This window comes from Scomber japonicus, chromosome 9 (genome assembly GCF_027409825.1).
Source record: "Scomber japonicus isolate fScoJap1 chromosome 9, fScoJap1.pri, whole genome shotgun sequence".
In the NCBI taxonomy this organism is placed as follows: Eukaryota; Metazoa; Chordata; class Actinopteri; order Scombriformes; family Scombridae; genus Scomber; species Scomber japonicus.
In genome coordinates, this window is record NC_070586.1 from 7,762,204 (window position 1) to 7,824,323 (window position 62,120).

Below are 62,120 nucleotides of genomic sequence, written 5' to 3' on the forward strand. Positions count from 1 at the left end.
AACCCAGATTATTTTAACCCCTTTATAATTGTATACATGCACAGCCATGGTAGGTACAGTAGGCCGAAGTTGAACCAGGAAGTTAAGTCAATAAAATGTGACTGACATTAACAATTCATGTTTTGGGTTATACTTATAAATGTGGTATAAAAAACAACAATATACAATTTCTAGACACATTTTAAAAGTAAATCCATGATAATTCCAGTTGTTAAATAACCAGTTTTATGTCCTTTTTCCTTTAGGCTCTGAAGCCCTCTAATCACGCCACTATCCAGAGCATAGTGCGGGCGGTGGGTGTCGTCCCGGGAATCCCCGAGCCATGCTGCGTCCCAGAGAAGATGTCTTCCCTTAGCATCCTCTTCTTTGACGAGGACAAGAACGTGGTGTTGAAAGTCTACCCCAACATGACTGTAGACTCCTGTGCCTGTAGATAGTCCCCCCCCCCCTCCCCCTTCTATGCCCAATCATACACACCCGATATCGTACAGAAATGAAAAAAAAAAAAAAATTCATCAACACATGCAGCCAAGAAGATGCTCTCTCTCCTCCTGTTTCCTGTTTCTTCGGTCAAACACCCGTTCATGTACAAAACACCAATTGAACACAACCCCCCCTCCCCACCCCATCCCACCCCCCCTTTGCACTGGAGGAGAGTACCGCCTGTTGTACCAGGTGAAGAGGAGACTGGTCTGTTCATGGGAAGGAATGGATGATAACTGGAGCGGAAAGTCAAAAATCTCCACGTTCCAACTTTTCCAACCACCAGCTCCAAACGCTTATCTTCATGTCTTTTATCATCGCTGCTCAATTTATCCATTTAGGCGGTATAGCAGGGTGAACGCAATCATAAAAACTCACTTTCAAGATATACAGAAAAATACCAATTGAGGCATAAGAGAGACAAAACCCGAAGGAGAAAAAAAAAAAAAAAAACTCTTTTCAGGAAAAAAAAAATCTCTTTCTTTTGCTCTCAGTTTGAACTGATGCCTCTGAGGGGGGTCATTCTCATCTTTCTCTCCTTCATAGCTTTAAAAGTTGTCTTTGATCATTACCACAAAGTCACCTCTGCTCGCACTTGCATGGTTTTTGTTACTATGTGTATGTATTTATGTCTGTACTATCACTGTGTTATTCACTATATGAAAAAGTTATTGTATAATTATTGGCTTGGCTGCTATAGAGATATATATTAGATTCCAAAGCCAGAATTTGTGACTTTAGACAGTAGATAGCCTTACATATTTGTGTTTAGATCACTGCTCCTTTTTGTTGTACAGAACCCACATTTTAAGAGTATATTATATGCTAAAGAGTAAGCTACTTTTCATTTGTGGTCTTCATTAACAGTTGGGATGGGGGTTGGTTTTTTGAGGAGACCCATTATATTACCAGTGTTTCACCAAGAAGAAAAATGTTCAAGATGTACGAGTGTAAACCTCAGATTTCATTTTGAAAGATAAAGGGATAAGGCATATCAAAAGGAGAAACTACTACATTGAACAAGGGCTGTGTATAAAACCACAGGACTCTAAAAGCCATTTGATGCTTGTGTGGAATTTTGAAACCCTTGTTGGACCTGATTAGCTTCAGAAAGAAATCAAATAACTTCTGGGACTTGGCAGGCATTGAGGATTAATACTTGCGGTGGAGTCTGATATCAGGCTGAACTTATTTGTTTTTGGCATTAAGTTCAGAACATGGTGCCATTACATAATGTTCAAAGTTATGTATCTTATTTACAGCATAGAGTGACTTTTTTTTTTTTTTTGAGGAAAAACTATTAGAAACTGCCAAAAATGCTTCTAGAAATATGTTTTTGTCAACTCAGATATAAAGTAAGTAATAAGTATCAACTCAATATTTCACTACTGGTCTGGAATCAGTTTTGCTTTACATATCTTTGAGGCTCATCATTTTTTAGTTTTTACCAAGTTTCATTAAAGGATACCTGGATTTTGAGATAGGTTGGAAATCCGGATGTTCTCCTGGATCTTATGTCGTTATGCATCTAAAAGATAAAACCGCCAAAAAAAAAAAAAACTGTGACAAGTAGTTTAAAGTAAATGGGATCCTCCTGCAATTTAAAAAAAAAACAATTTCAATTTTCAAGTGGCTGAAATGAGCTTCCTCCGTAGGGTGGCTGGGCTCTCCCTTAGAGATAGGGTGAGAAGCTCAGTTATCCGGAGGGAGCTCGGAGTAGACCCGCTGCTCCTCCGCGTCGAGAGGAGCCAGATGAGGTGGCTCGGGCATCTAATCAGGATGCCTCCCGGACGCCTCCCTGGTGAGGTGTTCAGGGCACGTCCCACCGGTAGGAGACCCCGAGGAAGACCCAGGACACGCTGGAGAGACTATGTCTCTCGGCTGGCCTGGGAACGCCTCGGGATCCCCCGGGAAGAGCTGGACGAAGTGGCTGGGGAGAGGGAAGTCTGGGCTTCCCTGTTTAGGCTGCTGCCCCCGCAACCTGACCCCGGATAAGCGGAAGAGGACGGTTAGACGGACAATTTCAATTTACAGATAAATTCCCATTTTCTAAAGTAAAAACCAAAAATGATGAGCAACACTTATAATATATTGAATAATCAGGGAGAGCTGATCTGTTTTCCTGGGTAACCTTTTTAATATTACTGTATCGAGCGGATTTTACATAAATCATTAGGGGGGTGGGGGGGTGTTATTTTGATCACATGTACTTTGCGTCAGGTCAACATGGAACAAAAAGCACACCTGGAGGAGAAGCTAACATGTTTCCTCGGGTTGTGCTTTCTTGCCAGAGCTCATAAAACCAAATATTTATTCAGAGCAAATAGACCGAAATATAGCAAACAAACTTTTGTTTTTGTTTTTTTCCTATAGACTTGTAAATTGTTTTTGTATATAGCTCACTATATGTTGATGACAGTCTAATGTCTCATTGGGATAGAAGTGCCTTTTTTCAATGGGTGTATTTCTGCTTTTCAAACAGTTTGAATCGATTCATCACCTGTTCAGAAAAAGGCTCGGTCGTTCAAAAAAAACTGAGCTCAGTTTGCAATGAAGCCAAAAGTCAAAAGCAAGCAGCTGAGAATGGTTTTTATATGGTACAAATATTATGCGATGCGTGAACATAGTACATATTCTTTTTGATAAGTATGATCACCAGTGGGAATTTATTCTAAAAATGTATTTCAAATAATTCACTATTTTGATATTTCAGAGACATATATTTTGTGTCAATAGCTAAGGGCAGATTGTTTAACTTTATATATTTTGTATTGACACTTCTTTTTTCCAGTATGTGCTTCCTCATCTTGTGCCAGTACAGATTTTAGCAGTGCATGCTGTAGAACGGAGAGTGGCCTGACACGAGGACTGCTGGCAAGTCGGGTTTTTTTTGCGGACTTTGCTTTTGCTGCATTTTGAGACTCGACCCAGGTCTTTCACCCGTTAAACTTCACTAACACCTTTCAGAGTGCAAGTATCAAAGACAAAATATACAGTACAGTATATCAGCAGTTTATAAGAGCTTACTCTACCACACTGTTCAACCCTATCTTGTAAATGTTACGCTGTAGGTATGGAAAGAAATGCTTGTACAATAAGCTTCATAAAATATATTTGTATATGGAAATGACTTTAAACATGCATCTATTTATTTTCTCTATGTTGCATATCTTTTAGAGGTGTGGTCTGGGGAAAAAGGGGGGGGGGCCGAAGCTTGGACATGTTGATGGTCTTTATATCTGTGATGGACATTTGTCACTACTGATGTTAAAAGTGTGGTGAACTGTTTTTTAAAGGTCTCTCCCCCCCCTCCCCTTCTAAGCACTGACCTCCTTACGAAGCATTCAAAGAAATGAATAAAAGTATGCAAGACTCAGGTCTATCAATGGTTTTTGGGTTTATATAAAACGTAGAGGTTTTTGAGGGGGACAGTGGCACAAAGCAACACACAAGCAAAGCAAAATACTCCAAATTTATTTCCTTCATCTCTCCTCCAGTGGATCCTTTTTGCATAAAATACAAGATCAACATTTCTGGAATTCAATAGCAAAACTTAGAAGCACACATCTATGTACAGTATCATTCACTTACTGCCCAAAAAAAGTCAGTATTTACACTTTTATATACAGTTGTTTTGCAGGATTGTACTAGACAGAGGCAGTTATAGGTGGTACATTGTAAGAACATGAAATCTGTAAAATTATAGGATCTACTGCAATGTATGAATATTTACTCCTCTTTTAAAATAATGCAGTTAACTGTTCATGAGTGAGTGTCAGATTTTAACCACAGTGCCAACATATAGTCCTCTAGACATTTAACATCTTTACTAGAACAAATATTACTGTAGATACATTTTGAAGCTTTGAGCAGTTTGATTACATTTCTGCTTTTAAGAAAATGTTGATTTAAATGAAGCAAACAGGCCATTCTGGGAACAGACATTTTGACTTGTCATTGCAGTAAAGCTAGCAGTGGCGTGCACAGACTTTTTGAAGGGCTAGGGGCGAAAAGAAAAAAAGGGCACATACAGCATTTTGCCAATCAGGAGGGCACTTTAGCACACATTTTGGCTCCCAAGAGGGCACCTTAGCACACATTTTGGCTCCCAAGAGGGCACCTTAGCACACATTTTGGCTCCCAAGAGGGCACCTTAGCACGGCAGCCCCCCCCCCCCCCCCCCCCCCCCCCCCCCCCCCGTGCACACCACTGAAAGCAAGTGTAACTAAAGACTTTACTGATAGACGTTTTAATTTGGTGTCCCAATAAGCCAGTATGTGCAATAACAGGGCCATGACTTCCCTCATTCCAGGCCTCTGAATCACCGCCTACATCCCTGATTCCTTCAGTGGTTTGTGCTCATTGGTGGCTGTTTCCCTGGTCGGAAAAACAGTCAGCCAGTTATAGTTTTGTAGGATGTCAGGATGAATTAATTAAGCTAATGGCACTGGAACAACTAAATGAAATGCTGCTATTATTAATGTTATTACATACTGCTGTGTTTGATAAGTCAAAATATCCACAGTGAGAAAGGTCTGAGTACATTTCTCAGTAGAAATAGTAATAATAATCTATTGGTGTATAAAACAAAATTTAAATAGACCAATCTAAGAAGTTTCATTGAATAAAAAAAGAAGAAATGTATCTCTAACTGAAATTTTAACAAACATAGCTCGATCATGAACTCAGTTGTCATTATGTTAAGGCCACAGCTTTTCCAGGAATTCTAGGTGCTTTCTCACAAAGACATTATTATATATTATACACACACACACAGTCACTGGTCAATGTATACATAGTTATGTGATATTTACAAAATTCCTGTTTTTTAAAGGTGCAGTGTGTAGAATTTAGTTGCATTTAGACAGAATGGCTTTGACAGAAATGGAATATAATGTAGGTAAGTAAGTGCATTTAAATTAGTGTTAAAATCACGGGCCTTTCACATTTTTCAAAAGTTGCTTGTAATCTGCAATATCACCACTAGATGGCACTAAATTCTACACACTGCACCTTTAAGTTTATATTTAGGAACAAGTAGCTTGGATTGTATAAATTGGGTATTTTTAATACTTGTGCTTTACACTGTACAGTATATACATACACACATGGTGCACAGTCGATGTACTGTGAACTTCAGTTGTTTAGAAATGGGAAAATACATCTTTAATTTTTTTTAAACACTAAGCACCTAAAAAGTATATAGTCATAGTTAACCCTGAAGGTTTTTTTTTCTCAGTTTGGCCCCTTGGCTGTTTCTCCTCACATCATCAACGCCTCAGACTGAGCCGTAGTCCCCTCCTTCTTAAGAAGCTGAGAACCGCAGAGTTGACTCAGCTTCAAAAAGGTAAATATTTCTTCAGGTCCGGCACCGTGCCGCGGGATGCTCACACTCTATAACTTAAGTGGAGAAGGTGTTTGTGTTTTTGTGTGCCTACTTTGGGGCAGTGGGGGAAACTGTGAGGATAACACTGTTGGAACAAGGAAATGCTTTATCCTCAAGCTTGGTTTGGATAGTAGAGCATGGTTGTTAGATACTGTATGATCTAAACCGTTAAGTAGAATTCACAGATTGCCTCAGCTGTAGAGAAAACAGACTGTGCGAGTTTCTGCAGCCGCTTCACCGATTTCTCCACTGGTCACATCTGGAGCCATCAAGGCGACTCAGAGGAGAATAATATTTTATAGATATCTGATGAAGATCATTATATATATAGATGTATATAAGTAATGTAGAAATATGATAAGGTAACTGTAGACTATGACTTGCTTTAAGTACTTCTGCCCCAAAACAACATGAGATGCAGCCAAACAAGGTCAGCTGATTTATCCTGAACATATGGTCAGTTGATGTTTTTATGAGTAATTTAGCTGCGGGCTAATTTAGGAAAGCAGAACTGTACAGAAAGATAACAAAACATCAAATTGTTGAAGTTGATTCACTCTGCTGCTGCTTTTGGTACAGTATTAAGTCATTAATGGATCATTATCTCTATAGTTAAATGATGTAAATTCACAAAATCTGTTGTTTTTCCATTTTATACAATATTATTTTGGGAACCATTTTATACAAATGTTATATACAGTATGTGCATTGATGCATGAATAACTGGCTATGACCCAAGTTTCCTACCGAAAGCGTACTTTTTGGAAGTGAAAAAAAAGTAAGTTTCATATGAATTAATGGTTGTTATCATTTTGGAACCAGTTTGAAAGCAGAGTAAAGCACACAGATGTTTTGTTTCGTAATGCAGCAACAAGGACCTCATCCCTCACTGGCTTCCCACCCAGAAACACTGTCAGCTGCGTTTAGTGTATTTTAGTGTCTGTCCTCTGCACCACTTGGATGCAAAACTTATCAGCAGCAGACTATGGACAGTCTCCGTAGCTCTGACCTCATTTGGTGCATTTTTTTTCAACATGGATTTTGGTTTTAATGCTAATATATCACAACTATTAGCTCTGCATTAGCTAGTGTGTTTTCATTTGTAATGGTTACATAACAAGCTGAGCTCACTTCCAAGTCAAACTCAAAAGAGGATATCTGTTCATTTGTATTGAGATGGCCAATCATACATTACTGAAGTAACTAGCTTCTCATGGCAGTTATCGTTCCCCAGGACCTGAGGACCTCCGACACACCTGCCAGAGGTGGATGTGAGGTCACTTGCCCAGTTAGGATTTTGTTGTTCAGGTGTGCAATGGAGGGAAAATGGGGAAAAAGATGAGAGAAGAAGGTTTCAGAAGTCCATGTCCCAACCAGAAATCTCATCAGGGGGAATGTCTTCATCTGGAGGGTAATTGTCAAAGTAGCTGTGATCTGTCGGTCCTGTGAGCTAATGTTGAAGAGAAGACAATAAAGGAGGATCAGGTGAGAGAGTAATGTTTTAAGATGCCTCCTGAATTACTTTCTCAGTTGGAACATTGTTGGAGCTAGGCATGGGATGATAACCGTGTTTAAGGTATACAGCGATATGAAAAGTCACGATAACCGAAACCGCCAAATTTTCTGTCATACTGTTCCTAAGGTATGAGCTGAAAGTGGAAAGGTCAGAAATCTCTCAGGTGGTGCAGCTGCAGTGTAGAGTATCACGACCACATCACACTGTCATTACAGTGTATATTCAGATTAAATTAACATGTCTGTCTTTATTTTTCTTCCTTTTAGGAACATTTTAGAGCTGTAATCGCAATACCGCCATACCGTGAAACCATGATATTTCTGCTTATGGTTATCATACCACCAGAATCTCATACCATGCCTAGTTGGAGCAATTTAAAATGTGCTTTTCAATCATTAGATTTTTACTAGAATAGGTAAATATCTTTACTTACGTCTCTTTTCAGTGGAGAAAGTAAAGTCCTCGCCTTCAGTCCCTCCCAGTTAAAGCCATTAAACCACCTTCAGACACATTATAGAGAACACGTAAAAAAAACATGCCTGTGTATTTTTCAAAAAAGATAAACTCAAAGCTTGACATTGGTACTTTCCTAATCCAAAGTAGCCTCTCGGAAGTTACAATGTGACTTATTTTTTAACAAGGAATCTTTGTCAGTGTTTTAGTTGAACTTTAACCCTTATTCCTTTGGGGTATGTTTGGCTGAAAGGATCCCCAGTATGAAGGGGAAGAGACCTTATCACTTCAGTGACCCAAGGCCAGCAAAACATTTAAAAATAACTAGAAAAAACAGGATTTCCAAACCCTCTGACCCCATGTTACCAGTTTTCCCTTTAGATATGAAAACTTGATTCTTACTTTTCGAGAATCAAAGCGAAGAAAATAATATTACTTGAAGAAAGACTGTGGTAAATCCAATAATGTAATAAGCTAATTGAATATGTTTCACATCCAACTGCTCTTGTACTGTGTGTTCAGTAATTATCTAATTGCTGAGGTCATAAACCATTGGCCCACATTCATAATGTCAATCAGGGCTAATTTGCACGGCTAATCTCCCCCATTGAGATCATCAACAAAATGAATCTGCTCCTCCTTACCTGTGTTTCTTGATATCAGTTATTCCATTTTTGAGGTTGCCCAGTCGCTCTGAGGGATTTCTCCTGCAAAGTTCAACCAATGTGGAAAAATTACTGCTGGGCACAAATAAAAAGCTGGCACATTTAGTTTTGGGCTGATGATCTGTATAATCTTGCCTGCATGATACAAATGAGGTACGTTCATTTTTCCGTTTGCCATTTTGTTGTTTTGGTAGTAAGTAATTCTAGCATCCTCCTTTTTTCCTGTTATCTACTGACATGCAATGAAATTCTGATTGGAAATGCTTTGATTATCACTGGTTTCTAGACTTAAAGGCACTGAAACTAGATCTGATTCACAAGCCTTCCCCTTTTCTTCAGTCTGAGAAATCTGGTGGCTAGTAATTTAGCTAAAGAGGTGGAGTAGAGGATTTAAGAGCTACATGCCAGTTGAGTTGCATGTGTGATATTTATCAATCAATCAAACTTTATTTATACAGGCTAGTGTAGCTCGAAGTGTTTTACAATTAGTTGATTGACAGGTTGATAATGAGACAGAACAAGTGGCAAGATAAAGAAAAGGAGTAAAAACAAAGTGCATGCAAGAGAAAATAAGAATGATAAAAAATCTTTAGAACATTTAAATAACATAATAAATAAATGAATAAGTACAATAAAAGAGAAAAGAGAAGAGGGTTTATTAAAAGTTAGAGTAAAAACTAGGATAAAATTGATTAAAAAGACAAAATAAAAGTAAAATAAAAGATTAAGTTTAATAAAAGCTGGACAAAAACTAGGTTAAAAAAGAGATTAAAAAGATGAAAGAAAAGTAATACCCCTTTTCTTCAAGGTTCAATCTGAGAAATCTGGTGGCTAGTAATTTAGCATGCTGGTTGATCTGCATGTGTGATATTTATCAATCAGTCAATCAAACTTTATTTATACAGGCTAGTGTAGCTCGAAGTGTTTTACAATTGGTTGATTGACAGGTTGATAATGAGACAGAACAAGTGGCAAGATAAAGAAAAGGAGTAAAAGCAAGATGGAAAAACAAATTAAAAGATAAAAAATGGAGACCAATGCACGCAAGAGAAAATAAGCATGATAAAAAATCTTTAGAAAATAATTATAATTTAAATAATATAAGTAAATAAATAAATGAATAAGTACACTAAGAGAGAAAAGAGAAAGGGGTTATTAAAAGTTAGAGTAGAAACTAGGTTAAAATAAAAAATAAAAGATTAAGTTTAATAAAAGCTGGACTAAAACTAGGTTTAAAAAAGAGATTAAAAATAGGAAAGAAAAGTAAAATAAGAGATGAAGTTTAATATAAAGTTATACCTAAGAATGATAAATAATCTTTAGAAAATGTAAATAACATAAGTAAATAAATAAATGAATAAGTACAATAAGAGGGAAAGGGTTATTAAAGCTAGGATAAAATCGATTAAAAAGACAAAATAAAAGTAAAATAAGAAAAGTAATACGTTTAATAAAAAGTTATACTGTACCTGCATAGCTTTCGTATGAGGTCATCAGGTCTCTTGGCGATCTTCTTGGGAAAGTCCATCTTCTCAATTCCTTTCAAGATGAAGGTGTACGTCATCATCTGATCACTTCCTGAGAACGGAGGGCTGTAAGAGGGAGGAAAAAAAAGGGCAGTGATTTTAATTCTGTCTGTTGATGCAAACCTTTTCAGCAAGTTAAGTCGGAGAACAATATTCCATGAAAGTCCCTCAGCAGGAAGGCTAAAGCAATAATGACTACGACAGCGGTGATTCACTCCAGACTGGAAGCGCAAGTGACTCACAAACCTGCCGGTAAGCAGCTCAAACACCAGGATGCCCAATGACCAGAAGTCCACACTCAAGTTATGGCCTTTGTTGAGGATAATCTCTGGAGCCACGTACTCCGGTGTCCCGCAGAACGTCCAGGTTTTTTGGCCGCATCTGATCTTCTTAGCAAACCCAAAGTCAACCTGGTAGAATATATTAGAAGATGATGTCCACAACTTTTATGAAATATCCACTCATGATGCATCATTTTTAAGTTGATTTTGTAAAGTGAAGACCAAAGTGAATTCAAACATTTTCTTCTAAACACATTAAATAGGTCATACATGTATTTCTAAAAAAGGTGTAAAAAGCTTTTCAACCATTTAGATTTGAATTGTGGAGCTAGGCTTCACAAACTGTGTTTCAACATTTCTGTGTTCAGGATTTAGTGGGCGGGTCTGAAAATAACATTAGCATAAACCCGCCCCTGCTGCTGTAGAGGTATAAATACATTCAGCACACACTACTACTACAGTCTACAGTTAGCCAGTTAGCTGAGTTAGCCGCCGAGTTAGCCGCCGAGCTAGCTGCAGCTGGATAGTATTGGCTGAGTTAGCCGCCGAGCTAGCTGCAGCTGAATAGTATTGGCTGAGTTAGCCGCCGAGCTAGCTGCAGCTGGATAGTATTGCTGAGTTAGCCGCCGAGCTAGCTGCAGCTGGATAGTATTGCTGAGTTAGCCGCCGAGCTAGCTGCAGCTGGATAGTATCGGCCGAGTTAGCAGCTGAGCTAGCAGCAGAAAGCTAGCAGCAGAAAGCTCTCAGACATAGCGTCCATGTTTCGAGTAAAGGTGGTGACTTTGATTGACAGATGACACTTGGTAGCGTTTGGGAGCAGAGAAAGATTTTTACACAACTTTGAAGCCTAATTTCTTATAATAAGCGATTTTTTTAATCATTCAAATTTAGCAGGGTGGTTAACAACACACTTTTCTGTGGTATGTCAAACTCAGAAAACATATTTATTCTTACTTTACACAGACTTTTTAAAGAGAAGAAGGTTATACAGGTAAAATATACATTAAAGAAAAACATCCTTCATGTTTTTGGCAGTACACTCACCAGTTTGATGTATCCATCAGAATCCAGCATGAGATTCTCCGGCTTCAGGTCTCTGTAGAGGACACCTTTACGATGGAGGTAATCAAAAGCTTCTGTGACACAACCCACGCAGAATTTGGCAGTGTGCTCATCAAAACTTCCCCTAAAGGTAAGAAAGCCTAATTTAAACTTTTTGGTGTCAAGTAAGGAGAAGCACAGGAGAATTGGTCGGATGTCACAAATGCACCTGAAATGCACCAAATGTGTCAGTATCAGTTGCATCAGTCCTACCTGTCTCTGAGCAGACTCCATATTTCTCCACCCAAGCAGGCCTCCAGCAGCATGTACACATATTTGTCATCCTTGAACGTGCGATACAGTCTGGAGAAAGAGATGCAGACGAGTTAAACTTTTTGTGGTAAAAGCCCTGCCCTGAAAAAACAGCAACAGTCTCCATCAACAGTCAAGCTGATGATTAATTAAACTTTCAATTAAGCCATTGCACAATCTGCCTGAAGCTTTTTTTCCTTTTAGCTTTTTGACATACAATGAGTGCAATATTTGATTGTTTTTATTATTTTTTTAATGGGGTTAACCTATAAATAGAACAGTAGCAATGCTGTACTTTTCATTTAGGATCAGCACCTGTTATTAATATATATTTTTCATTAGTTAAAACCAAACTTGGTATAATCTGATTCAACATAAGACTAATTTCCTTTATTTAGTGTGCAGGATTTTTTTCTCCAATTACTTTCTTGTTAATTTAATTATCACTTAGTGGATGGCAGTTAATAATCATTTGCCTAAATACACCACATTAGCTTTCATTTGAGCATCCCTCAGGCTTAATTTCCTGGAAAACCTTCCTACCATTAAACAGTAAACTAATGCACTAGAAATAACACAAAGCAGAGTGGTATTATCTAATCATGCAAACACATCATAAACACCCAAGGGTTTATAATTATAGTATACTGTGGTTGACTATAATAACTTAAATAACACTGTTATTAACTCATGAAAAATTAATAGACCCTTGTGGTGATATTTACAGATTATCATGCTCATGCCCTACCACACTGTCACTTCATAGTCTTAAAATCTTAAATCTTACATCAGTCTTTTAAAGCAGATCAGAAACATAAAAAGATAATAGATAAAACATGTGGAGAAAAAAAGGTTAAATAAATACATAAGAGTGCGTGAGTGAGAGGAGGTCAGCAGGAGGAGCGTTTCAAAAGGTGAAGAATGGCTTTAATATCTCAGCCTGTTCTGCTGCGTACGGCGAAATTGGATCATCGTAATCTCACGAAAGGCAAAGAAAAGCCGCCGCTGCCATATTTCATAATAAATAACTACATTTTCGTAGCAGACATCTCAATATCCCCTGCCATTCTAACCCACTGAGAAGATGTAATCTGCTTGTGGCCTCGACTGTGATCTCATCAAAAACTAATAAGCGCCACACTGTTTTCTCAGACTAATGGAGCAGAGCTTCATCATGTCGGACAAAAAAATGGAAATGGTTTATTCGGAAGCTGAGGCGGGAGGACTGACTTGACAACGAAGGATGAGCGAGCCTCGGCGAGTATCTTCCTCTCCGAGTGGATGTGTTCCTCCTGCCGGTTGTCAACGATGTGTTTCTTCTTGATGACTTTTAGTGCGAAGGTGATGTCTTTGCCTTTCACCTTTACCTGTAGGGGAGTAATAACAGGAAGTGATGTCATAGGACTGGAGAAAAGCTCTGACAAAGCAACTCATGCATCTAGGAGTTGCTTTTTCAGAGTCTAATTAGGTCAAAATTAATAACTAAGCCCCTCAAATTTAATTAATTTTCATTATCCGTCAATCTGTAATATATTTTTTTCAATTATTTGTTTAATCTATTAAATGAAATCGCTGATGTCTTCTAAATGTCTTAGTTTGGTTTACCTTCAGGTCACCCTAACCCTAAAATATTCAGTTTACAATTATATAAAGCACAACAGAAAGAAAGACAAAGACATAAGTAAGAATATAGATGCAAGAAATATAGAAATATAGATGCAAATGAGACTTTTTGCAATTATTTATTGGCTAACGAGAAAACCTAGATAATTAGCCTCCATAACAACTAACTAGCTTAGATTTATCATAGGTTTTTAGGTTATTTAATTATCTATAACAGATTTATTTTTATATAGCTTTTTATTGTTATTTATTTTGTATGCTGCTTGTCCTGGGTAATAAATTTCATTCCTTCATGTTTTTAACATGTATGAATGACAATAAACTAAACTGAACTAGCTTACTTGGATAGTTGAAGGCTAAGCTAATGTGTTTCTTTTTTTAAACATGGGGGTCATCTTAGTTTTGGCTGTGACAATTACTGTTATACCGCAATACCTGCTGCAGGGTCAAGCTAATTACCACCATCGGCACATCTTTAATGTCAAACACAACTGTCATACACGGTAGTCTGATCCGGTAATGCAGTGGACATGAAGGAGGCTTCGTGATTCATTAGAGAATCTGTGTTGCCCCTGGCAACAAGGCTGCATGACCTCAGTATCGGCCTACGAGAATGACTGTCCACGTAGAACCCTGAATTCTTTTATGTAATCCTAAAAATGGATTAAGATCATTAGTATCGTATAGGTTTAAGTGATATTCAAAACCAAAGAGGGTAAAGTATAATTTAGCATCCATTGAAGATGCATTCATCTCTATTGGTGGCTTTTATTTTGGAGCTTCATATTGTACAGAGATAAATGAATTTTATGTCACTACATTACAGTCCTATGATTTACAGGCTAATATAATGGTTGTGGAGTAGGTTTCTTATATATTTGTATCCATATACATGTAAGATAGATGGAGCCTTTGCTTTTAGACTGATATGAACTGAAGCGTCACTCCATCTCACCAGTTCTACTCGTCCAAAGCCGCCGACCCCGAGAGTAGAGATGATCTCCAGGTGGTCCAAGGGCCTGGACGGAGAGAACGTCGACACCATTTCCTTCAGCTGGATGATGTCTGGAGACAGCGGCTGACTCTGGTGGCGTGACACCGACCTCCTGAATGGAAATACAGACAAAGGGACGGTCCGACTCAGCGGTGGATTTTCAAATAGGACAAAGTAGTGTCATGTTTAATTTTTCACTCTTAACCCTCGTGTTGTCCTCAAGTCAAGGAAGAAGGAAGGAGAGAAGGGAGGAAGAAGGAAGGATGGAAGGGAGGGAGGAAAAAGGAAGGAGAGGAAGAAAGGAAGGAAAGGAGGGAGGGAGGGAGAAAGGAAGGAAAGGAGGAAGGAAGGAAGGAGGAAACGAAAGGACGGAGGGAGGAAGGACAGAAGGAAGGAGGGAAGGAAGGAATGAAGGGAGGAAAGAAGAAACAGTAAAAACAGAAAGGGTCAATTTGACCCAGGAGGACAACAGGAAGGTTAAGTTACTTTTTACTAGAAAGAGTAGAAATAAGCTTTAACCTTCTTTTGACTGTTCCTTCTTTCCTTCCTTCCTCCCTCTTTCTTGAATTTTTCCTTCGTTCTTCCCTTCCTCTCTTCCTTCCTTCTTTCATTCCTTCCTTCCTTCTTTGCTCTTTTCCTTCCTTCCTTTCTTCCTTCCTTCCTTACTCATTTCCTTCCTTGCTCCCCCCCACCCTCCCTCCTTCCTTCCGTCCTTCCTCTTTTCCTCCTTACTCATTTCCTTCCCTCCCTCCCTCCCTCCCTCCCTCCCTCCGTCACTCCCATTTGTCCTTCCTTCCTTCCTTCCTTCCTTCCTCCTGTCCTTCCTCGACCTGAGGACAACAGGAGGGTTAACTGAAACTGCAACCAACAAAAATCATCACTTTTGCAATTACATAAGTCTCTTAGTCCCTCCAGTCATTTCACAAGACATTCATTATTTAAGAAACACTAAAATATATATGTTTAACATGGATTATTGCTATTTTTGTCCACTTTATTCCCTCAGTCCCCCCCCCAGTGCATTTTGTTGTGTGACCCATGAAGTCATTTTTTTCCCTGACAAGCAGAAGTTGAAAGTTGAAACAGCCTTGTTCATATTTTTTTGGCCCGAGTACTCAGTACTGCACCTGGCGTGTCTCTTCTTGTCGTCACGATCAAGTGTTGCCACGTAGCCTTGGAGGTACTTCTGCAGCTCATTGAAGGTGCCCACCGTCTGATCAAATGTCCTAGAAAAACAACAACTGCACGTCAGCAATGGAACCGCTGGAATGTTGGCCGATAGCCTCCGAAACCTCAACGTTGATTTAACAGACGTGTCACACCGAGATGAAGGATCGCTTTTTTAACGGGAGAAAATCAGGTAAAAGGACATTTTTCACGCACTGACAGCAGCGGCGGCGGCAGATAGATACCAAAAACACGCCATCATATGTTTCCTCACACGAGATCACATCATGTTAGTTCTTGTTAATCACATTACACTGCAGGGTGCTAAGAGGACAAACGGGAGATTTAATTTTCAGATGGTATTTACACATTTTTCAGAGGTGATTCTGGAAGGAATCTCAGCTCAGTGTTTTGCTTCATACTTCATAATTTAATCAACAATATTTTTGGGTAATGATTCACAAAATTAAAAAAAAAAAAAAAAGATAATTCTTTTAAATCAGATTTCCTGTCACAACATCACACAATTACAACATAGGATGAGCAGATGAGTTTAGGAAACGGTGAAGTCCCCCCTCCCAAAATACTCAGCTGCAGATCTAACCCTAACCCTAGATACAGGACTATCTTGTCTTGTATCTTGTCTACTTTCAAATTCAAAATACTCACTCTCTGTCAATGTCATCATCACTCAATGGGCAGATGGGTTTAGGAAACGGTGAAGTTCCCCCTCCCAAAATACTCGATTGAACTTACAGCTGCTTCTAGATACAGGACAATCTTGTCTTGTATCATGATCCAAAACATTTTAAACCTGTTATTAAACCTATTATTTGGGTACTCACTCTCTGTCAATGTCACCATCACTCAATTACATCATAGGATGGGCAGATGGGTTTAGGAAACGGTGAAGGTCCCCCTCCCAAAATACTCTGCTGCAGCTGCAGAACTAGATACAGGACTATCTTGTCTTGTATTATGACCCAAAACATTTTAAACCTGAGAAACTTCTTCCAGCAGCGTCTAACCAACAATATTATTTGGGTACTCACTCTCTGTCAATGTCACCATCACTCAATTACAACATAGGGTGGGCAGATCCCTAAGTTCCCCTCACCCAAAATACTCAGCTGCAGATCTAACATGCTTCTAGATCTTATGTCATGCCCCAAAACATTTTAAACCTGAGAAACTTCTTCTAGCAGCATCTAAGCAATAATATTATTTGGGTACTCACTCTCTGTCAATGTCAATTACAACATAGGATGGGCAGATGGGTTTGGGAAACGGTGAAGATCCCCTCCCAAAATACTCTGATTCTACTCACAGCTGCAGACCTAATGTACTACTAGATACAGGACAATCTTGTCTTGTACCATGACCCAAAACATTTTAAACCTGAGAAATTTCTTCCAGCAGCATCTAACCAACAATATTATTTGGGGAGTTTGATGTTGATTTAAGAAAACTCTACTTTCAAATTCAAAATACTCTCTGTCAATGTCACCATCACTCAAGTACATCATAGGATGGGCAGATGGGTTTAGGAAACGGTGAAGATCCCCCTCCCAAAATACTCTGATTGTACAGCTGCAGATCTAATGTGCTTCTAGATACAGGATAATCTTGTCTTGTATCATGACCCAAAACATTTTAAACCTGAGAAACTTCTACCAGCCGCATCTAATCAACAATATTATTTGGGGGGAGTTTGGTGTTAATACTTACTCTCTGTCAATGACAAGGCACTCCACCCCGTTCTCATCAGCAATGATATTGGCAGACCTGACATCATCGCTGAAAAGAGACAAAGAGAAGTACAGTGCATCAGACTCATCAACCCACACTGACATATTCTGACTCGTCTCGCTGTGTTCGTGCATTCACAAAAATTCAAAACCATGCAAGTCATAATTATTAACAGGCTCAGAAAGTCACAAATTTACAGATTTAAACCTAAAATGGAATTAATTGGACAAGTGTCGTATTTACCAGATGCCTCCTGTTATTACTTTGCATTAGTTTTGTTTTACTGCCATGTTTCCAGATATTTGAACTTTACCTGAACAAGCAATTTTATTAGTCAGTCATGATTAACGGGCTCAAAAAGTCACAAATTTACAGTTTTAAGCCTAAAATGTAATTAATTTGACAAGTGTCACATTTACCAGAAGGCTCCTCCTGTTATTACTTTACATTAGTTTTGTTTTCCTTCCTTGTGGCTTTAGCATTAACTTTACCTGAACAACCAGTTTTTGGGTTTTTTTAAGTATATATTTTGGGGCTTTTTGCCTTTAATGGACAGACAGGTAGACAGAGACAGGAAACTGAAGGCACAGAGGGGGAATGACATGCAGGATATGACCGCTCGGATTCGAACCGGGGTCGTCTGCAGTGAGGACTATAGCCTCAACACATGGGCACATAGCCTCACCCACTAAGCTAAACACCGCCCCACAACTAGTTTTATTAGACTGGGTTACTTGACTTAAAGCTGAGCTATGCTTGAAACAATCGAGTTCATACACTGTGTTATTTTACCACATATGAATTCAAGTGTGTTGACACAACTAGCAGGTGGCCAAACTCAGAAGTGAGGCAAAAAGCCTGCTGATAATCGTGTAAATGATAGATATCGGCGCTCACTTTTGGTTAGCTTCCCCTTTGAGGCATTCATGGTGTTGTTCTCAAGTTTACAAACACGAAGAAAATGATGGAAGTAGTTCTGTGAAGTGTGGTGTATTCCAATAAAAGAGCAAATTGTGGCATTTCAACATGTTTTATTGTCTCGTACTTCAACAGTTTCTCCTCGCCTCTTTTGTTTACCCCCCTTTTCACGTAACCCTGATATCAACTATACTACATCTTTCCCTTTGTTAAAATCATAGTTACTGTTACTTTAATACCAGCGGCACAATCATCTATACTACATGACGTATGAAAAGAGAGAGCTTGATACAGTTTCAAATCCTGCTTTCTTGCTTATGGCGCTTTTCCACTACGCAGTTCCAGCACGACTCGACTCACCTCGACTCGGGTTTTTTAGCGTTTCCACTAGGGATAGTACCTGGTACCTGCTACTTTTTTAGTACCTGCTCTGCTGAGGTTCCAAGCGAGCCGAGCCGATACTAAATGTGACGTCAACAGACTGCAGGCCACTGATTGGTCAGAAGAGTTGTCGCTGGAAGAGTCATGAGCCGTCCCACACAAGAATCAAACCCGGCATTTTTAAATACCAACAACAGCGTTACAGCCATACGACTCAATTGTGTTGCTTTGTGTGTGACAGAAAGCCACATACAGCAGCAAGTACACCATCGCCTCCATGTCCTCCATTGTTTATGTGTTTGTATCGCATATAAAACAAAGTCACGGCAGTTTCGCGGAGCTGGTGCTATGACGACCTCGCCCACGTTGAGTAGGTACCTTTTTGTAATGGAAAAGGTCGTTCCTGGAACCGACCCGAGGTGAGGCGAGCCGTGCTGGGACTGTGTAGTGGAAATGCGCCATTACTTTTGCATTGAAACTGGCTTTTATTGTTGGCTTGTTGGTTTCAGAAAGTTACGAAATTTGTTGTAGCCCTCTCAGACTTTGTTTGAAGCATATTGACACCTTTTAATAACAACAATAGGAAATTAGAAAGAAGTCTAAGTAGCATCTGTAAAAGTCAGAATCAGTGTTTGCCGTTACCTTATGAGTGCTTTCTCTCCAAAGTACTCTCCCCTCTGCAGCGTGTTGATGATCTGGGGCTGTTTGTGGGCCTCGGTGGTCTGCGTCACCTTCACCTGCACAACACAGTTAGCCGTAACGTTTAAAAGCACTTTTCATTCATCCGCAAGTCGAGTGTCATGTTCACCTCTAGCAGCTTTCACAGGTGCTTCCAATTTACTCCAAATATTTTTACATGCTTTGTAAAGAGTTAAAATTCGGAGAAACTGAAATAATTGACATATTCAATTATAGTAATTGAAACAGGATGAGTGATTCGGTGGAGGAGATGCACTTCATATTTTCTTGACGTGCTGTCAAAACAGACACATTAATTGTAGGAGGGTTTTTTTTTTTTTTTTATTCAGACGCCTCCGTTTAGCTCCGCTCGCCGTTCCTCAAACTGCTACTCGCGCAGTTTTCAACAAAAACACAGCAGCAGCCGCCTGGATTGTTGTAGGCTGAACTTTCTCTGTAATTTGTGAGGCTTTATAAACCAGTGGCCCACCCCAGCCGAGGTCAAACACCCCCGCTCATGCACCCAATCGTGCCGCGGTGACATCACAGCCGTAACGACCAGCGTGTGTTTTAGCTAAGTGTCCCGTTTGACCTGTGTGAACTTCACTTCCCTTGTTTTTCCTGGTGGCAGGCGCTCTCAGAGTTTATTCCCTCCCTGGTCATGGGGGTATAAGAGGGCGGGAGGGTGAGAGGTGGGGGTTGGGGGGTAGTGAAGCCATTTCCTGTATTAGCCCCCACTCCTCCCTAAACAACATGTGTGTGTGTGTGTGTGTGTGTGTCTCTCTCTGGTTTGGTTAGCTTAGCGTCGAGGAGCTGCTGTCTCAACATCGGCTCATAATGGCATTTTGAAAGTCCCCTGTGGACTAACTGTGGCCCCTCTCCATCTCCCCTCGCCCCCCGGTGTCAGGTTGCCGACTTATCAGACAGACAGGCGGGTGAGTCATAGACCCTGCACCTCCCAGACTCACATACAGTTTGACCAACGTGTTGTTTTGCTGATGGATCGGGAAAAAATAGGATTGTACTTTGGGAAGAAATATCAATTAAATAGGTTATGAACCTTTCTAATGGACTGCATGAATCATCAGTCAGGTGTACAACAAGATCCATTAAGGGCTCAAATATAAGGACACTAAATAATGTAAAGCACTTTTATATAGGCAAGGCAAGGCAGCTTTATTTATATAGAGCATATTTCATACACAATGGCAACTCAATGTGCTTTACATAAAACATTTAACAGTAAAAATTGGAAACAGAAATTTGAGAAATAAAAATAAAACAAACATTAAAACATACAATTAAACCCCCCACCCCTCCCTCCCTCCTATCTTCCTTCCCTCCTTCTTTTCTCCATCCTTCTTCCCGTCCTTCCTTCCTTCCTCCCTTCCTCCTTTCTTTCCTTCATCCTTCCTCCCTCCTTTCCATCCTTCCTCTCTCCTTCCCTTCCTTCCTTCCTTCCTTCCTTCCTCCTTTCATTCCTTCTTTCCTTCCTTCCTCCCTCCCTCCCTCCTTTCATTCCTTCCTTCCTCCCTCCCTCCTTTCCTTCCTTCCTCCCTCCCTCCCTCCCTCCTTTCATTCCTTCTTTCCTTCCTCCTTCCTTTCCTCCCTTCTTTCCTTCCTTCCTCCCTCCCTCCCTCCTTTCATTCCTTCTTCCTCTCTCCCTCCCTCCCTCTCTCCCTCCCTTCCTTCCTCGGCTCGAGGACAACAGGAGGGTTAAATATAAGGTTGTAGCATAAAATAATGATTTGTTTTGCTTATATATGGAAACAGTCCAATGTTGCCACCAGGAAATTCCTGCTTTCCACATTTACTCGCAGGATGACCCTCCTGCTTTATTTACTGTCATATCCAGTTTTCTTTACAGTTTTATAGGAAAACAACATGCAAGACTGTGGGGGCAATAGTGGTATTTCTGCAGCCATTCAATACTGATGCTGACTGATGAGAAAAGCCAATAGACTGAAGCAGCCATCCTCATTAGTGCATCTGAGACCTTATACAGTATTGTCTAAGGGAGACACTGGAGGATTCATTTTGTTGTTGTAAAGGACGGGATTAAGGCTTGTGTCTCTGGTCCTCGTGTGTTTTCATTGTTACAAAGCCTGAACAAAGAAATCTGTGCAGTGCAGCCTGTGTGTTGTAATAACCAACGAGGATAATGACACAAAATGGAATAACAAATAACCAGAATTGTCCTTTGTGTGTTGGATATTGGTTTGAAATGTTGACTGACTGTAATATAAATGTTGCTCCCTGACTAGAGAGGTTTTTTGTTCATTTTTTCAAGTGAGTCATCTCTAAGGCACTTTTAATACGTTTTGAAGTTTAAAAAAAACAACGATAAAAGCTCAAAATATCAATTAAATTCTCCATTTTTGTTATTGACTATAAAACTTTATGTTTGCACTGCAATTAATGTGTCATGCTGTAGCTATGGAACAAATAAACGCAGAAATAGTGTGTAAGGGGAATTTTTGTGTTTTGTTGACTCAGTTTTAGACATGGAAAGCTTAAGTCTAAAATTTAGATGGAGAGAGGACATTTTTTTGGTTAATCCTAACTTCTTCATTAGGATAGTCTGGTTTTATGTTTACTTTGAAGTTTGAATTAGTCAAGTACTCAAGTACAATGTTAAGGTACTTTATTTGACTATTTCCATTTGATGCTACTTTACACTTCGACTCTACTACATTTATTTGACAGCTTTAGTTACTTTTCAGATGAAGATTTGGCACAATGGATAATATAACAAGCTTTTAAAATGCAACACATTGTTAAAGATGAAACCAGTGCTGTTTTGTCTTTTGACATCTTTTAAAAATCAGTGTGTAGTCGGCTCACATTTCAGATGTCTATAAGTTGTTAACAGCTCCACCAAATAGTGATTTTCCCTCTAAACTTCTCACATGCTTTCATTTCTATAAATGTTCAAATGATCCAATATTTCAGCAAAAATCAAAGATTAGAGAAAAAGTCCAAAAACTGAAAACACATGTGTGTATCAGAACTTTGTTTTTTCTTCTTTCCCATTAATCATCTCACCAGCCCTCACATTTATCTGCTGACCCTTCGGAGGGCCCCACCCCTATGTTGGGAACCACTAGACTAAACTAGCTAACTGTATATAAAGTAGAGTAATCTAGCTAACTGTATATAAAGTAGTGTAAACTAGCTAACTGTATATATAGTAGTATAAACTAGCTAACTGTATATAAAGTAGTGTAAACTAGCTAACTGTATATAAAGTAGTATAAACTAGCTAACTATATAGTAGTATAAACTAGCTAACTGTATATAAAGTAGTGTAAACTAGCTAACTGTATATAAAGTAGTGTAAACTAGCTAACTGTATATAAAGTAGTATAAACTAGCTAACTGTATAAAAAGTAGTGTAAACTAGCTAACTGTATATAAAGTAGTGTAAACTAGCTAACTGTATATAAAGTAGTGTAAACTAGCTAACTGTATATAAAGTAGTATAAACTAGCTAACTGTATAAAAAGTAGCGTAAACTAGCTAACTGTATATAAAGTAGCGTAAACTAGCTAACTGTATATGAAGTAGTATAAACTAGCTAACTGTATATAAAGTAGTATAAACTAGCTAACTGTATATAAAGTAGTGTAAACTAGCTAACTGTATAAAAAGTAGTGTAAACTAGCTAACTGTATATAAAGTAGTGTAAACTAGCTAACTGTATATAAAGTAGTGTAAACTAGCTAACTGTATATAAAGTAGTGTAAACTAGCTAACTGTATATAAAGTAGTGTAAACTAGCTAACTGTATATAAAGTAGTAAACTAGCTAACTGTATATAAAGTAGTGTAAACTAGCTAACTGTATATAAAGTAGTGTAAACTAGCTAACTGTATATAAAGTAGTATAAACTAGCTAACTGTATATAAAGTAGTATAAACTAGCTAACTGTATATAAAGTAGTATAAGCTAGCTAACTGTATATAAAGTAGTGTAAACTAGCTAACTATATAAAGTAGTGTAAACTAGCTAACTGTATATAACTAGCTAACTGTATGTAACTAGCTAACTGTATATAAAGTAGTATAAGCTAGCTAACTGTATATAAAGTAGTGTAAACTAGCTAACTGTATATAAAGTAGTGTAAACTAGCTAACTGTATATAACTAGCTAACTGTATATAAAGTAGTATAAACTAGCTAACTGTATATAAAGTAGTATAAACTAGCTAACTGTATATAACTAGCTAACTGTATATAAAGTAGTATAAGCTAGCTAACTGTATATAACTAGCTAACTGTATATAAAGTAGTATAAACTAGCTAACTGTATACAAAGTAGTATAAACTAGCTAACTGTATATAAAGTAGTGTAAACTAGCTTCACCTCCAGCAGCTACAACAGTAACATGCTGCTCTAACACTGATGCTTCACTATTAATAATCTAATGATGTCATATATAATAATATATCACTACTTTTACTGTAATACTGCATACTACACCACTCATAATACTGCAGTACTTTGACTGTAATACTGCAAACTACATCACTCATAATACTGCAGTACTTTTACTGTAATACTGCATACTACATCACTCATAATACTGCAGTACTTTTACTTAAATATGATTTTTCATGCTGTATTCTACTACATTGCTGTACTGGTACTTTAACTGAAGTAAATGACCTGAATACTTCTTCCATCACTGGAGTTAGTGAAGCATCAGAGTTGCAGTTTGAGGAACTTTAATGAGCTGCATTGTGTGCTTGTGTGTGTGTTTGTGTTGCTTTCTCATGTTACCTGTTAAAACTTGTCAGACACGTTACCTTTCCCTGTGCGATGATGTAGAAGGTGCTGCCCTCTTCTCCCTCCCGGATGACGTATTCTCCTTTGTCATAGTATTCCTAATGTGCAGAGGAGGGGGAGGGGAGGAGGACAACAGTCAGAATTGAAGCATTGCATTGATTGAACCATCGACCCTGCTGGTCTGATTCCTGGTTGCCGATCCCCTGCGGGATGAGAGCTAGAGTTCAGATCAGTGATGCTCTGTTATTCAGAGCTTCTCAAACTGCTGAGCAGGGAGGCATTTTGAAGGGTCAATGGGATTAATGAAACATGAAATACAGGTCAATAGTTGATGCTACTTGTGAAGTTTTTAAAGGGTGTCATGGACCTTTCATCATGCAGATTCATTTTATAACAACCTTATTCACAGGCTGCTATAATTACTTCTTTTACCACTTGATCATTTTTTGTTTGGTTTAGTTTTGTATTGAATTCATTACAGTATTGAAAATGAGAGAAGAAAGCACATTCTGACATTTTGAAAGCTTTAGGCAGCAAATGTTTGTTTACCTTGATTAAATTAACTTACAAAATAAATAAGTACGTTGTTTTCTGTTACTAATTCACAAGCAATCCATCACTTACTAATGACCTTATTTTACTGTACTGTATCTTCTCTACATCATAGTTTATGCTGCTGTCAGGAAACAAGAAAAGTATTTTTCACAAGAACAGATTACAGGAGTTTGGCTTTAACTGCAGATACAGAGAGAGCTGTTTTTCTGCTGTGATGCAAAGTGTAAAAAACAGGTTAAAAAAGAAGCTGGGTTCAAAACATCATCCATTTTTCTTCCACATTTGCTCATAGTCAAATAGTTCACTTAAGACTATTTCAGACAAAACTTATGTTGCTATAAATACAGCAGTTTTAAAGGACCAGTGTGTAGAATTTAGTGGCATCTAATGAATGGACTTGGCAGATATTGAATATAACATTCAATGTTTTAAATTAATGTGTCATCACCTGAAAATATCAATTAATCAATAGAGTCATTGTGTATTCGTTACCTTAGAATGAGCCCTTTATATCTACATAGGGAGCGGGGCCTTTTTAAATGAGGCTGCCATGTTTTAGACTACTGTCATGTTTCTACAGTAGCCCAGAATGGACAAACCAAGCACTGACTCTAAGGAGGGCCTTTCGAATATTTGTGAGTTTCATGGCCACCACAGGTTCTCCTACATACTTGTAAGGGGTGAGTAAGATGTAATTTAATTGGTTGCAATCTACAACCTCACATTTAGATGCCATTAAATCCTACACACTGGTTATTTAAAGGGTTAGTATCAACATGGAGCGATGCAGTTAGTTAGTAGGTCCCTGTTTGTATTGTGCATGTTGTTGACGCAAATGCACGTTTACAACAAAATTGACTTCCTGCTGTTGATTTTAGGCATCTTAATAAAAGTCTTATCAATGATTTAGGACAGAGGTTAAGCTGCTGAGGTTTCTTGATATGCGATTTTAACAGACAACCTGCCAGCCGATCACAAACCAGTGCTTTCTATCATAAACCAGGCGGGGAGTTCTGGTCCTCTGAAATGAGGCCAACGCGGAAGTAACTTAGAACTACATTCTATCAAAAGGCCACCAGGGGGCGACCGTCTCTATACAAGTCAATGGAGAATTCACCAACTTCTCACTTGATTTCTAACCTCAGTAAACATTTTCAAAATGTGTTTATGGTCTCAATCGCTAGTTTAAAGCCTTCTTCAATGCAGTATGATGTTCATTTGGGACATTTTGGCCTCCCTGATTTTATATTTGACGATAAAGCAGGGTATGCATTAGGGCGTGGCTACGTCCTGATTGACAGGTTGATTGACCAATGTCCTCGAGATCCAGCCCTCGCAACCATAGCAACCTCCCCGCTCCACCCATGGTCCCGCCTCATGCCCATATAAGTAAAATCCGTGTTTTTATTTTTCCCAGCATGCACCTGAAATTTTCAAGATGGCGCTGCCTAGATTCGAAACTATTGGCTTCTGAGCAGCAGTCCACAAACCAATGGGTGACGTCACGGATGTTACGTCCATTTCTTCTATACAGTCTATGTCGTAAAGTAAAGACGCTGCTCATTTGCACACCACAACACAACTCAGTTAGGGAAATAAAACCCCAACTGAAGAAGTTTGTCTCAATATTTAGTTCAGCTTGACAGATGACATTAACCTGAACGACACTTTGAAATAATGTTGAGTTAAACACTGAGGCACAGTATGTTCTCTCTGTCCGGTGAGGTGCCATTCGGAGACAAATGCCTCTATTTCACGCTGTCAGTCACTCTCTGTTCATATCAAACCAAACACCCACCATAAAACAACTACAGCACTAAAGCTAAGAGGCTGAATCAGCGAGCTGCCAGATCACCTCCCCATTTGAGAGCTCTTAGTTGAAGACGAGGAAGTGCGAAGAATGAAGTTGACCAGGATGAAATGTTCTCTGGGACAGATGCCTAATTCCTGCAGCTGAGACAACTGTCCACGGCTGTAATCCATTTGACTATAGAGGATCTTGGCAAAAAGAGGACAAACAAATCAGAGCAACCACGCGTAAACATTCCCCTTCGTGTTTACTGTCAAAACTCTTGACACAAGTGGCATTTTCCTTGAGCGTCCGAGCTTGTTTACGCCCGGTTTACGCTTCAGGAGAGCCTAGTTTAACACCCGTCCATGACAGCGGAGACAACATGCCAAGGTTTTGTTTATAAAGACTGTCTGGGATGATACAGTGACTGTGCAGGGGAGCGACGGCGTTTGAACGGTGCCTCAGGTTTTTGTTATATATCCGGCTGCTGAGGCTGAATCCTGAACCGGAGCCAAACATTTACCTTTTTTAGGAAAAGCTGAAGTAAAGCACATCTCTCCTTTTAAAATACTTCAAGTACCCTGACCCCAATAATCACATACATCCCCCTTCTGACTTATCTTTACCATCAACTTTACTCCGCTTATGTCAGTGTTGGAAAAGTACCACTTGTGCTCTGCTGCGTTGTTGAGTTTGGCTGCAGTCGGCCTATTTTCTGCAACTGACTGTCAATCGACCAGTCACAGCATATACACAAACTGCATGTCTCTCTCTCTGCTGCTACTAGTGACAGAAATACTAAAAAAAGAAACATAAGGTGACACGTAACCACAGTGTTCAGCAGCCCCCAGGTGGGCTGACTCCTTGAAAGCACCACGCTGCCTTCAAGGAGCTGATGAAATCACAGAGTCACGACATGAGCACGCATGAATGATTTAAAATGAGCTGAAATATGAGAGACAAGTGATACTTTCTGACACTCCAACCTATGCAAGAGCAGATTTTTTATATATAACAGCATTTGATTCACATGGTTCATATTCTATTTGTGACCTATGTAAGTTGAATTTCAATACCTCTGTCTGGTTTCTGTGCAAATTTAAGGCCAGAACAATAAAGTATGCATTATTGATACACACTTAAAATGACCTACAGCTTCCTGATATCTTCCAGTCATGTAAATAACAATGAATGTCCTTGATAAGTAGCAAAAAGTCGCAGCAGTGTGATATTTTACTGCCACAAAAAGTTTAACGGTCTGCTGCACAAAAAGCTTTTGACTTTGAATTTATCAGATTTTTGTGAAGCTTCCCTCTGGTGCCAAAAAAAAAAACCTTCACTTTTTTTTTTTCCACACATGCCGTTTTACTCCCCAACATACTTTGATGTGAGTTATTCCAACTCATGAGACAAAAATCTTCTTTTTAGCTGGACCGGGTTACCAGATCAACATTTTTCCGAATTAGTAAAGGCAGATGGTTTAAGATGAAAGAAAAGCGATCACAAAGCAGCAAGCTAATCTTCTTACTATATTACTGTATAGTTATTGGCTTAGCTGAGCTTCCAAATTCAGACTGCTTTTAGTAGTAGCAGCAGCTTTTTAGGTAAGCTGGTTAAGACTTCTGAAATGGTATTACAATAAAATTGATGCCGGGATCATGAGTGAATGACAAGATAAGTTATTACCGTCTTAATTTTTATGTTTTTTATGTGCAACAGAGCTCCTTCTTTGCCATCGAGACTTTCCATTTCAAGTTCCAATCTGCAGATCTGACTAAAAACCTGACAGAGGATCCTTAAAACGAAGTACTTGGATCCCCACACACACACACACACACACACACACACACACACACACACAGACATACAATACAGGAAAGAAACACACACACACACACACCAAATTCCATTTCCCCACTGTTTGACAAGAAGCTTCAATATTATCTGGCGGATTCTCGACGAACATCTGCACCACTATTAGGTTACAGCCGCTCCCCCCCCACACCCCCCCGAGATGCAATAGAAGCAGCTCCATTAGAAAATGACTGAATAAGGAAATTCTCTCGTTTGGGAAAACTAGTAGGATGACCGGCGATTGCGAGAGAAAACGTCCTTGAAGATTTCATTGTGAAGAGAAGATGCTGAGAAAGGCTTTTTTTTTTTTTTTTTAAGTTTTTTTTTTTTTTTCCCACCCGTAGCTGACAACCTCCGCTCCGTTGAAATACAATGCTTATAAGAGGAGAAAATGAAGTAAAGGCATTCTCCTGCGTGTTTCAACATACACACACATACACACACACCTTCACTTTAACTTTAACACACTCGTATGTTCTCACACCAAAAGCCTGTCACTCGCACATCTTTAAGAAATCACTCGTTCCTCCATTTGAATAAACACTTTCTGGGGCCTTGGTCAAATAATTATGGTAACAATATACAGCGTCTGGCGATGACAGGAATAATATCGGCTCTGTTCATCAACAAGGTAATTTGTGAGGTTTTGCCAACTGGAGGTAGAGAGAATATGCTGACATGCAGTAATGGTATATGGCCAAATGGTAATGATATTTTGACAGCAGCTATCTGCAACGCTGGGGCTCCCATGAGCTTCCAGAAGGGGTTGCGCAATCCTGAGAGGCAATACAATGAAAAGTCAAATTGTCCCTCCTGTATGTAGGAAAAGAAAAAAAAAGAAAGAGAAAGAGAGAGAGAGAGAGAGAGAGAGAGAGTTTGACAGAATAACTTACCACCTCGAGGCAGTCCACTATTTTGCTTAGCTTGTCCTCTGGTAGATTAGCCAGGAGTGACACACTGACAGAAAAGAGAAAACACAGATGATGAACATTAATTTCTGCGTATACACTACGATACAAATGACTGTACTCAGGGATGGCAGTGCCTTTCATGTACAAACTACATTTCCTGTGTCACGGTAATCAAATAATGCCTCAGCTTTAGACTGTAACTGAAACATTGTGCATATTGTGTAATCCAGTTACCTCTTTTTATGACTGTAAACACTTTAACTAAACTTTTATACAATCAAGATCTACAAGTCGAGGTCTGGCCAGAGGGATTTTTATTCTTTCTTTTGTTCTCCGTTGCCAATGACAGGCTCACATATAATGAATATATATAGCAGCTAAATCTAAATATATACACTAAACCAGGGGTGTCAAACATGCGGCCCGCGGGCCAGAACCGGCCCGTCTAGGGGTGCAATCCGGCCCCACTTTCCTTCCATCTGTCCTTCATACCTTTCTTCCTTCTGTCCTTCCTACCTTTCTTCCTTCCGTCCTTCCTTCCATCTGTCCTTCCTCCCTACCTTCCCCTTTTCCCTTCTTTGTTCCTTCCTTCTGTCCTTCCTCTCTACCTTCCCCTTTTACTTTCCTCGTTAGTTTATTCCTTCCTTCTGTCCTTCCTACCTTTCTTACTTCCGTCCTTCCTTCCATCTGTCCTTCCTCCCTACCTTCCCCTTTTCCTTTCTTCATTCCTTCCTTCCTTCCATCTGTCCTTCATACCTTTCTTACTTCTGTTCTTCCTTCCTTCCATCCTTCTGTCCTTCCTCTCTACCTTCCCCTTTTCCTTTCTTCGTTCATTTATTCCTTCCTTCTGTCCTTCCTACCTTTCTTACTTCCGTCCTTCCTTCCTTCTGTCCTTCCTCCCTACCTTCCCCTTTTCCTTTCTTCGTTCGTTCCTTCCTTCCATCTGTCCTTCATACCTTTCTTACTTTTGTTCTTCCTTCCTTCCTTCCTTCCTTCCTTCCTTCCTTCCTTCCTTCCTTCCTTCCTTCCTTCCTTCCCTCCATCTTTTTATTTAATGATCTGGCCCACATGATATTAAATTGGTCTGTATGTGGCCCTTGGATGAAAATGAGTTTGACTCCTCTGCACTAAACCCTGTGTCCAAACATTTGACTGGTGCTGTAGTGGAAATCAGAGCTAAAAGAGAGAAAATAATGGATTTAGATGGTGGATGGTGGATGGTGGATATAAATATGACTGGAGTGGGATGATAATGTTGCTGTGTGTCTGCTGGATGTGTAAATAAGCAGTTAATTGAGGAAATGGCAGCGATAATAACTAGATAACCAACAGTGTATGAGGGCTCTGTTGCTGTGAGTTTATCTTTTTAATCTCTTTGCTTCTTAGCGGCTCAAATATTGATTAATTTCTCTCATATTTAAATTATCACAAGAAAACTGAGCTTTGTTTTGTCCACTGGGGCAAAAATGTATGAATTTAAATACCAAAATTAACAATTATTCTGTTATTTTGCCAAATAACATCTCTAAATCTTAATTATCTTGACTATTATTTTGTTTTTGGACTATTTGACCAAATAGTTAAATCTGAAATTGCACCTTTACTACTATATGTATGATATCAGATAAAATAATTGTATAATGAAGAACTGCCAGAATGACTTACTGAGCAATTGAACCCCTTTTTCTACCTTTTGGACCCCAGCTGGTGGTCATTTCCTACTATAACCATCAGATAGTTTGATGTAGGTGTTTGGTAACCATATTTATATCATATCCTCAGAAAACACTTGTTCCTAATTGATAAATCAGCGTTGAGTCAAGTCAGAGATCTCCAAAATACCACCTTAAAAGTCTTCTTTGCTTTCTTATATGAGGAAAACTTGTGGTATTGCTAACAAGAATTATAACAGTAAGATGATGTTAGCTTTTTGGGGCTAACCTTCAGATATATGTATACTATATATCAGATAAAATAATTGTAGCTCCAAAAGTGACTTACTGAGCAATTGAACCCCTTTTTCTACCTTTTGGACCCCAGCTGGTAGTCATTTCCTACTATAACCATCAGATAGTTTGATGTAGGTGATTGGTAACCATATTTATATCATATCCTCGGAAAACACTTGTTCCTAATTGATAAATCAGCGTTAAGTCAAGTCAGAGATCTCCAAAATACCACCTTAAAAGTCTTCTTCGCTTTCTTATAGGAGGAAAACTTGTGGTATTGCTAACAAGAATTATAATAGTGAGGTGACGTTAGCTTTTTGGGCTCTAACCTTCGGAGGAAGTTGCGGTACTGTTCATGTCTCATCTCAGCGGTCCTCCTCATGATGTTCTGAAACACCTCACGGTCCAAAGCCCACGTCCGGACTTTGTTCACCGCTGAAAAAAAAGCATCACATCACATTCATCAATACTTCCACAGCCTCTGACCTTTTTTAAATGAAATAGTACGTGACCTGTGCCCCTGATTAGTAAATACTAAATGGGGCCAACAGCTGTTTTCAATAGCAGAACGTCTAAAACCTTGTAGACTGAAAGCATGTTTTCTATCTCAACTACAAGAAATGATGTTCTTCTCTTTTGTCAGATGGATAAAGAAAGTGACAAAACCCCCTGCTATCTGTATGCTAATTTCAGTGGTGAGTCATATTATAGAAAAGGCTCCAGAAATTCAGGGACAGGCCTTTTTGTTGATAGAAGAAGAAGAAGAAGAAGGAAGCGGCTGTTGAACGTTTGACATGAAGCGGTAGCAAAGACAGATAACAACTAACAACAATGTTTCCCCATGTTATCCACCTCATCTGTTACCATGTAAAACCTCCACTCACAGAAACTTGTCAAACTGTTTTTCCAGTTCACCCTGAATATTGAGGTCAATTCGTTGTCCCTCTGCCCCCCCCTCCCCCCCTCTCTCTCCCTCCCTTCCCTCCCTCCCTCACCCCCAAGCAAGGGCAACCAGTCAATTACTTGGTTAAATATACAAACCTGGACAAAGAGCACTCACATACACGGTATGCACTTTCCAAATGCCAAGGAGGGTGAAAACCAATCAGAATGCAAAGCTGTGGATATCATTGTAAAGCCTTTGTCAACACACTCATGCAAAAAGCTTGTTTACCTCAGTCTAATGACCTATCTGATTCTCCGCCGTCTCTATCAGGTGATTCCTCGGCTTTAAGAATTCAGAAGTGTCGGATTACATTCAGGAGTTAACAGCATTTTTTTTGGTGGGCGGGGGGCATATAAAAGAATATGTTTAAGTACCTGCAGAAGATGGGAAACCTAGTGTCACTCATGATGATGTGACAGGCACAATTAAAATTCAGTAGGTGATAGAGCTGGGCGATTATGGCAAAAATCAAAATCACAATTAATTTAATTTTTAAACTTGATTCTATCTTTAGAGAGTGAAAATAAAGATGTTTTAAGGTGTGACGCTGTGGTTAATGTGTTAATGTCTAGTTTACTTGGTTAGAACTATGTAAAGATCATGGTTTGGGTTAAAATGAAGGAAGGAAAGACGGAGGAAGGAAGGGAGGAAGAAGGAAGGTAGGAAGGAGGGAGAAAGGAAAAGAGGAAGGGAGGAAGGAAGGACAGAGGAAAGAAAGGAAGGAAGGGAGGGAGGAAGAAGGAAGGAAATGCAGAGGGAAGTGAGGAAGAAGGAAGGTAAAAGGGAGGGAGAAAGGAAAAGAGGAAGGGAGGAAGGAAGGAGGAAGGGAGGACAGAAGGAAGGAAGGAAAGAGAGAGAAAGGAACGAAAGAGAGAAGGAGGGAGGGAGGAAGGAAAGGAAGAAGGTAGGAGGGAGGGAGAAAGGAAAAGAGGAAGGAATGAAAGAAGGACAGAGGAAAGGAAGGAAGGGAGGGAGGGAGAAAGGAAAAGAGGAAGGGAGGAAGGAAGGAAAGAAGGACAGAGGAAAGGAAGGGGGGAAGGAAAGAAGGAGGGATGGAGGAAGAAAGGAGAAGCAGAAGGAAGCTGTGGTTAATGTCTAGTTGACTTGATTAGAACTATATAAAGATCATGGTTTGGGTTAAAATCATCACTGGAGACAAGTTTTCAAATTCCTTTACAGATATGGAGCCTTTGTTGTCATGGCAACAGTGAACACCACGATTAACTGACATGAGCAAGATTAAGTCGATTAGAGTTTCTAAATGTCGGTTTTCGATTAATTGCCCTACCTTAACATGAAATACAGCCTAACTTCATATTGGAAATCAAAGTAATCCACATTGTCTACTTTACCATAAATATACATTTTGGCCCCTTCTCTGCCCCCATTTTCTCTCCAGCCTCTAATGCAGCGACAAAGACCAAAAAAAAAAAAAACCCTCACCGGCTTCCTACCTAGAGACACAAAAGTCACCTGTTTAAAGTTTAATTATTGCTTGTTGAGGTTCAGCTTAAAATTTGAGCTGTTTGAATGGGTTTATGACTAGTCCGCAAATACAGGAGTGATGAAAGATGATGCTTTTAAAGGGGGGGGGGGGGGGGGGGGGGGCGGGTATGCTTAAAAAAAAAAGACAACTGTCATCTCATTGGTCTTATTAAGATGACAGTCGTCTATGTTTCAGGCACACTTGAAGCATTTTGAGAAATCCACTTATTTGCTTTCTTGCTGAGAGTGAGATATAAAGATGTACATCATTAGATACTAGAACAAGATTCAGGGCATGTTTAGCCTAGTTGAGCATAAATACTAAAAAAAAAAAAAAAAAAAGGGGGAGCAGCTGGTTTAGCATTGACAACAAGACCATTGGGAAGTCTCTGTTCCTGTTTGTTATCTTATGTTGAATTCTTAGAGGAGAATAATAACCACTGCCTTCTTTAGTAACAAATGAAAATACGTAATTCATTAAGATTTTTCTAATGTTCCAGCTCCTTCCTGCTACTGGTCATTATACTTTCATATCAGTGCATTAGGTATTGTATGGAGCAAGACTCAGGGCATGTTTAGCCTAGTTCAGCATAAATACTTAAAAAAAGGGGGAAGCAGCTGGTCTAACTCCTGGTTTTACTCTTATATTGAATTCTTGGCTGTTTTCTTTTGCATCAAATGGGAAAACATAATTCATATAGTTTATTTCTAATTTCCCAGCCTCCTCCTATTACAATGGCATACCTTGCTAAATATAAACATGCACAATACATTATGCATAACCAAATATAACATAAAAAGAAGACAACAAGACATCAGGAAGTCACTGCTCCTGGTTTTAGTCTTATATTGAATTCTTGGCTGTCGTCTTCTGTGGAGGAAAATAATAAGCATTCCTTTTTTCCTTTTGCATCAAATGGGAAAACATACATTTCCCAGCTTTTTCCTATTATTACCTGGCATACCTTGCTCAAGCTATTCTTCCTCGGGTCCAACCATAGGCATAAAAGTGCCCAATACATAATGCATAACAAAATATAACATTACAATATAATAAAGTAAAAAGGAAAAAAATATATATATACATACAATATATATTTACATTTGCAGGCTTTTCCTCCTATTACAATGGCATACCTTGCTAAGTATAAAAATGCACAATACATTAACATTACAACAGAATAAAGTAAAAAGAAAAAGATACACACGATACATACACACACACATATTCATATATACATAAACTAGGGCTGTCAGCGTTAACGCGTTAATCGCATCCCTAATCTACGCGTTAATTTTTTTTAATCGCATTTTAATGTTGCAAGCCTTTTTGTCCCTTCTACTCACCCGTAGACGGCTCCTCTAGCTGTAGCGCTATGCTTTGAAGTGGCCTCCTGCAGTAAACCTACCGCGCTGATGGAAAGTAAGAGAGCTACTGGACTTTTGAACGGCTTGTTTAACTTTAAAACACTTCCAGACGCTTCAGTTGACAAGTCAAAAGTAAAATGCAACCTGTGTCAAACGGAGTTTAACTACCACCGGAGTACGTGGAGTTTGAGTTAGCACCTCCACGCTAAACACCCAGGTGCAGCCAAGCCAGCCTCAGCTCCACCAAAGGACCATTTTGGAGTGTGGGAGTCGCAGCAGAGCCGTGATTGATTCCCAGTTAAGACACTCTGGTAAGAAATGCTTTACATTATGGGCTTAAAACTGCCTTGAAATGTAAAATAACAGGATTTTAAACATGCAATTCAAAAAGCGATTAATCTCGATTAAAAAAATTAATCGTTTGACAGCCCTAATACTTATACATACATATATACACATACCAACGTAAAAGTGAATAAACCAGTGGAATAAACCTTCACTATACTTCACTGCATTTTTTAAATCTCTAATCATTAAGTGTTAGACGGCCTAATTTCATTGAGCACAGTTTTGATTTGGGTAAAACCAATATGCACCTCTGTGTTTGTGCACCGAGGAGAAGAAATAGGACACAGGATTAGACTTGTGTTACATAATGTGTGATCATCTCTGCCACAAGGTCACAGATTGAATCCCTGCAGCAGTCAGTGTCTCCATCAGCAGCCAAAAAACACGGACACACTGACTGACTGACTGACTGCACTCACATACACCATACTTCCATCACATACTTCCGTCTCTATACAAGTCAATGGAGAATTCGCCAACTTCTCACTTGATTTCTAACCTCAGTAAACGTTTTCAAAATGTGTTTATGGTCTCAATCGCTAGTTTAAAGCCTTCTTCAATGCAGTATGATGTTCATTTGGGACATTTTGGCCTCCCTGATTTTATATTTGATGATAAAGCAGGGTATGCATTAGGGCGTGGCTACGTCCTGATTGACAGGTTGATTGACCAATGTCCTCGAGATCCAGCCCTCGCAACCATAGCAACCTCCCCGCTCCGCCCATGGCTCCGCCTCATGCCCATATAAGTAGAATCCATGTTTTTATTTTTCCCAGCATGCACCTGAAATTTTCAAGATGGCGCTGCCTAGATTCGAAACTATTGGCTTCCGAGCAGCAGTCCACAAACCAATGGCTGACGTCACGGATGTTACGTCCATTTCTTCTATACAGTCTATGGCAACAACACAACAATCAGATGAGGAGAGCTTCAGATGAAAAAGTGGTTTACCTCGTACTGATGCCGTCCGTGTGCAGTTGTACAGAATGGCTAATTCTCCAAACGTGGTCCATACTGTGATGGATGTGAGCAGTTTGTTGTGTTGAAATACATCCAGCTTCCCATCTGTAAATATAAAAGCAGGACATTCAATAGCTTTTTAAAAACCTTAGGACACAGAAAATAAGACTGACACATTGGGTCTAAATTTAATTTGATTCATTTAAGACAGGACACTTTTCTACTCTTCAGGACATCACAAAAATTTGACCAGTTGGCAAGATGAGCAATTAAAAAATATCTTTAAAAAATGAAATTATTAAAAATTAAAAGCAGCATCAGGTTTGTTAAGGTTGGTTTTATGTCATTTGAAATATTTTCACCATTTTCAACTGAATGCTCCTGAAAATGTCAAATGGTGTAACCACAAAAGAATGATAAATATTAAATATTTTATCCACCTGCAGTGTATTTAAGTGGACTTATACTAATAATGTAAATGTTTCCTGATCTCCATGGTTACCCAGATTAAATGTAATATTTAGAACAATAGTATTCCATTAGCTTTATTTAATATAAAAGTTATAATGTAAGATCATGCCAAACTAGTTGATATGCTGTTTTATTGACTATTTACTGTTTTTAAGCAAGTTGAATTATTTGGTACAAAGTTTTTATGGTTACACCACTTAGACATTTTTACGATAATCCTCTAATATATTCTCTCTAAATGGATTAAAAGCAGAAATTTGATGCTGGGTCCACAAAAAAAGAATGTGTATATTTATTTTCACATTTTAACCCCTTTAAATTGAACTTAAACCACATGGACACACTAAAAAACATCATTGACCCTTATATAGACAGACTTTTCATTAAATGGAAAATGCCTTCCTGCAAATAAGCAGGTGTATGGATTCTGTTACAGAGACAGACTCAGAAATAAGAACAGACAGGACTGCCGGTTTTATTTCCTGTATTTCCTGTGAGTTTACAGTTTTACTTTAGCCTCTTTTACAATATTGATTCTGGAAGGAATCACAAAAAAAATAATAACTCCTCTTGTGACCATCTCTGGCAAAAAATGTACGCTATGTGCTTAAAAAAACAGAACACAATACCTCCACTAAATTGCTAAAAACCTTTATGTAAGAAAACGAGGGAGGGAGGGGAAAAAAAAGAGAAAAGAAAATCCTTGTCTGTTCTTCCTTTCCTCATCGCTACCATCTGTAACCTCCTGCTGTTCGCACAATGAAAGACGTGACATGTATTTTTAGGCTTTTGGTCCACTGCTGACCCTGAAATGAAATCATCTGCAGCATGAATTATGAAGTTGAATTAAAGACTTCATTAATGAGATTACAATCACTGGCTTCTGACGTCTGTACGATTATTTCAAGGGGCTTTCATTTGCAGGATAATCATTAATCATGAGCAGTTTTAATGTCTTAGTAACGAAACACACATATGACAAAAGCAGACGACTATGTTGGATTCAGTTTTCGTCGTGAAATATCACGAGGTCATTGCTGGTTTTGTAGATTTTTACGTCACAATTACCTGTTTAACCCTCCTGTTGTCCTCAAGTCAAGGAAGGAAGGGAGGAAGGAAGGAAGGATGGAAGGGAGAACGGAAAGGAAGGAAGGAAGGAAGGATGGAGGAAAGAAGGAAGGAAAGGAGGAAGAAAAGGAGGGAATGAAGGATGAAGGAAAGAAGGAAGGAAGGTAGGAGGGAGGGAGGTAGGAAAGAAGGAAAGAGGGAGGGAGGGAGAAAGGAAAAGAGGAAGGGAGGAAGGTAGGAAAGAAGGACAGAGGAAAGAAGGGAGGAAAGTAGGGGGGAGGAAAGAAAGAGAGAAAGAGGGAGGGAGGAAAGAAGGAAGGAAGGTAGGAGAGAGGGAGGGAGAAAGGAAAAGAGGAAGGGAGGACAGAGGAAAGAAGGAAGGGAGGAAGGTGGGGGGAGGAAAGAAAGAGAAGGAGGGAGGAGGAAGGAAAGAAGGAAGGTAGGGGGAGGAAAGAAGGACAGAGGAAAGAAGGAAGGGAGGAAGGTAGGTACGAAGGAAGTAAGGAGGGAAGGAAAGAAGGACAGAAGGAAGGAAGAAAGGGGGATGGAGGAAGGAAAGAAGGACAGAAGGAAGAAGAGAGGAAGGAAAGAAAGAAAGAAGGAGGGAGGAAGGACAGACGAAAGGAAAGAAGGAACAGTCAAAACAGACGGGGTCAATTTGACCCGGGAGGACGACAGGAAGCTTAAAAATACATCCTAAAAATCATTTTACATTATAAACATATCTTTTATAAACTTTCTAAGGAGTTTCAGGGTTTCATCATATTACTTGACCCTTCATCCAGGAGAAGGGAAATCATCACTTTAACATCAGACAGCAAAACAAATACTGGGACATTTTGTCTGTGATTGTCAAATTCGACTTCACCACCAGCCGCACTGGCACATTACCCGCCATTGTTCAGAAAGTCCATGTGGTGATCTCAAAAATGTAGTCGCCCTGTAATTTGGAGAAACTCGCTGGTGAAGTTTTGGTCGTACCTACGTCAGAGAACCATTAAATAAGTATGTAAATGAGTAAGTAAATAAGTGAATTAGTGAGTAAATAAGTAAATTGATAAATAAATATGTAGTACAGAGTTGAGTTATGTAGCTTACACTGTGTCTGGGTGCCTGGATGAATACGTTTAGGCCCCAAAATTAACTTCTTCACCTTCCTGCCAAGAGCTGGTAAACCAGAAGAATTTATTCTATATACACCTGCCAAGAATACTTTTCACAGGCCAAAATAATTATAATCTACATTTTTCATAGAATAACATTAAGCTAGTTAACCATCCAAACAATGGGGGAAACGTTTGGTTGGTATATTGATATGTGTTTGAGGAGCGTAGTTGATTTGATTGGCTCTTTGTCAGAGAAGCTGAGCAGAAACCAATAAGGCAAAGGTTGAAAGCACACAAGGACCCCAAAAATAGATATCTCAAAAACGCCAAGGGGGTCGGTGTGGCAGGTGAGTGAGATTTTTATGCCAAATTCAGAGATTGTTTTGTCAGCAGCACTATTTGATAATTGACTCTGCTACATCAATGGTCACTTGAAATGTCGCCAAATAGCTGGAAAGCACACACGAGGACAAATGGGTAAAAATGAATCCTTAATTTAATTTGAAATCAGACTAAAGAGCCGAAAGATACTCAACATTTCCCAAGATTTCTTCATGATGTGCTTGTTTTGTCTCCTTAAAACAAGAACCAGCTCTTCTTATATCTTAAAGGACCAGTGTGTAAGATTTAGTGACATCTAGTGGTGAAGGTGCAGATTGCAACAAAAATGAACCCTTAATTTGACTTGAAATCAACCAAAAGAGCCGAAAGATACTCAACATTTCCAAAGATTTCTTCTTGATGAGCTTGTTTTGTCTCCTTAGAGAAAGAACCAGTTGCACCAGCTCTTCTTATATCTTAAAGGACCAGTGTGTAAGATTTAGTGACATCTAGTGGTGAAGGTGCAGATTGCAACCAAATGAATAAACCTCTCATCACTCTCCTAATTCAAGCATGAAGGAGAACCAATGCTGGAAGCTTGAGTAAAACATGAAAGACCTCCGTGGAAGAAGACCTGCTCATGCTGAGGTAACAAAAACACAGCTATTCTTCTTTTCATGGGATTATATATTAATTAAAACATACTTGAATGAACCTGCACCTTAAGAGGACACCCACACATTACTAAAGTCACATCTAACACAGATATTAGTTGTATCTAAATGTCGGCACCATGCAATTGCTACGTAGCTAACTGAGCTAACCAATAAAGCTAATGTTAGCTTAATAATATATGAGAAGAGGTAGTTTGACCATCTGATCTCATGCCTAATTAAAATGCAGTTTAATGACCATACAAAGTGTTTTAACCCTCCTGTTGTCCTCGGGTTAAGGAAGGACAGGAGGAAGGAAGGGAGAAAAGAAGGAAGGAAGGAATGAGGAAGGAAAGGAGTAAGGAGGGAGGGAGGTAAAGAGGAAGGAAGGAAGGAAGGGAGGAAAGAAGGAAAGAAAGGAGTAGGGAGGGAGGGACGTAAAGAGGAAGGAAGGAAGTGAGGAAGTAAGGAAAGAAGGAAAGAAAGAAGTAGGGAGGGAGGTAAAGAGGAAGGAAGGAAGGAAGGAAAGAAAGGAGTAAGGAGGGAGGGAGGGAGGTAAAGAGGAAGGAAGGAAGGAAGGGAGGATGTGAGGAAAGAAGGAAAGAAAGGAGTAAGGAGGGAGGAAAAGAGGAAGGAAGTACGGAGAGAAGGAATGGAGGAAGGAAGGAAGGAGAGAAGGATTGGAGGAAGTGAGGAAAGAAGTATGGAAGGAGGAAGGAACGTAGGAAAAATTAAAGAAAGAAGTATGGAAGGAAGGGAGGAAATAAGGAACAGTCAAAAGAGATGGGGTCAATTTGACCCGGGAGGACGACAGGAGGGTTAAATTGATATTAATAACACAATATACATATTTAAATAGCGTTATGTCAGTAATATGTGACTAAATGCTCAAACCTACTACATACTCAATCAATATGTACTATACACTGCCGGCCAAATGAACCATTAAGACTCATGACAGTGCAAGATACTCAAATAGACCCGTCATTTGATGCAGACTGTATCACATGACTGTATCACAGCTGGACTCATCCGGCCAGCGGCTCAGCGGCTCAGCGGCTCCTCACATCTCAGAAAAAACACACTGCAGCAGATTTCCAGACGGGCGTTATTTGAATAAACTGACTACATACTGGGAAATGTGAAAAAAGCTAATGTTAGTTTAATAGACTGAAGAAGTAATATACATAATATACTGCCTACTACAAACTCAATCAGTACTACATGCTGCCTACCAGGAAGGAAGGAAGGAAGGAAGCAAGGAAGGAAAGAAAGGAGTAGGGAGGGAGGGAGGTAAAGAGGCAGGAAGGAAGGAAGGAAGGAAGGGAGGATGTGAGGAAAGAAGGAAAGAAAGGAGTAAGGAGGGAGGAAAAGAGGGAGGAAGTACAGAGAGAAGGAATGGAGGAAGGAAAGGAGGAAGGAAGGAAGGAAGGAACGGGCGTTATTTGACTAAACTGACTACATACTGGGACATGTGAAAAGGCTAATGTTAGTTTAATAGACTGAAGAAGTAATATACATAATATACTGCCTACTACAAACTCAATCAGTACTACATGCTGCCTACCAGGAAGGAAGGAAGGAAGGAAGGAAGGAAGGAAGGAAGGAAAGAAAGAAAGGAGTAGGGAGGGAGGGAGGTAAAGAGGCAGGAAGGAAGGAAGGAAGGATGTGAGGAAAGAAGGAAAGAAAGGACTAGGGAGGGAGGGAGGTAAAGAGGAAGGAAGGAAGGAGAGAAGGAAGGGAGGATGTGAGGAAAGAAGGAAAGAAAGGAGTAAGGAGGGAGGAAAAGAGGGAGGAAGTACAGAGAGAAGGAATGGAGGAAGGAAAGGAGGAAGGAAGGAAGGAAGGAACGGGCGTTATTTGACTAAACTGACTACATACTGGGAAATGTGAAAAAAGCTAATGTTAGTTTAATAGACTGAAGAAGTAATATGACCAAATCTTCTGATCTTATACTTGATTAAAATGCAGTTTAATTAAATATACATAAAAAACAAACTATACAAAGTGTTTTAAGTTGATAGAAATGTGACTAAAATCTAAATAAAATCATTAAGATCCAATATAATCACATAATATACCGCCTACTACACATTCAATCAGTACTACATGCTGCCTACCATATTAACCATTAAATACACCATTTCCAGCAGACTCAGCAAATTTCCAAACAGGCATTATCTGACTAAACTGACTACATATTTGGAATCTACATTGTTACTGTCTCACCTGGAAACATATTAAAACTTAGTAAAGCCTTTTAGCCTGGCTCAAAAGAAGTCTTGCTGCTAATCTAGTACACAAATGGCGCTTTTCCACTACACAGTTCCAGCACTACTCGGCTTGACTCGACCAGTGGCCGGCAGTCTGTTGACGTCACATTTAGTATCGGCTCGGCTCGCTTGGAACCTCAGCAGAGCAGGTACTAAAAAAGTAGCAGGTACCAGGTACTATCCCTAGTGGAAACACAAAAAAACCCTGAGTCGAGTCGAGTAATGCTGGAACTGTATAGTGGAAAAGTGCCAATAAAAGTGAATAAAGCTCTACATGGTTAACAAACTGGTGAATGGACAACATGAGCAGCACATGGAACAACTTTAGCAACAACTACAGATCGAACAGCACTTTTCCATATGTTTACTCAAGTTTTGGACCTTATACAAGTATATAAATGTCAGAAAATTCTAAAAAAAAAAGGTATGTCCCCTTTAACTGTAGAATTATGTACTTTACTTCCCAAGTTAGCTTCAGTATTCTGTGACTGGCCGATGCAACAAAAGACATGGTGTCTACATATGGTTACTGTCTCACCTGGAAACAAATTAAAACTTAGTAAAGGCTCAAAAGAAGTCTTTGAAGAGATGCAATGCATTTTGGGGGCAGTTGAGTATGTGTAGTAAACTCAAGCTGCTAATCTAGTACACAAATAGCGCTTTTCCACTATAAAGTTCCAGCACTACTCGGCTCGACTCGACTAGTGGCCGGCAGTCTGTTGACGTCACATTTAGTATCGGCTCGGCTCGCTTGGAACCTCAGCAGAGCAGGTACTAAAAAAGTAGCAGGTACCAGCTACTATCCCTAGTGGGAACGCAAAAAAAACCGAGTCGAGTCGAGTACTGCTGGAACTGTGTAGCATTGTTACTGTCTCACCTGGAAACATATTAAAACTTAGTAAAGGCTCAAAAGAAGTCTTTGAAGAGATGCAATGAATTTTGGGGGCAGTCGATGTATGTGTAGTAAACTCAAGCTGCTAATCTAGTACACAAATAGCGCTTTTCCACTATGAAGTCCAGCACTATTCGGCTCGACTCGACCAGTGGCCAGCAGTTGGAACCTCAGCAGAGCAGATACTAAAAAAGTAGCAGGTACCAGGTACTATCCCTAGTGGAAACGCAAAAAAACCGAGCCGAGTCGAGTTGTGCTAGAACTGTGTAGTGGAAAAGCGCCAATAATCCACATACTATGCATTCAATTTGATGCCATGCTTAGTATGAATATCCCATTAGTATGCAATCCCGATCACATCCTGTGCCAAACACTCATCTTCATTGACTTCAGGTTTATCAGCCGCTGCATTGAAGCTAATTTCCAACTCTTTTTCCTAATTGAGTTGTTGCAGACTGAGGAGGAGAAGATGATGGTCCCTACCTGCCAGGACAAACAGATGGTATCCAGGCTCTCCCTGCTTGATGACGTACTCTCCCTGCTGATAGGTGCGCTCGTACATGCACTCCACCATGTCTTTGATCTGCTGCAGCTCCAGACGCTTCAGGTACTGGTTCTTGTTCAGCGCGTCGCACAGCAGCTTCTTCACGCTGTCACACACACAACGACAGGAGGAGAGTTAACGAGGAGGCCTACTGTGAGAGAATATAGTGTATAATCGACCGTCTAATCTGAGGTTGTAAAGGAATTGGGTGCTTTTTGATGACGTGGAGCACGGGTGTCAAACATGCAGCCCGTGGGCCAGAACCGGCCCGCCGAGGGGTCCGAGCCGGCCCTCTTTCCTTTCTGTGTTCTTTTCCTTCCTTCCTTTCTTCCTTCTGTCCTTCCTTCCATCTGTCCTTCCTTCCTACCTTCCTGTTTTCCTTTCTTCGTTTGTTTCTTCCTTCCTTCCTTCCTTTCTTCCTTCTGTCCTTCCTTCCATCTGTCCTTCCTCCCTACCTTCCTTCCATCTGTCCTTCCTTCCTACCTTCCTTTTTTCCTTTCTTTGTTCCTTTCTTCCTTCCATCTGTCCTTCCTCCCTTCCATCCTTCCTTCATGCCTTCCTCCATTTCTTCCATCTGTCCTTCCTACCTTCCTGTTTTCCTTTCTCCCTTCCTTCCTTCCTTCCTTCCTCCATTTCTTCCATCTGTCCTTCCTACCTTCCTGTTTTCCTTTCTTCCTTCGTTCGTTCCTTCCTTCCTTCCTTCCATCTGTCCTTCCTTCCTTCCTTCCTTCCTTCCTGCCATCTTTTTAATGATCTGGCCCGCATGAGATCAAATTGGTCTGTATGTGGCCCTTGAATGAAAATGAGTTGGACTCCCCTGACGTGGAGATTATTGTAGATTTATTTTTGTGCTTTTTGTCGGTGAGGAGAGAAACAGAAGAAAGAAAAAAGAAAGATTTATGAGCAGATTTAAACTCAGGACATTTCATTAACTACTGTAAGTGCACTTCAGATATACTGGAACTTTCCATTTTGCATGCACTCTTATTCCATTACATTTCTCTAACATTCATCTAGTCATCTATTGTTCTGAAAACTGGGATTTTACAATAAATATGAGATAACCAATATGAATTATGATAATGTACTTTTGCTTTCTTTTCTTCCTTTTAATGCTGAAACAAATTAACTGATTTATTGATCGACAGAAAGTTCATTTTCTCTTAATTGATTGAAGAAATTTCTCTGCTTCCAGTTTTTCATTTGTGAATATTTGCTGATTGTGAATTGATTGAATCTTTGGGTTTTGGGTTTGAACATATAGACTGATGGACCTTTTTCACTATTTTCTAATATTTTCTAAACCGAGTGATTCATTGAGACAATGATTGACAGATGAATCGATAATTTCTTTTCTTTCTTTTTTCTCAGTCTTTACATTTACTTTATATTTGTTCCTTTTTTCCTTTATTTAAGATTTATCTTCTTTGTTTTTCTGTTAATGTCTTTCTTCTCTTTTTTAATTTCTTCCTTGATTCTGCTATTTCTTCTTTCCTGATTTCTGTCTTTCCTTTCTATTTATTTCCTTGTCTTTTTTTCTTTCTTTCTTCCTTCCTTCATACAAACCTTTCTCTTTTTTCTTCTGTTACCACTTGCATCTTATTTTTTGACCTTTTACCACTTTGCTTCATCCTTGTAATCTTTCTTTCCTCTATCACTCTCTTTATCTATTTATTTCCTATCTATTTCCTTCCCTTACTTCCTTATGTCCCCTCTTTTTTCCCTCTCTTTCCTTTCTTTCTTTTTTTTTCTTTACATTTACTTCATATTTGTTCCTTTTTTTCTTTTATTTTGAAAGATTTATTTTATTTCATCTTTGTTTTTCTGTTAATGTCTTTCTTCTCTTTTAATTTCTTCCTTGATTCTGCTATTTCTTCTTTCCTGATTTCTGTCTTTCCTTTCTATTTCTTTCCTTTTCTTCCTTCCTTCATACAAACCTTTCTCTTTTTTCTTCTGTTACCATTTCCATCTTATTTTTCAACCTTTTACCACTTTACTTCCTCCTTGTAATCTTCCTTCCCCTCTATCACTCTCTCTTTATCTATTTATTTCCTATCTATTTCCTTCCCTCTTCTCATATCCCCTTCCTATTATCTTTCTTTCCCTCAATCTGTCTTTCTTATCTTTCTTCAACAGATCTGAAAACATAAAAATCCCCAAAACTGGAGAGTAAAACAATAAAACACTCTTCTTCACTGTGCATACTTTTACTTTAATGCACCATTATTGGTTTAGTGTGTTTTAATTGTAGTTTCGATGCTTGTTATCCCATAAATGAAATACTTGAAATACTGAAATTCTTTGTGCTTTCTACTTTATGGTGTGTTTCTGAGCCCACTGAGCCACCGTGACGCCCGCAACCACATTACTCACCACGTTTTTTAGTCTGAGTGATAAATATTTTGTCTCCTGTGAAAATGATGACTCTTTGCAGCCTCTGGGCTCCTTCCGATAATGAATCAAGTGAAACAGCGAAAACATAAAATCACGACGAGCTGTCAAAGTTCAACCGTTCTGCATTTTAACAGCTGCAGAGAGAAGAAGACATCACTTCCTTCGGGGAGTTGTAAAACCGAAAAAAAAGGTTAAGGGCCGAGGTTGAATGAAAAAACTATAGATCATGAGACCCGGGTCGCAGCTCGGGGAGGTGACCTGAGCAGGTGGTGGGTGGTCTGTTTATCCACCTTATCGGGTGTAATAAATTATCACTTTGGGTTTTATAAGAATAAGAGCAGCCCACATCTTTTTCCTCCCACCTTGCTGTGTCGTTACCAGGGTTACTATAGTTAACGAAAACTAAAACTAAAACTAGCAATGAAAAAGCAATGTAAAACTAACTAAAACCACAGACTGTATAAAAGAAATGGACGTAACATCCGTGACGTCACCCATTGGTTTGTGGACTGCTGCTTGGAAGCCAATAGTTTCAAATCTAGGCAGCGCCATCTTGAAAGTTTCAGGTGCATGCTGGGAAAAATAAAAACATGGATTCTACTTATATGGGCATGAGGCGGGGCAATGGGCGGAGCGGGGGAGGTTGCTATGGTTGCGAGGGCTGGATCTCGAGGACATTGGTCAATCAACCTGTCAATCAGGACGTAGCCACGCCCTAATGCATACCCTGCTTTATCATCAAATATAAAATCAGGGAGGCCAAAATGTCCCAAATGAACATCATACTGCATTGAAGAAGGCTTTAAACTAAACTAGCTCCCTCCTTCTCTCTTTCTTTCCTCCCCCCTACCTTTCCTCTGTCCTTCTTTCCTTCCTTCCTTCCTATTTCCCTTTCTACCTCCCTCCCTCCTTCCTTCTTTCCTCCCTCCCTCCCACCTACCTTCCTTCCTTCTTTCTTTCCTTTCCTCCCTTCCTTCCGCCTTTCCTTTCCTCCCTTCCTTCCGCCTTTCCTTTCTTCCCTCCCTCCTTCCTTCTTTCCTCCCTCCCTCCTACCTTCCTTCCTTCTTTCTTTCTTTCCTTTCCTCCCTTCTTTCCATTCCTCATTCCCTTCCTCCCTCCTATCCTTCTTCCGCCGTTCCGTCCTTCCTTCCTCCCTCCTTTTCCTCCCTTCCTTCCTTTCCTCGAGGACAACAGGAGGGTTAAAAACTAAACTAAAACTACTAAACCACTTGTTGAATTCACTAAAACTAAACTGAAATTTAAAAAAGCAAACTAAAAAAAAAAAAAAAGAAAAGAAATTTAAAACCTATAATAACCTCGGTCGTTACTCTGCAACGTGTTACGCTGCCATTCAACATTCAAGATGAGTATTCAGTTTCAAAGGGGCCGGTCTAAGGCATAAGGCTACCAGACAGCCTCATTTACATTAGTTTTCCTTCCTTTCCTCCTTTCCTCCCTCCCTCCTTCTCTCTTTCTTTCCTCCCCCTACTTTCCTCCCTTCCTTCCTCCCTCCCTCCTTCTTTCCTTCCTCCTTCCTTCCTTCCTTCCTTTCCTCCCTCCTTCCTTCTCTCTTTCTTTCCTCCCCCTACCTTTCCTCTGTCCTTCTTTCTTCTGTCCTTCTTTCATTCCTTCCTCCCTTCCTATTTCCCTTTCTACCTCCCTCCCTCCTTCCTTCTTTCCTCCCTCCCTCCCTCCTCCCTTCCTTCCTCCTTTCCTTCCTTCTTTCCTCCCTCCCTCCCTCCTACCTTCCTTCCTTCTATCTTTCCTTTCCTCCCTTCCTTCCTCCTTTCCTTCCTTCTTTCCTTTCCTCCCTTCCTTCCTCCTTTCCTTCCTTCTTTCCTTTCCTCCCTTCCTTCCTTTCCTCCCTTCTTTCCTTTCCTCCCTCCTTTCCTCCCTTCCCTTCCTTTCCTCAAGGACAACAGGAGGGTTAAAAACTAAACTAAAACTACTAAACCACTTGTTGAATTCACTAAAACTAAACTGAAATTTAAAAAAAGCAAACTAAAAAAAAAAAAAACTAAAATAAAAATAAAAACTATAACAACCTCGGTCGTTACTCTGCAACGTGTTACGCTGCCATTCAACATTCAAGATGAGTATTCAGTTTCAAAGGGGCCGGTCTAAGGCATAAGGCTACCAGACAGCCTCATTTACATTAGTTTTGGTTATATAATACATTCTGAGCTTATTAGCAACATATGTTTTAAACATGAGGAGCAGAGGGACTTAATCACTGCGATGGGGCAGCGCTCATGTTGTATAATCTGACGAACACTTGCTGTGACAAAAGGCAATTTGGCTTTCATGTTTGGAAATCTAACGAGACTTACTGCTCTCATTAAGCAATCTTTTGTCAAGCTACTGTTTGTGTGAACGGTAAATGATGCGACATGACTGAGAAGCCACACTTTAAAAAGGTTTGGACGGGGGGAGAAGGAACTCTTTATTCTGTCTAACAGATGTAGCACATGACTCTTTTTCTTCTTCTTCTTCTTCTTCACCACGTTTAAAAAAAAAAAAAAGCCGAAATGACAAACACACTCAGCTCTCAACACTTGTGTGCGTTTTTTAAGTTGTTAAGAAGAACAAAAGGAAGACAATAGTTTTTAAGTGATGTGGGAAGCATGTGTTGACTGGTCTGCAGAGTTAGATGTAAATGAAAAAGCCATGATGAAGATGAAGATGTTGTGCTTGTTGTCCATCTGCCTTTTCTTTCTCAAAAAAAAAAATGTGATTGCTGATCCAGTAAGGAGATTTCGGCTCGGATTACCGAAAATGTATCAATCACTGCTGCAATCAGGCTGGTCTGAGATAAGAATGATGTCATCTTTAGTCTCATTGTAAGGTGGAGGATGTAAAGACACATTGAAAAGCCCTTTAAGATAAGTTTATATATCAACTGATGGATATGTTTCAATATTTCTGATATTAATTGAGAAAATTATTAATAGATTGATCGATAATGACAATAATCTCTATTTTGCAGCCTTACTTCCTTCTGTCCTTTCTATTTCTTTCTCTCTTTTTCTTCCTTCCTACTTCCAACTTTTTTTTCCCAGTGTTTATATCTTAACATTTTTTCCTTCTTACTTCATTCTTTTTTCCCATCCTCTTTATTTTCTGTTTGTCTTTTCATTTAGGTTTTTTCCTTCATTCATTCTGCTATTTCTTCTTTCCTAATTTCTCTCTCCTTTCTATTTAATCTCTGTTTCTTTCTTTCTTTCTTTCTAAGGTGCAAATTGTAAAACTCTTTCAGATAAGTGATTTGGGGGACAGAAATAAACGTTCTTGTACTAAAACGTCTTGAAACTGGAAAATTATAATTTACATTTTTGAGTTTTTTTTACTTCTAAATCTGGTCTTCCTTCATTCTGATACTTCTTCTTTCCTAATTTCTCTCTCCTTTCTATTTCATCTCTGTTTCTTTCTTTCTTTCATTCTTTCTAAGGTGGAGTTTCAAAGGATCGTCAATACAACACTGTATATTGTGCACATTGTAAAACCCTTTCAGACAGAAATAAACCTTCTTGTACTAAAAGGTCTTCAAACTGGAATTATAACTTACATTTTTGACATTAAAGACTTTAATATCAAGCTTTTCTGAAGATGAACAACCACATACATTAACTTGTTGGTCAACCTGAGCCGATGATTACAATATGGGGGCTGAGTTTATCATCAAATTTCCTGATTTTTGTGAATTGCTTAGAGTAGTTTCTAACTTTGCTCCTCGTGAATTCACATCATTCCAGCTTTTCTGATATACAGTGTTTTATTTCCAACCTTTTCAGGCGTCTTGCTTTCAATCAATCAATCAAATGTTATTTATAAATCACCTTTCATACAGACTAGTAGTTCAAAGTGCCCTAACCCAATTCAGCAATTAGTCATGAGTTATAAAACCCCATAAATATAAGGCATATAAGACAATTTTTAAAATAAATGACAGTATAAGATATTACTTCAGGCTTGCTTTCAATCAATCAATCAAATTTTATTTATCTGGCACCTTTTGATCTGAAGTTATTTCCAATTCAGCAATTCGTCATGTTATAAAAACCCTATAAATATAAGGCCTATAAGACAACATTTTTATAAATTACAGTATAAGATATTAATTCAGCACTAGTAATAGATTTAGAAAGGTTTACAAGAATACATACACGAAATATAAACAGCCGGAAACGATTGTAGAATAAAGTGTGGTATACTGGAGAAGAGCTGTGTAATATATATAAACCTTATAGGTTTTTAAAGTAGAATAGGACCTTTTAAGTCATCTGATATAATAGTATGAGCAAAGATACTCAATGTGTGTGTTAACAGCCAGGTACAGTAGAAGGTCTGTAAATGATCCTGGTCCATTATCTGTAGATGTTGCAGTACCAGCTCACAGCCAGTAGGGGGCAGACAGCCTTACTGAGTAATGACTAAATTACTTTTCTTGGTCGATTTTGCATGTCAACACTTGTCACACACTTTACTATCAATAGATTTCTCCCTCTTCTTTCATTTTTATTTTTTAGTTGTTGCTATTTTTGAGCACCATCTCAAAACTAAATCATCTTCTTATCATCATCATCATCATCATCTCAGGTACTTAACATCCTCTTTTGGAGCGAGGCTTGAAGTCTCTCAAAATCTCCATTAGACATCAATTTGATATCAACTTACTTCCTAAATGTAATCTATTTCCTGACGGGGCGGGACATACTGTAACACAGGCGGTTACTATAAATCAATGAGATAACAGATGGAGGAAAGATAATTTTATTTGGCAGGCGGGGTGGAGCTTTGGTTTCAGTGGAGGGAATTTGGATTGATGCCTGTTTCTCTACCTGCTGATAAAGCAATAATCACTTATTTTGTTCTCTTCTAGGCACAAATTACTGTAATATTTAATTATAGTGGATCAATTTCCTTCCATGTTTTGTAAAATGGATATTGTGGGATGCAAAATTGTCACTTTTTTGAGTTATTAATCTATTTTAAAGCCAATTTTTGAATGAAATATAATCATCCTGGACCTTTTTTCTACCATATTATGTAAAATGTATATTCAGGCATGCAAAATTATACCAAACCTGTCACCTTTTGAGCTATTAATCTATTTTAAAGCCAATTCTTTTAATGAAATATCATAATCCTGGACCTTTTTTCTACCATATTATGTCAAATATATATTGTAGGATGCAAAATTGTCACTTTTTTGAGTTATTCATCTATTTTAAAGTCAATTTTTGAATGAAATATAGTCATCCTGGACCTTTTTTCTACCATATTTTGAAAAATGATATCAAACCTGTCACCTTTTGAGCTATGAATCCATGTTTCTTAAATGAAATATAGTAATCCTGGACCTTCCTCATATAGTCTGCCCTACTTTACAGTCAGTGAGCAGCAGCAGCAGCTGTGTTTTTTTTTTGCTCATCACACAATTTTTCCCTCTTGCCCGACTTTCACTTTACCACCCACGCCTTCTGCTGCTTGCATTTTTTAAAAGTCACATACAAGACTGAGATGGGCCAAGCCTGCGGGGGGTTTCGTGAACCATTAAGAGGTTCCCTCGTCTGGACTCCTTTTGTGTTTCAAACCCTCCCATGAAGAAAAACATCATCTCACCTCGCATCCTTCGGTACCCGGGCCTTCTCAAAGGAGAACTTAGGCAAGCTGCTGGAGTCGTATGTTCTAGATGAGGGTTCGGCTGATACCCCTGCTTTGGCCCCTTTCCTCCTGTTGAGGGTTTCCTTGATGCGGATGCTGAGGTTAGGGCTTCCCTTGCCGCTCGTTTTAATGGAAGGTTGACGTGATCCCACACCTGCCGATGCTCCGCTCTGGTTCTTCATCACATCCTGGAGCTTGTTGAGTTGGATGCACTTGTTCTGCAGCTCTTCGCTCAGCTCCGCCAGAGCTCGAGTCTGCTTCGCCAGCTGCTCCTGGAGACCTTTGATCTGCTGCTCTTTTGCACAAAGCTCTTCATCTTTCCTCTTGCCCTCTCGCTCCAGTTCCTCCACTCGGGCCCTCAGGGAATCCAGGGAGTTTTTGAACCCAGCGCCATGATCTTTATGGGTTCGGCCGTTGAAAGAAGCAGAGGAGCCATCTGGGTGTTTGTAACGCTTCGATTTCATTGAGCCGTTCCCCATCTTATCACCTGAGGAGACAGGAAGAGAGTCAAAGTCAACATTTGATGAAGAGTCTCGGAAAGCTACGGAGGAGGAGGAGGAGGAGGAGGAGGAAGTGAGCTCTCTGTCTGTGACATTTAGCAGGAAAAATATCTCTTTTGAGAGGAAGCTCGGTGTGAGGTTTCAAACAAAAAGAGCTGACGCTGTGAGGAGAGAAAACCGGAGAAAGAGAGGACAGAGGAGAGAGAGAGAGAGAGCAAATCAGTGTATAATGGTCAATGAATGTGTCTCCCCCATTTATTATTCAGAAGGCAGGAAGTATTACATTACATCAACAGTCACTCCCTATCTGCTCTCATGGCAGCACACACACACACACACACACACAGAGGAAATGCTGTTCAGGGAGGCTCATGGAAAACAAAATCACAACTCTTAACAATATAATTACATTTGAAAGTCATCTTTAAAGCATGTTTCTGTGTACATAACCAAAGAGCGTACACAGAGAGAGGAGGGGGGGGGGGGGTAAATGCCACAGAGAACAATCCTGTTTCTGTTGTTAGAGGACTGTCTCCCACTCACACATACAGTACACTTCATTCACCACATTCCTGCTACAGTGAGTGGATGTGTGGATGTCAGCCTCGGATTATTCTGCCATCATCTATCAACCTTTTTTTTTTTTTTTGGAAAGATTTCATCATGTTTTTGAAGCTTCAGCTCGTTTAAAAAAAAACAAACAAAAACTACACATAAATGAATTACAGTATAGATGTTTCCAGCTCGTTTAACCGTCTGTAATATTAATATCCCCCGAAACATATTTTCCAAATTACCAACTACATCTCCTCAGAGGATCGTGCACCTGTAACTTCCCGTTGCCTCGTCATGCAATCCCCCCCTCTCTCCTCTAGCTTTCATGTGGGTCTAGTTTGGAGCGGATTGTTCAGTTTTCTCTCACCTGATTAGAGTTTCCGAGCCTCTCAGCTGGTCGTTGAAGACTGTTTTAAGATAAGAGGAGAAACGATGTGTTAGCATCAGTGCAGAGAGACAGTGTAGATCTACAGCACCGCTCGCATCCTCTCTCTCTCTCTCTCTCTCTCTCCTCTCTCTCTCTCTCTATCTGGCGCGCTCGCGGTGTCTCTCCTCCTCGGTTGAGCGCGTTCTCGTGTGCGCGGGAACCGGGTGTGATTGGCAGGTCAGGTGTGCCAGATGTGAACTCAAATTTAAGAAATAAGAAAGTAACTCTTCACTGAGTAGGCTGATATGGTTTGAATTAAGAGTTTAAGTGAATTCTCTGGTTGAAATAAACTTTTAGGATAAATAGTTTCCATTGGTTAAATAGAAAAACTGTAATTAGTGTTTTTTTTATTTATTTAATTTGTTTATTTTTATTGTAACAAAGGAACAAAACAGTTGTACAAACTTACAGCTAGACAAAAGATCCAATATTGCATAAACCAAGAGTCACAAAAGCACAATATAAAAGACAAGCATACAAACAAAAGTAACAACAGACTATAAAACAAGAAAACTAAATAATAGCAGCAAAAAGAGAAAGAAAGAAAGAAAGAAAGAAAGAAAGAAAGAAAGAGGATAAAACTACAAAAGCAACAGTGGCACATATCTATGAGACAAAATCCATATATATCATAATATAAAATAAGTCATTTTTTATTTTTAAGTCATGTTTTAATCCTTTCTATTGATGCTCTTCTATGTTTTGCTGTCCACTTTATAGTCATTTTGGTCTTTAAAATGAAAAATGTTGACCAATGTTTCCTAAAACTCAACATGGAACCTAAACTAAACCTCCACAACCCAAATATCTTTAGTTACCATCACTGGAGATGAAAGAAAAGAGAAAATATTCACATTAAAGAAGCTTAAACCAGAGAGAAATGATTATCAAAATAGTATTCTATCTAATTTTCTATCAGCAAATAATTGATTAGTTAATTAATCTCTATCATCTCTCTATTATCTTATCTTGTCTTATCTTATCTTATCTTGTCTTATCTTATCTTATCTTGTCTTATCTTATCGTATCTTATCTTATCTTATCTTATCCTATTGGAGGAGAAAAGCTTTATGAGTCCAGTTTGACAGTGTTCACTATATTTCTATAAAGAAATGAAACACATTAAGTAACTCTCAGTATTCTGTGCATGTTAGATTATTTGTCCCCCAGTTTATTTTCACCTGGAGCAGCTTTAATATTGCAGTTTGATTATTAGTCTGTCCAGTAATTAAAGAAGTAATTATATGAATGAATGAATGAATAACTTTTTCAGCAGGAAGCAATTAGACAAGTGTACTTTTATAGCTCATTTAATACACAAAGGAAATTGCAAGTATACAGGGTTTAAATAACAAATACAAATTAGGAGCATAGACACACTTTTAAAGAGATTTTAAAAGAAAAGAAACAGCTAAATAGAAGACAGACAATACTTTCTAACAAAGCACCCTTTATAATCTGTAGTTTGATTTTAATGCCACTATTACTGGTTACTTGTAATGTTTTATAGATCAGATATAAGATCAACTTTTGGGTTGCCAGGTTGTAGAAATTTCTCCCCCAGCTGGATACTTGGCTTATTTACTTCCAAAAAAAACAGGCTGCAGGAACTCTTGACTAAAAAATCCATTGTTCGATACTTTATTAACATTTATATGAACTCCACATTTGAGGAATTGCACTGACAAACACCAAATGTATTAATGCTACAAGTTGTAAGTCATACTAAATGGCTTTCTCACTTTCTAATAAGCCATTCACTCTTTAATAAATATATATGAATGTTAGTAAGTCATTATTAAAGGTCAATGGCTCTAACTTTCTTTTAAACCATTTATTATCCAATTAGTAACATTATTAACTTAATTAATAAAGATGAGGTTTTTATACTTTCTAATAAGCTTGCAGGAAAAGTGAATACATTTGCAATTATAGATGTTTGTTCTTGCAGTCATTCATTGAGTCTGGAGTTAATATAAATGTTAATAAGTTGTTTAAATGAATAGATTGAAGTTGAGATGTCCTGCAGCTCTTTTACAGAAGTAAGAGGACAAACAATCCATTGGAGGTGTAATTCTGATTCATTTGAGCCAGTATCCTGCTTGAGGAGACTTTTACACAACCTGGAAACCCCAAAGTTGCTCTTATTAGTTGTTTATGAATGATCTATAAAGCATAAGCAACTCGTGAACTACCTTTGTAGGTCTGCTCAACTGTGTGGTAGGCTAGATGTCACTTTGTGTCATGATATCTGATCAAAAACAAAATCTATTGAACCCATTTAACTTTTAGGTCAATCTTTACCACTTGCATGAGGTATGTAATGCACAGACAGAGCATCAGATTGTGTTATGGTTGCTATAGATACAGGCTATTCTATGGTTGCTATAGATACAGGTTGTTCTATGGTTGCTATAGATACAGGTTGTTCTATGGTTGCTATAGATACAGGTTGTTCTATGGTTGGTCTTCTAGATACTGGTTGTTCTATGGTTGCTATAGATACAGGCTGTTCTATGGTTGCTATAGATACAGGTTGTTCTATGGTTGCTATAGATACAGGTTGTTCTATGGTTGCTATAGATACAGGTTGTTCTATGGTTGCTATAGATACAGATTGTTCTATATGGTTGCTATAGATACAGGCTGTTCTATGGTTGCTATGGATACAGGTTGTGCTAGTGTATAAACAAAGAAACACAAATCACTGCTGATATAAAAGATCCTGCTGGAGACATTTTTTAAGTTTGAGTTTATTTTTTTCATCTTGTGCACGAACAGAATGAATCTTTAACCTTTTTTCTTTTTAAGTTTTGTACAAATGAGGTCTGTAGAGATCTGTAGAGGTCTGTAAAACATCATATTTAGGGGCAATGAGGAAAAGAAATCCATGAAAAGCAACAAAAAAATGATATTGTGTGACCTTCAAAGGGATAAAGCTATCACTCACAGATTAAAACCCTATTAGTTCAAGGTGACACCAACATTCAAATAAACTGACAAGGATAGACATTGTTTAACAGATTAGATCAGTACAAGATTAAAACGTGCATGGTCCAATATGTCTTATAAGCACATAGCCTAATAAAAAAAAAAAGATGAATCCTCTCTTGTGATCATATGTCATGTTTCTTATGGTGCATTGTTACTTTTTCTTTCTGACGAGCTGAGAGTCTACCCGAAGCTTGCAGTCTCTTGCATCCCGAAATGATTAATTGGTTTTCCCAGTGACGCCGGTCTGAGCAGCTGGCCTGCAGCGGATTCCATTGACAGGCACAGAACAATAATGGCAGGTGGCCAAAGCTGATTCATCTGCAGGACTCGGGACCACAACAAAGTAATAATCCAGATGCATTAATGATGCGTACACACACACACACACACTCACACAACCTCCATGCATACGCCATCTCACGCACTTGAACTGGTATTTAGCCTATAAACACAGACTGGGCGGTGAGAATGTGCGCACTTCACGCATTCTTCAGACCAGGCATGCTCATATGTTTTTAAAGATATCTGAGAGTGATTTGATGAGATGGAGATGCGATATGAGGTGAGAGACGGAATCTTTTAGTTTGTTGTGGCACTGATCATTGATTTCTTTTTTGCGTTTACATAAAGATTTGTAAAGTGCCAATCAATGGCGTCTTTATAAAAGCAATATTGATTCATAATTTCTGTGTCATCCATTTAATCATTTTTTTGAACTTACAAAGAAATCAACACTTTATTTTGCTGTTAACATTCATTTATTCAATTAATAACATTTATGTCATATTACAGCTGATAATGGTTTACAGTGCATGTAATAAATGACAGCTCACAGCCGCGTGCGTAATGATCGTGCGTAATGGCTGTTTTTGGCTCTTTGAGATAACAATTTGTGATAATACGATTTGTGACACTGCTCGTCTTCTTTCCTGATTGTTCCAGGTGTGTTTTACAGGCGTGCAGACTGGCGGGACAGGCAGGCAGACATCATGTTGGTATGAACACAATACAACAGCTGTTTCAGGGTGTGGCTTCATCCATCTGGCTAATTGTGGGAGTGGAAATGAGAATCTGACACGTGCGCCTTATTGCACAATTACTGACATTTGTAAAAACAGAAACACAAAGCTTTATACATCTGATGAAAATAGTGCATCTGCATATTTGTGGTTCTGTCCTTACACACAGTTTTAATCATGAATCTACACTAACTTCCCTGCATGTGTCTCCTGCTCAGTGATTCCTAACTTGAAGCTGAGAGGAGTCTGAGATGCTGGCAAAAGATCTGAGGAGGTGTTTTCTTTATTATTTTCTCTCTCTTTTTTTTTTAACACTGACTGAAAGCATCATGCTGACTCTGTACTACATGTCTTCTCCCAGTGGCTTAGTGGGGTGTCAGTGACTTGCTTAAGGGCACTCTGGCAGGATGTGTGTTCAGATTGGAAGCATCGATTGTTTTGACTGCATGGTGGCTCAGTTTTTAACACAGTCATCTCACACTGGTCGCTTGTGTGCTTAGTTTAGTTTGTTTACAACTGTACAGAGCTTGTTAGCTGACCAGATATATAGTTAACCTTCCTGTCGTCCTCCCGGGTCAAATTGACCCGTTTCTTTCCTTCTTCTCTCTTTCCTCCCTTCCTTCTTTCTTTCCTTCTTTCCTCCCTCCCTCCTACCTTCTTTCCTTCCTTACTTCTTTCCTCCATCCTTCCTTCATCCCTTCCTTCTTTCCTCTGTCCTTCTTTCCTTCCTTCCTCCCTCCCTCCTACCTTCTTTCCTCCCTCCCTCTTACCTTCCTTCCTTCCTTACTTCTTTCCTCCGTCCTTCCTTCCTCCCTTCCTTCTTTCCTTTCCCCCCTTCCTTCCTTCCTTCCTTCCTCCATCCCCCTTTCTTCCTTCTGTCGTTCCTTCCTCTCTCTCTCTCTCTCCTTCCTTCCTTCCTCCTTGCCTTCTTTCCTTTACTCCCTTCCTTCCTTCTTTCCTTTACTCCCTTCCTTCCCTCCTTCCTCCCTCCCTCCCTCCTTCCGCCCTCCCTCCCTCCTTTTCTTCCTTCTTCCTCCCTTCCTTCCTTGACTCGAACACAACAGGAGGGTTAAGTAGCAATATATAAATGTTTCAGATGGAGGATGGGTGAGATTTGGGTAAGAAATGTAGGTTTCATGCATGTATAAGAAGATCCATCAGAGGACGTGTCACCTGAAACATGACAGCAGACAGTGATGTGTTGCAGCAGCTGCAGTTTCCATATTTGAAATGTCCTTTTAATTTAATTGCATGTCACCATTTAAAGGTCTCTGGAGAGTGTCAGCACTTTTATTAGTGCAGTGGTTGCAAATCTCTGAGAGGTCTTCTTGCTTCTTCTGACCCACTGTCAGCTGATTTCACCTGCACTATTTTGAATGATCCTTAGAGGTATGAAAATATAAAGTCATCCAGTAATTTAAAATACATGCTGTCTACCTTTGGGATGATGTGCCAAATTTCTTCTTGTCCAGTTTAGGATCATGACATTAAAGCATCATATGGTGATGGTGTTATTTTGTAGATAACATAGTATTATAAATTATGGTGTAGTCTGTTTATATGATGCATCATGTTTCGCTATATTATATTATATTGAAAATTATTATATTATATTCTACGCCAAACAAAACCTTTAAACATTTAAACAACAGTAATATTTGAACAGCGGTGAATTATTCCTGACTTGATAATTTGACCTTTTCACAGACATAGTGTACTTAATTTGAACATCATGAAGCAGGACATTACATCTTACATGCCACTGAATATCACATCTTTTTTATATTGTTGTTTGTATAATATCTCATTTTGTGTGTTTTGAAGTTCAAGCGATTTATGGTTTATTTTTCATTTTTTGTTTATCCCTCCTGTTGTCCTCAGGTCGAGGAAGGACAGGAGGAAGGGATGAGGAAAGAATGAAGGAATGAAGGAAGGAAGGAAGGAAGGAAGGAAGGGAGCAAGGAGGAAAAGAGGAAGGAAGTAAGGAGAAGAAGTAAGGAGGAAAAGAGTAAGGAGAGAAGGAAGCAAGAGAAGGAAGGAAAGGAGGAAGGAAAGGAGGAAGAGAGTAAGGAGATAAAGAAGGAAGGAAGGAAGGAAGGAAGGGAGCAAGGAGGAAAAGAGGAAGGAGCAAGGAGGAAAAGAGGAAGGAAGTAAGGAGAGAAGGAAGGAAAGAAGCAAGGAGGAAAAGAGGAAGGAAGTAAGGAGAGAATGAAGGAGAGAAGGAAGGAAAAGAGTAAGGAGAGAAGGAAGCAAGTATGGAGAGAAGGAAGGAAAGGAACAAGGAGGAAAAGAGGAAGGAAGTAAGGAGAGAAGGAAGGAAAGGAGGAAGAGAGTAAGGAGAGAAGGAAGGAAGGAAGGAAGAAAGGAGTATGGAAGGAGGGGAAGAACGAAGGAAAAAATAAATAAAAAGGGAGGAAAGAAGGAACAGTCAAAACAGACAGGGGCAATTTGACCCGGGAGGACGACAGGAAGGTTAATACAAAAGCACAATTACACACAATTTAAGCTCTATATTCCTACTTTTATTGTCTCAAGTAAATACAAATATAATCAGAAACACACACACACACACACACACACACACACACACACACACACACACACACACACACACACACACACACACTTTCCCTATTTAACACTGAGACATTGTAAACATCTCTTTTCATTTTTTTCTTTAATGTTCTTGTATTAAAATTCATTACATACATATTACATTGATCAAATTCAATGTGTTCCCTTCAAATGTTATGTAAATTTAATCCATATTATGTAATTATTTTAATTTATTCGCTTCTTTTTAATCACATTGGCTCGTGTGATGTTTTTAATTAATAAATCTCACCCTGTTTTTAAATGACGGTGCCTAATCATTGACACCAGACACACAAACCCAAACTATCATCTGTTTTATTCCCTCCTTTATTTTTGACATGTGTAATTCATTTTGAACACAGTAGTAGCTGCCAAATTTAGAAGAGCATTATAAATTATTTCTGTCTCCTAGGTCAGACATCTTAAGAGAATAAGACAAGTGGTGAAAATATGCAGTTACAGTTTATATGAATTATGTTCGTATGATTTTACAGTGAACATGTAAAAGAGTCAGTTTTGTACAATATGATACTAAACCACAGTATTTTTTTTTTTATTAGGAGCCACACTCTGACAACTAGAGAGAGAGAGAGAGAGAGAGAGAGAGAGAGAGAGAGAGAGAGAGAGAGAGATTTCCAGGTTCCAAAAGACTAAATAAGAATGAATAAAAATAAATATCATCAGCACAGCAAAACAAACCATACACTCATCGCTGTCAGCGTATGCAGTTAAAAATGGGATGTTCCTTGCCCTACCCCCTCGGACCAAGCACCAAATTTGGGGGGACAGAGCTTCTCCACTGCTGCCGCCCCCACCCTCTGGAATTCACTCCCCAAACTCATCAGAGACTGTACAGACCCCCATACCTTCAAATCACTCTTAAAAACACACCTTTTTAAACTGGCTTTTAACCTGTAGACTGTTTTTTTATCGTCTTTCCATTTTATGTCTTTTTTTAACCTCCTACCTTGTTTGTTCTTTTCATTTTATGTCTTTTTTTTACTTGTAAGCGTCTTTGAGCACTTGTAAAAGCGTGTTATATATAAAATGTATTATTATATTGTTGCACATGATAATAAATAAATAAAATAAATCATTGCATATTAAGTTGTGATGAGTTCAGGGTTCATTAAGTGGTGATGGCTTTAGGATAAAAACTGTTTAATTAATCACATTAAATGAAGTACAGTTCTATAATGTTATATACTGTATTGTTACCAGATGAGTCTTTGAACTCAGCAGCAGCCTGATCAGTTGCAGTAACTTAATTTGGCCACTAGGTGGAGCTAAATACTTGTTTGTTTTTCTGCCTCCATGCAGAAAGCAGAAAACATAACATCACCTCGCTTTCTTCTCACCCACTCCCACAAATATTGATTTATAAAGTCTTACACAGCATGACAGAGTGTTATCCCGCAGCAACGTGCTTTAAGAGGAACTTAAAGTGCCTCTTTTATTGGTGTATTTCAATATTTGTTGCATTTTCCCCCTTTTTATTAGAAAGTCAAGAGAAAAGGAAGAACTGTTTCACTTATTAGAATTTCTTTCTTGGTCCCTAATCCATAATCCTTAATTAGATCTGTGTGTCACATCAGAGGTAGTTTTATAGTTTTATGAAATATTTGCCCTGATTTGATAATGGAGGAAGAAGACAGAGCTTTTTTTTAGGTGGTTTTCTTCATTTGGTTCCTGCTTCCTGTCAGTGAAAGGAAATAATTACAGTTTCCTGTAGATCAGGGGGGTCAAACTCATTTTCATTCAAGGGCCACACACAGCCCAATTTGATATGATGTGGGCCAGACCACTAAAAATATGTAAGAAAAGAAAGAGAGAAGAAGACAGGAAGGAAGGATGGAAGGAAGGAAGAAAGGGAGGAAGGACAGGTTGAAAGAAGGAAAACAAGATAGGAAGGATGAATGGAAGGAGGGAAGGGAGGGAGGGAGGAAAAGAAAGTGGGCCGGATTGGACCACTCGGCGGGCCATTTCTGGCCCAGGGGCCGCATGTTTGACACCCCTGCTGCAGATGGAGATTTTAATGCACCTTATAGACTGTGTTAACTATTTCTTTCTTTCTTTCTTTCTTTTCATGCAGTTTGTTCCTGCATCTTGAATTAGATCTGTGTGTCACATCAGAGGTAGTTTTATGAAATATTTGCCCTGATTTGATGTTTTCATGCTTCTTGTCAGTGAAAGGGAATAATTATAGTTTCCTCTAGATGGAGATTTTAATGCACAAACTTTTTCTTTCTTTTCTTTTCATGCAGTTTGTTCCTGGATGTTTTAAACAGCAGCAGTCCAGCCGAACCATGATGCTTCATATTGAAAGGACCAACGTGGTGAAACAACCTCCTGTACTACTGTGTGGTGAGTCCACCTCTTTCTGCATGAAGTGCTCATTCACATCTTTGCTCTTAACTTTTTGATTCATCACTTTATGTAGGTGAGCTGGTCATAACTGCCTCCAGAAATCATGTAGACGGGCAGAACGAACCTACAGTATCTCTGTTAAGGTTTT

At 39.0% G+C, this 62,120-nt stretch overlaps 2 protein-coding genes across 2 annotated transcripts in view; one reads left to right on the forward strand and one right to left on the reverse strand.

The window, feature by feature from the left end:
- The window catches only part of bmp3 (bone morphogenetic protein 3), a 5,181-nt gene extending 4,639 nt beyond the window's left edge, over nucleotides 1–542 (forward strand). Inside the window, exon 3 of the mRNA XM_053326257.1 lies at nucleotides 246–542. Within this exon, the coding sequence (XP_053182232.1) occupies nucleotides 246–437 (192 nt within the window). The 3' untranslated portion in view covers nucleotides 438–542. The remainder of the gene's footprint in view (nucleotides 1–245) is intronic.
- Nucleotides 543–7,223: 6,681 nt separating this feature from the next.
- On the reverse strand, nucleotides 7,224–51,997 carry prkg2 (protein kinase cGMP-dependent 2). The gene is made up of 18 exons (XM_053326256.1): nucleotides 51,474–51,997; nucleotides 43,397–43,563; nucleotides 36,121–36,234; nucleotides 31,352–31,457; nucleotides 29,056–29,119; nucleotides 23,982–24,059; nucleotides 19,138–19,232; nucleotides 17,176–17,244; nucleotides 15,408–15,506; nucleotides 14,242–14,392; nucleotides 12,894–13,030; nucleotides 11,625–11,714; nucleotides 11,355–11,496; nucleotides 10,276–10,439; nucleotides 9,973–10,095; nucleotides 8,483–8,545; nucleotides 7,819–7,885; nucleotides 7,224–7,319 (listed from the first exon to the last, which is right to left on the reverse strand). The coding sequence occupies exons 1-18, from the start codon at nucleotides 51,992–51,994 to the stop codon at nucleotides 7,224–7,226; spliced, it is 2,346 nt and encodes a 781-aa protein (XP_053182231.1). The 5' UTR covers nucleotides 51,995–51,997.
- Between the last annotated feature and the right edge of the window lie 10,123 nt (nucleotides 51,998–62,120).

Coding starts and splice junctions, on each gene's coding strand:
- prkg2 (XM_053326256.1), bottom strand. CDS start 51,994: ATGGGGAACGGCTCAATGAAATCGAAGCGTTACAAACACCCAGATGGC. Junction 10,096..10,275: donor TTTGAGCTGCTTACCGGCAG/GTTTGTGAGTCA, acceptor TCCCTCTTACAG/CCCTCCGTTCTCAGGAAGTG. Junction 7,320..7,818: donor TTTCTCCACTGAAAAGAGAC/GTAAGTAAAGAT, acceptor CTTCAACATTAG/CTCACAGGACCGACAGATCA.